Source organism: Hemiscyllium ocellatum, chromosome 5, assembly GCF_020745735.1.
Source record: "Hemiscyllium ocellatum isolate sHemOce1 chromosome 5, sHemOce1.pat.X.cur, whole genome shotgun sequence".
Classification (NCBI taxonomy): Eukaryota; Metazoa; Chordata; class Chondrichthyes; order Orectolobiformes; family Hemiscylliidae; genus Hemiscyllium; species Hemiscyllium ocellatum.
This window is the reverse complement of record NC_083405.1, coordinates 18,009,539-18,081,627: the sequence shown is the minus strand read 5'-3', so window position 1 is coordinate 18,081,627 and position 72,089 is coordinate 18,009,539.

The window sequence follows — 72,089 nt, the reverse complement described above, 5'->3', positions numbered from 1 at the left end:
TTCGAAAGTTCTTGCCTAATATCGTCAAAATTGGTCTTTCTCCAATTTAGAACTTCAACTTTTAGATCTGGTCTATCCTTTTCCATCATTATTTTAAATCTAATAGAATTATGGTCGCTGGCCCCAAAGTGCTCCCCACTGACACTTCAGTCACCTGCACTGCCTTAGTTCCCAAGAGTAGGTCAAGTTTTGCACCTTCTCTAGTAGGTACATCCACATATTGAATCAGAAAATTTTCTTGTACACACCTAACAAATTCCTCTCCATCTAAACCCTTAACACTATGGCAGTCCCAGTCGATGTTTGGAAAGTTAATATCCTCTACCATAACCACCCTATTATTCTTACAGATAGCTGAGATGTCCTTACAAATTTGTTTCTCAATTTCTCTCTGACTATTAGGAGGTCTATAATGCAATCCCAATCCTTTCTTATTTCTCATTTATTTCTCAGTTCCATCCAAATAACTTTCCTGGATGTATTTCCAGAAATATCCTCCCTCAGCACAGCTGTAATGCTATCCCTTATCACACAGGCCACTCCCCCTCCTCTCTTGCCTCCCTTTCTATCCTTCCTGTAACATTTGTATCCTGGAACATTAAGCTGTCAGTCCTGCCCATCCCTGGGCCTTAGAGTGCAGGTTCATAGCTCCTTGAAAGTGGAGTCGCAGGCAGATAGGATAGTGAAGAAGGTGTTTGGTATGCTTTCTTTAAGTGGCCAGAGTATTGAGTACAGGCGTTGGGAGGTCATGTTGTGGCTGTACAGGACATTGGTTAGGCCACTGTTGGAATATTACATACAGTTCTGGTCTCCTTCCTATCGGAAAGATGTTGTGAAACTTGAAAGGGTTCAGAAAAAATTTGCAAGGATGTTGCCAGGGTTGGAGGATTTGAGCTATAGGGAGAGGCTGAACAGGCTGGGGCTGTTTTCCCTGGAGTGTCTGAGACTGAGGGGTGACCTTATAGAGGTTTACAAAATTATGAGGGGCATGGATAGGATAAATAGACAGAGTCTTTTCCCTGGAGTGGGGGAGTCCAGAACTAGAGGGCACAGGCTTAGGGTGAGAGAGGAAAGATATAAAAGAGACCGGAGGGGCAACGTTTTCATGCAGAGGGTGATATGTGTATGGAATGAGCTGCCAGAGGAAGTGGTGGAGACTGGTACAATTGCAACATTTTAAAGGCATTTGGATGGGTATATGAATAGGAAGGGTTTGGAGGGATATGGGCCGGGTGCTGGCAGGTGGGACTAGATTGGGTTAGGATGTCTGGTCGGCATGGACAGGTTGGACTGAAGGGTCCATTTCCATGCTGTACATCTCTATGACTCTATGACTCTGTGGCTGATCTGGCAATTCCCAACTCCAAAGAGGCTCTGTGCTTTGTGTAATTGTCCACCTCAGGTTCAAACCTCACTGCTGCTCAGTGTTGTACAATATTGGTGTGTTGCCAGCATTACTTCGAAGGGAGTTTTGAGGAGGTTGAGGGTGTGGGGGTTAATCAGTCACTGTGCTTTCCATGAGTTTACCATCTAGTTTTGTTTCACCAGGAAAATCAGCAAAGGGATGCATCATACTTGGTCCCTTCATTTAGGTAATTAATACATTCTGTAAATAGCTGAGACCCATCACTGAACCTTTTAGCAGCTACCAGCAGTATGCAGAAATACTATCTCATCCACTGATTTTAGTATGATGGGAAAGAAAATGATAATGGTGATGATATACATGATAATGACAAAGTGACCTGAACAGTCACATGTTATCAGGACCCAAGGAAAGAGTAATGGAAACTCTACTAGAGAGCTGTCACCAGTTTCATCCATAATGTAAAGAAAGAGTTGGTAGGATTTACTGAAGGTGATAGAGAGTTAATCTTCGAAAGGATAAGACAAACTGCAGCAGATTCAGAATAGAAACAGCCCACTGCCTCAAGTGCAGTGCAGATACCCAACACCAATGAGAAGCCATGGAAGACAACATCCATGAAGGGTTAATGATGCAAGCTGAAGTTTTTGAAAGCAGCCCTGTTCATAAACGTTGGTATTTGTTCAAAGTGCTTAAACATCTGTGTAACAGCTCATTGAATGGCTTTTTAATGCAAACTCCAGTCACCCAAGGCTGGAATCAAACCCAGGTCCCTGGCACTGTGAGGCAGCAGTATTCGACCCACTGACCCATGTGCCATGCATAGCAAGGCAAGGCTGGGCACCATTTACCTTCTGTCCAACAACCTTGGTCAAATAAAATAAAGCATTCACAGCAGCTGTAAACTACCAATGCTTAACCAGGTGCATGGCTGCACTTGGCATTAAGAATCTCAGGAGGACCTGGCAGTGGCCAATATATCTACCTGTGGCACGTAGGAGAAGGTAGTGAGCAGGATACCATTGGGACATGATGCTGAAAAACATTCGAGAAGATAGTGCAAGAAAAATCTCTAGGGTTCATGGAGAGAAACTATCTATGAAACTTGTCAAAAATAATTAATTTTTGGTAACATGCAGCCCGATATTTTAGCTTTATTAGCTGTCCCTCTCCTTTTATCTCGACTGCCCTCTGCTCTGATTATTAGCTCACGGTGCTCAAGTTTTTACTTGCATTTTTCCTGTAATGGCTTTAGCATCTTCAGTAATGGCTTGTCTTCACTGGTGGTTCCTGTGAAGTCTGAAAACCCCATGGAATAAAGTTAAAGTCAAAGTCCCATGTCAGTATCATTCTAATCAAACACTGACATATATCAACTGACATTCCCCTGCCCCAAGGGTACTGTGCATACGAAGCTTAAATGCTCATAGATGTACAAGGCTGGAACCAGTTTCCTGATGCTCGCACAGTGTCTATGAACTTCAACCTTCCCACCCATCACCCACCTACATACACTCTCAGTTGAAAAATCCCCCATAAGTGCATATTATTGATTATCTTACTTTTGCAGAGTATGAGGCAGCATAAATAAGATCCAAGTTTTTTTTTAATATAAATGTTTCTATAGTGCATCTTTTCTTTTGTCAACTTGGATATACTTGCAGAGATAAATTCATGCAGTTTTAAGGGCAGCTGCGAGAGAGAAAAGAATGGAGTGGGATTTGCTCAAGATTAAAATAGTTGTTGCAACATTCATCCAGTTTTTCTCCGATAGTAATCAGTCCTGTAGAATCTTGATCTAGAAATATGATTTTAAACTGAGTTATTCTGCAAGCCATTATATTCATTTTTCTTAAACAGTGATATCTTCGATTTCGATTATGAAATTGGAAACTTGAGACATTAGCCCAATAAAACAGAAATCAAAACCTCTGTAGATTTAAGCAGATAGAGGTGAGTCCTTACAATTGAGCTATCTGACTGAAATAAAGAACCCACTAGTCCAAAGCCAGGCAAGATGAGACAAATATTTGCTGCATCCTAGTCATGTGTGAAACATGACATTGCTACACTAATGCATATAAAATAGCAATTTGCATCAGTGAGAAAGTATCTAGCTTACAGGGGAGATATATCATTGTTAACGGGTCACTAGGTACAGATCTATAAGCACTCTGGCTAATATTTATGGACTGAATCAAGATGGTTTAGAATTAAACAAACAAAAAATAACAACTCACTCTCAGTTTTGGTCTCAATTTTCCAACTCTATCGTTATGCTGTCATGCTAAGCCGAGACAGGGATAGTAAATTCCCCTACAAGGAAATAAAGAGATGCTTTCCACTAATATGTAGATGACCTTGGGCTGCGTGATATATGGTGTGTATTATATTTTCCTTTTCTTTTATTTCGTTCTGTGGTGGTGCATTTATATTCCAGAATGGATTTTTGACTGCTTTTAGTTTGCATCACTTGTAAAATAACAGATAGTCAGATTGAAAACATCTCAGTATCAGATCACATTCTGATTCTCTATTACCACAGAAAGCAAGTTCTGAATATACTACACACCTTGTTGACATTTGTTTTTCTTTAGTGTTACAATGAGCAATTTCTTTCATCTGCCCTTTGGAAGGGTTCATACACCTTAGCCATGCATTAAAGGCTGAAACTCAACCTACTGCAATTTGTTTGAATAAATATTCTCCCCAGAGCAGAGTATTATTTTTCTGCAAATCCAATGTAACCTTTATATTGTTGCCTTAACTTCGACACTGATATAACTATATTTGGGGCTGGTCAAAGCTAAATAACATTGAACTATGTTACATTTCAAGATCAAAGTTCAAAACCACATCCTAAAAATATGTCCGTTAAACAATGATGCAAGTTATATCCTGCGATCGTTTCCCTAAAAGCACAATTTTGCAAATTCTAAAATCAGCATTGATTCATGAAAACACTAAAATGCTGAATAAATTGGGCAGAAAAATGAATGGCTGTACTCTGAATCAGGGATTGAGACTGTTCTATTATTTAAGAGCAATGTTACCATCGGTCCAAGTTATAATTCTTCAGATCTAAAGAGGGGTTTTTAGAAATATCTATTTTTAACACTGCAGTCTTCTGCATACCCAATACTTTTTTTGAAAGGGTAATGTGTTCACTAACCAGTGTAAACTAGAACGTGAACTGATCGCTAGTATGCAGTTATATAACAGGAAAGTCTTGTCATCTCAAAAACCTGTGAAGGAAATCTTCCATACAGCATATTTATTGCAGTGTACCTGTCCTTCTGATGCAGAAAGCTAACAATATTCTAGATTCTTCCCAATTTGATAATACTTCTCTTCAGTATCCTGTTCCATCATGAAGCATTGCCATAGCCACCTGGCTACTGGAACAAAACAATCTCAATAGAGACTTAAATGTTTTCATTTTCAGATGTTGTGTTCAAAGAATGAAGCCAACACCTGTTGTTTTGTGCTACTGATACTAATTGTCAAAGAATCCTGCACTAGTCTTTTCCAGCACTTGCTGATTGGTCTTTAATCATAGCACTAAACAGCTCCAGCAAACCATGAGCCCTTTTTTACAGACCACAACATTTCCACTTGATTGGTAGGCTGTGATAAACAGATCAGTCAGGGTTTAAAAATGGGCTGCCAATTAATTGTTGACCAATGCCAAGGTCTAAAGTTCAGTTTTAGCCCTAATATCCCACGTGATTAAAATTCACAAATTACCCAACATGTAAGGATATCCAAAAGGAATTCTGGTATTTACTACATAAATTAACAATTGAGTCCTTCATCGAAAGAATGAAGGAATTTCTCCACAATTAATACCACAACCAAAACGTGAAATTTCCTTTGTTTACTAGTTTTGGCTGCGACATTAATCTTATAATGATGCTTTTCAATAAACTCTTCCACATCAGTATGAGTCAAATTTCATAAATGCTCTGACAATTTCCAAAAATGTATAATACCATGGAAATGAGAACAATGTATCTTAGGTCGCCATTTTAATTAATGCAGTGAAGTTCTAATTATGCATCATGAGAGGAGAATTAGAACTCTGCGTGGGTCTTAATTATTATGGAGTGGAACATCTATTCCTCTTGGAGAAAATCTCTGGAGCAATTGATTGGCAGCTGTGCAGTCCTAGCAGCATCTGATGAGATGAATGTCCATTGCTGAGACCACAATGTATTCCTATAATGAAATAAGGATATCTCAGGGACTTCAGATAAGCTTAAGACATTTTGATGGCCATGGCTGGAAACACTAGCAATGGTGGGGAGGAGTCACATTAAAGAGGATGGGAGAAGGGCAGAGAATCTTGGGGAGATCATCCAGTAGAAGATGATCCCAATGAGAATAGTAATCCTCCTGAAGGAATGACACCCTTCCTGCCTGACAACAAGCCAAGCTGTCAAAGCTGCTGGTGCTCTTGATTTTGCCTTGCTCCATATGCAAGAAATCATAGCAGAAGTTGAATGAGGCAGTTAATTGTCCGTTTAAGGGCCTTATAAGGTCTAAGGATGGTAAATGGGTGGGCCTGATGCCTTACTTGCTGTCCATTATAAATGGGACATTTCAGGGGTGATCTGATCTTTGAGGAGCCCTATTCTCCAGGAGAAAGTGAGGTCTGCAGATGCTGAAGACCAGAGTTGAAAAGTGTGGTGCTGGAAAAGCGCAGCAGGCCAGGCAGCATCTGAGGAGCAGGAGAATCGACATTTTGGGCATAAGCCCTTCTTCAGAATGAGACTGGTGGCCAAGCGGGCTGAGATAAAAGGTGGGGGGGGGGGTGGGGGGGTGGAATTTGGGGAAGGGGCACTGGGAATCTGATAGGTGGAAGGAGGTGAGGGTGAGGGTGATAGGCCGGAGAGTGGGTGGTCAAGAGGTCAAGAGGGCGGTGCTGAAATGAGGGGTTGGGACTGAGATATGATTGGGGGAGAGGAAATGAGGAAGCTGGAGAAATCTACATTCATCCCGTATGGTTGGAGGGTTCCTAGGCGGAAGATGAGGCGCTCTTCCTCAGGCGTCATGTAGTCAGGGCCTGGCAATGGAGGAGGCCAAGGACCTGCATGTCCTTGGCGGAGTAGGAGGGGGAGTTAAAGTATTCAGCCACCCAGAAGTTGGATTGGTTGGTGCGGGTGTCCCAGAGGTGTTCCCTGTAACGTTCCGCAAGTAGGTGACCTGTCTCCCCAGTGTAGAGGAGACCAGATTGGGTGCAGCGGATACAGTAAATGATGTGTGTGGAGGTGCAGGTGAATTTGCGATGGATATGGAAGGATCCCTTGGGGCCTTGGACGGAACTGAGGGGGGAGGTGTGGGCGCAAGTTTTGCACTTCTTGCGGTTGCAGGGGAAGGTGCCGGAAGTAGAGGTTGGGTTGGTGGGGGGTGTGGACTTGATGAGGGAGCCGCGGAGGGAGTGGTCTCTTTGGAATGCTGATAGGGGAGGGGAGGGAAATGTATCCCTGGTGGTAGGGTCTGTTTGGAGGTGGTGGAAATGACAACGGATGATACAATGTATCCGGAGGTTGGTGGGGTAGAAGGTGAGGACCAGTGAGGTTCTGTCCTGGTGGCGATTGGAGGGGCGGGATTCAAGGGCAGAGGTGCGGGAAGTGGAGGAGATGCGGTGGAGAGCATCGTTGACCATGTCAAAGGGAAATTGCAGTCTTTGAAGAAGGAGGCCATTTGGACTGTTCGGTAGTGGAATGGTCCTCCTGGGAGCAGATGCGACGGAGGTGAAGGAATTGGGAATATGGGATGGCGTTTTTACAAGGGGCAGGGTGGGAGGAGGTGTAATCTAGGTAGCTGTGGGAGTCAGTTGTTTTGTAGTAAATGTCTGTGTTGAGTCGGTCGCCCGAGATAGAAATGGAGAGGTCTAGAAAGGGGAGGGAGGAGTCTGAGATGGTCCAGGTAAATTTGAGGTCGAGGTGGAAGGTGTTAGTAAAGTTGATGAACTGTTCAACCTCCTCGTGGGAGCATGAGGTAGCGCCAATACAGTCATCGATGTAGCGGAGGAAAAGGTGGGGGGTGGTGCCAGTGTAGTTGCGGAAGATGGACTGTTCCACATATCTGATGAAGAGGCAGACATAGCTGGGGCCCACACGAGTGCCCATGGCTACTCCTTTGGTTTGGAGGAAGTGGGAAGATTGGAAGGAGAAGTTGTTAAGAGTGAGGACCAGTTCAGTCAGTTGAAGGAGGGTGTCAGTGGAAGGGTACTGGTTGGTACGGCGGGAAAGGAAGAAGCGGAGGGCTTTGAGTCCTTCGTGATAGGGGATGGAGGTGTACAGAGACTGAATGTCCATTGTGAAGATAAGGCGTTGGGGGCCGGGGAAGCGAAAATCATCGAGGAGGTTGAGGGCATAGGTGGTGTCCCGAACGTAGGTGGGGAGTTCCTGGACTAAGGGGGACAGGACCGTGTCGAGATATGCAGAGATGAGTTCGGTGGGGCAGGAGCAGGCTGAGACAATGGGTCGGCCAGAGCAGTCAGGTTTGTGGATTTTGGGCAGGAGGTAGAAACGGGCAGTGCGGGAGTTTGGGACTATGAGGTTGGAGGCGGTGGATGGGAGATCTCCTGAGGTGATGAGGTTATGGATGGTCTGGGAGATGATGGTTTGGTGGTGGGAGGTGGGGTCATGGTCAAGGGGGCAGTAGGAGGAGGTGTCTGTGACTTGACGTCTAGCTTCAGCGGTGTAAAGATTGGTGCGCCAAACTACCACTGCGCCTCCCTTGTCTGCCGAAGTAATGGTGAGGTTGGGGTTGGAGCGGAGGGAGTGGAGGGCTGCACGTTGTGAGGGTGAGAGGTTGGAGTGGGTGAGAGGGGTGGACAGGTTGAGGGGGTCAATGTCTCAGTGGCAGTTGGATATGAAGAGATTGAGGGCAGGTAAGAGGCCAGCACGGGGTGTCCAGGTGAATGGGGTGTGTTGGAGGTGGGAGAAGGAGTCGTCAGAGGGTGGGCGAGAGTCCTGGTTGAAGAAGTGTGCGCGGAGGCGAAGGCGGCGGAAGAAATGCTCGAAGTCTCGCCGCGCGTCAAACTCATTGATCCGGGAGTTTTGGGGTATGAAGGTGAGGCTTCTGCTGAAGACTTATCGTATTCCCCGCACCCCTCCCCTAAATTTCCCCCCCCCCCCCTTACCTTTTATCTCAGCCCACTTGGCACATCAGCCTCATTCTAGAAGAAGGGCTTATGCCCGAAACGTTGATTCTCCTGCTCCTCTGATGCTTTCTGGCCTGGGGCCCTATTCTCTCCCTAGTTACCCTTTTGTCCTTCATGTATTTGTAAAAACCCTTTGGATTCTCTTTAATTCTATTTGCCAAAGTTATCTCATGACCCCTTTGTGCCCTCCTGATTTCCTCTTAAGTATACTCCTACTTCTTTTATGCTCTTCTCCGGATTCACTCGATCTATCCTGTCATATGCTTCCTTCTTTTTCTTAACCAAACCCTCAATTTATTTAGTCATCCAGCATTCCCTATACCTACCAGCCTTTCCTTTCACCCTAACAGGAATATACTTTGTTGTGGTTCTGCTCGCCGAGCTGGAAGTTTTTGCTGCAAACGTTTCGTTCCCTGGCTAGGGAACATCATCAGTGCTGTTGGAGCCTTGTGTGAAGCGCTGCTTTGATGTTTCTTCCGGTATTTATATTGGTTTGTTCTTGCCGCTTCCGGGTGTCAGTTTCAGCTGCAGTGATTTGTATGTGGGGTCCAGGTCGATGTGTCTGTTGATGGATGTTCTTGCCGTTTCCGGGTGTCAGTTTCAGCTGTAGTGGTTTGTATATGGTGTCCAGGTCAATGTGTCTGTTGATGGAGTTTGGGGATGAATGCCATGCTTCTAGGAATTCTCTGGCTGTTCTCTGTCTGGCTTGTCCTATGATAGTGGTGTTTTCCCAGTCAAATTCATGTTGCTGGTTGTCTGAGTGTATGGCTACTAGAGATAGCTGGTCGTGTCGTTTTGTGGCTAGCTGATGTTCATGGATGCGGATTGTTAGCTGTCTTCCTGTTTGTCCTATATAGTGTTTTGTGCAGTCCTTGCATGGTATTTTGTAAACTACGTTAGTTTGGCTCATGCTGGGTATTGGGTCCTTTGTTCTAGTGAGTTGTTGTCTGAGCGTGGATGTTGGCTTGCGTGCTGTTATGAGTCCTAAGGGTCGCAGTAGTCTGGCTGTCAGTTCTGAGACGCTCCTGACGTATGGTAGAGTGGCTAGTCCTTTTGGTTGTGGCATGTCCTCGTTCCTCGGTCTATCTCTTAGGCATCTGGTGATAAAGTTGCGTGGGTATCCGTTTTTGGCGAATACCTTGTATAGATGTTCCTCTTCCTCTTTTCGCAGACACCCGGAAACGGCAAGAACAAACCAATATAAATACTGGAAGAAACATCAAAGCAGCGCTTCACACGAGGCTCCAACAGCACTGATGATGTTCCCTAGCCAGGGAACGAAACGTTTGCAGCAAAAACTTCCAGCTCGGCGAGCAGAACCACAACAACGGATACCCGAGCTACAAATCTTCAATCAGATTTTAAAGGAATATACTTTCTCTGGACTCTCGTTATCTCATTTCTGAAGGCTTCCCATTTTCCAGCCTTCCTTTTACCTGCGAACATCTGCTTTTGAAAGTTCTTGCCTAATACTGTCAAAATTGGTCTTTCTCCAATTTAGAACTTCAACTTTTAGATCTGATCTGTCCTTTTCCATCACTATTTTAAATCTAATAGAATTATGGTCGCTGGCCCCAAAGTACTTCCCCACTGACACCTCAGTCACCTGCCCTGCCTTATTTCCCAAGAGTAGATCAAGTTTCGCACCTCTATACTGAATCAGAAAATTGTCTTGTACACACCTAACAAATTCCTCTCTATCTAAACCCTTAACACTATGGCAGTCCCAGTCTACGTTTGGAAAGTTAAAATCCCCTACCATAACTACCCTATTATTCCTACAGATAGCTGAGATCTCCTTACAAATTTGTTTCTCAATTTCCCTCTGACTATTGGGGGGTCTATAATACAATCCCAATAAGGTGATCATCCCTTTTTTATTTCTCAGTTCCACACAAATAACTTTCCTGAATGTATTTCTGGGAATATCCTCCCTCAGCACAGCTGTAATGCTATCCCTTATCAAAAATGCCACTCCCCCTCCTCTCTTGCCTCCCTTTCTATCCTTCCTGTAGCATTTTTGTATCCTGGAACATTAAGCTGCCAGTCCTGCCCATCCCTGAGCCATGTTTCTGTAATTGCTATGATATCCCAGTCCCATGTTTCTAACCATGCCCTGAGTTCATCTGCCTTCCCTGTTAGGCCCCTTGCATTGAAATAAATGCAGTTTAATTTATTCGTCCTACCCTGTCCCTGCCTGCCCTGACTGTTTGACTCGCTTCTGTTCTCAATTGTTCCAGTCTCAGATTGATCTCTTTCCTCACTATCTCCCTGGGTCCCACCCCCAACCTGACTAGTTTAAATCCTTCCGAGCAGCTATTGCAAATTGCCTTGCCAGTAAATTAGTTCCCTTCCAATTTAGGTGCAATCCGTCCTTCTTGTACAAGTCACTTATACCCCAAAAGAGATTCCAATGATCCAAAAATGTGAATCCTTCTCCCATATACCAGTTCCTCAGCCATGCATTCATTTGCTCTATCCTCACATTCCTGCCCTTACTAGTTTGTAGCACTGGGAGTAATCCAGATATTATTACTCTCGAGGACCTCCTTTTTAAATTTCTGCCTAACTCTCAGAATCTCAATTTTTCTCTTCCTATATCATTGGTACAATATGTACAATGACCTCTTTCTGGCCCCTCTCCCCCGTGAGAACACTCTGCACCCTCTCTGAGACATCCTTGATCCTGGCACCAGGGAAACAACACACCATTCTGCTTTTTCGCTGCTGGCTACAGAAACGTCTGTCTGTACCTCGGACTCAAGGATCTCCGAATACAATTAATCTCTTGGAACCCGATATTTAGAACATAGAACATAGAACACGATGTTGTGCCGACCATTGATCCTCATATGAGATAAACCTAATGTACAAACTCTCAAATTTCTGTGACCACATGCATGCACAGCAGTCTCTTAAATATCCCCAATGACCTCACTTCCACAACTGCTGCTGGCAACGCATTCCATGCTCTCACAACTCTCTGCATAAAGAACCCGCCTCTGACATCCCCTCTATACTTTCCGCCAACCAGCTTAAAACTATGACCCCTCGTGTTAACAATTTCTGCCCTGGGAAAAAGTTTCTGGCTATTGATTCTATCTATGCCTCTCATTATCTTGTACAACTCAGTTAGGTCCCCTCTGTTCCTTCTTTTTTCCAATGAAAAATATCCAAGCTCATTCAACCTCTCTTCATAAGATAAGCCCTCCATTCCAGGCAGCATCCTGGTAAACCTCCTCTGAACCCTCTCCAAAGCATCCACATCTTTCCTATAATAGGGCAACCAGAACTGGACACGATATTCCAAGTGTGGTCTAAGCAAAGTTTTATAGAGCTACAATAAGATCTCACAGCTCTTAAACTCAATCCCCTTGTTAATGAAAGCCAAAACACCATATGCTTTCTTAACAACTCTGTCCACCTAGGTGACAATTTTAAGGGATCTATGTACCTGCACACCAAGATCCCTCTGTTCCTCCACACTGCCAAGAATCCTGTCTTTAATCCTGTACTCAACTTTCAAGTTCAACTTTCCAAAATGCATCACCTCGCATTTATACAGTTTGAACTCCATCTGCCACCTCTCCAGCCCATCTCTGCACCCTGTCACTGTCACGCTGCAGCCTACAACAGTCCTCTATCCTGTCAATGACACCTCCAACCTTTGTGTCATCTGCAAACTTGCTAACCCCTCCTTCAATCTCCTCATCCAAGTCATTAATAAAAATTACAAAGAGTAGAGGCCCAAGAACAGAGCCCTGTGGAACCCAATCTAGTCCCACCTGTCAGCACCCGGCCCATGTCCCTCCAAACCCTTCCTATTCATATATCCGTCCAGATGCCTCTTAAATGTTGCAATTACACCAGCCTCCACCACTTCCTCTGGCAGCTCATTCCATACACGTACCACCCTCTGCATGAAAAAGTTATCCCCAAGGTCTCTTTTATATCTTTCCCCTCTCACCCTAAACCTAGCTCTGGACTCCCCAACCCCAGGGAAAATGCTTTGCCTATTTATCCTATCCATGCCCGTCATAATTTTGTAAACCTCTATAAAGTCACCCGTCAGCCTCCGACACTCCAGGGAAAACAGCCCCAGCCTGTTCAGCCTCTCCCTATAGTTCAAATCCTCCAACCCTGGCAACATCCTTGTGAATCTTTTCTGAACCCTTTCAAGTTTCACAACATTTTTCCGATAGGAAGGAGACCAGAATTGCACGCAATATTCCAACAGTGGCCTAACCAATATCCTGTACAGCCACAACATGACCTCCCAACTCCTGTACTCAATACCCTGACCAATAAGGGAAAGCATACCAAACACCTTCTTCACTATCCTATCTACCTGTGACTCCACTTTCAAGGAGCTATGAACCTGCACTCCAAGGTCTCTTTGTTCAGCAACACTCCCTGGGACCTTACCATTAAGTGTATAAGTCCTGCTAAGATTTGTTTTCCCAAAATGCAGCACCTCGCATTTATCTAAATTAAACTCCATCTGCTAATTCTCAGCCCATTGGCACATCTGGTCAAGATCCTGTTGTAATCTGAGGTAACCCTCTCCGCTGTCCACTACAGTGGCACTCCACTGGTCACAGGCCTGCAGTCTGAAAAACAAACCTCCTCCACCACCCCCTGTCTTCTACCTTTGAGCTAGTTCTGTATCCAAATGACTAGTTCTCCCTGTATTTGGTGAGGTCTAACCTTGCTGATCAGTCTCCCATGGGGAACCTTGTCGAATGCCTTACTGAAGTCCATATAGATCACATCTACCACTCTGCCCTCATCAATCCTCTTTGTTACTTCCTCAAAAAATTCAATCAAGTTTGTGAGGCATGATTTCCTACATACAAAGCCATGTTGACTATCCCTAATCAGTCCTTGCCTTTCCAAATGCATGTACATCCTGTCCCTCTGGATTCCCTCCAACAACTTGCCCACCACCGACGTCAGGCTCACTGGTCTATAGTTCCCTGGCTTGTCCTTACTTCCCTTCTTAAACAGTGGCACCATGTTAGCCAACCTCCAGTCTTCTGGCATCTCACCTGTGACTATCGATGATAGGATTAGGGAAAATCCAAAGGCATTTTACACATATGTGAGGAATAAGAGAATGATCAAAGAAAGAGTATGGCCAATCAGGGATAGCATAAGGAACTTATGCATAGAGTCTGAGGAGTTAGGGGAAGCCCTAAGTTAGTTTTTTGCTTCTGTCTTTACTAAAGAAAAGGACCTTCAAGTGAATGAAACCATTGAGGAGCAGGTAAGCATGCTGGAACAGATAGAGATTGAGGAAGCGGATGTGCTGAAAATTTTGACAAACATTAAGATTGACAAGTTACCAGGGCCAGATCAGATTTGTCCTCGGCTGCTTTGGGAAGTGAGAAATGTGATTGCTTCGCCGCTTGCGAAGATCTTTGCATCCTCGCTCTCCACCGGAGTCATACTGGAGGACTGGAGGGAGGCAGATGTAATTCCTATCTTCAAGAAAGGAAATAGGGAAATCCCCGGCAATTACAGACCAGTAAGTCTCACGTCTGTCGTCTACAAGGTGTTAGAAAGGATTCTGAGGGATAGGATTTATGACCATTTGGAAGAGCATAGCTTGATTAAATGCAATCAGCACGGTTTTGTGAAGGGCAGTTCATGTCTCACAAATCTTATTGAGTTCTTTGAGGATGTTTCTGGATAAATTGATGAGGGTCGAGCAGTGGATGTGTTGTCTGTGGACTTCAGTAAGGCATTTGATAAGGTTCCCCATGGGTAGGCTTGTTCAGAAGGTCAGGAGGAATGGGATACAGGGAAATTTAGCTGTGTGGATACAGAATTGGCTGGTTGACAGAAAACAGCGAGTGGTAGTGGAAGGAAAGGATTTTGGTCGGCATGGACAGATAGGACCGAAGGGTCTGTTTCCATGCTGTACATCTCTATGACTCTCTGACTCTATGAGGGGTAGGCAAAAAATGTGACAGGATGGTTAGCCACACTATTTTACAGACATTATCCCCCACCACCCCCCCCTTTCCCCACACACAACCTTTCAAGCTAGAGGAGTCAAGTGATAAGCTTTGCACTGAATCTGTGGTGCCAAGTGTTACCAGGAATGGAAGCTATCCATTGTGCATGAGGGTCACAGCAGGTGAGAGGGCCAGCAGCTTCATTCGTGCACTAAATTGGCCAAACTTCAACTGAAATGCACTGCACCAAATCCTGAACAAACCTTTTTGGTGGCACAAGTTATAGCTGAAAATGAGTCACCTAGTTGTTCCCTGTATTGAACCCAATAACTGTGTATGAACATACTTCTTCCTGCTCAGGTTTGGCAAGTTATGATTTGTAAAATGTCTTTTGGCTCTTCCTGGCCTGATTTACCTGCTCCTGAAGAAGCTAACAGGCTGTTCATTGGAGCCATAAAACAATGCGATATAGGAGCTGAATAAGGCCACTCAGTCTATTCGGTCTGCTCTACCACTTGAACAATGCTGATATGTTTGTCAAACCCATTTTCCTGCCTTCTCCCCATAACCCTTGATCTCCTTACCAATCAAAAACCTATCTGGCTTTATCTTCAATACACTCAATGACTTGGCCCTCACAGCCCTTGTAGCAATGAATTCCACAGAGTAACCACTCACCCTCTGGCTGAAGAATTTCCTCTTCATCTCAGTTCTTTCGATCTGAGGCTGCGCTCTCAGGACCTAGCCTCTCCTATTAGTGGAAATATCTTCTCCATCCTGGCCTCTCATTATCCTGTAAGTTTCAATCAGATCCCACCTCATCCTTCTAAGCTTCATTGAATACAGACTGAGAGTCCTCAACTGCTCCTCATATGATAAGCCATTCATCCCTGGGATCATTCCTGTAAACCTCCTCTGGAGCTACTCTAATGCCAACGCGTGGTTCTTTAGGTATGGAGTCCAAAACTGCTTACAATATTCCAAATGTGATCTGACAAGAGCCTTATACAGCCTACGCAGTACATCACTGCTCTTGTATCCTTGCCCTCTTGAAATGAATGCCAAAACTGCATTTGTCTTCCTAACTGCCAACTGAACCTGCATGTTAACCTTAAGAGAATCCTGAACTAGGATTCCCAAGTGAAATGTTTGTGCGAGATTTCCTAAGCCTTTCCTAGTTCAGAAAATAGTCTGCCTCTCTATTCTTTCTGCCAAAATGTATGACCTCACACTTTGCCACATTGTATTCAATCTGCTACTTCTTTGTCCATTTGTCTCGCATGCTCAAGTCCCCGCTTCCCCAGCACTACCTGTCTCTCCACCCATCTTCGTGTCATGATTTGGAGACACCAATTATTAAAGTTCACTGGAGAATGTTACTTTTAAAAAAATGTTTTGCAACTTACATATGAAAGAACTGAAACCAACACAGTCATTCTAAAAGATGAGAGACTTAATAATCAAGCAGGTCTTTTTCAATATATAATTTCAGTTATATCATACTGTAAATGTTTGCTATAAATTCTGTGTCTTACAATCTTATTCTCCGCAACCACCTGATGAAGGAGCAGCACTATCAAAGCTAATGCTTCCAAATAAACCTGTTGGACTATAACCTGGTGTTGTGTGATTTTTAACTTTGTGTCATCTGCAAACTAAGCAACAATGTATATCAGTTCCTTTATTCAAAGCATTAATGTAGAACATGAATATTTGTGGCCCCAAAAACTGACCTTTGTGGAACTCCAGTAGTCACCAACTGCCATTCTGAGTGTTATATTAGCCACTTTCCATTCCTCTGGGACCCTCCTGACTCCAGTGACTCATGAAAGATCACCATCAATGCTTTTATAATCTCCTCAGCTCTCTTATAGAACATAGAACATAGAACGATACAGCGCAGTACAGGCCCTTCGGCCCTCGATGTTGCGCCGACCGAGTCCTACCTAACCTATACTAGCCCAATAACTTCCAAATGCCTATCCAATGCCTGCTTAAATGAACATAAAGAAGGAGAGTTCACCACAGATACGGGCAGGGCATTCCATGAACTCACAACCCGCTGTGTGAAGAATCTACCCCTAACATCTGTCCTATACCTACCACCCCTTAATTTAAAGCTATGTCCCCTAGTAACACCTGACTCCATTAGCGGTAAATCTGACTCCATTAGCGGTAAAGCGGAAGTCTTCTTCTGAAGTCTGAGGTGGAGCCCATCCGATCTGAGTGATTTATCCACATTTAGACTTTTCAGCTTCCACAACACTTCCTCCTTCGTGATGACCACTACACTCACCTCTTCCCCCCTCACTCTCTTGAAGCCCTGGCATTTCCACTGTGAAAACTGATGCAAAGTACCTATTCAGTTCCTCCACCCTTTCTTTATTCCCTGTTACTACCTCTCCAGCCCCATTTTCCAATGGTCCAATGTTCATTCTTGCCTCTCTCTTACCTTTCAGATATTGAAAAAAAACCTTGCTTTGTTTTATATTGCTAGCTAGCTCACTCTCGTATTTCATCCTCTCCACCTCCTTTGTTTTTTTTTAGTTATCCTCTGCTGGTTTTTAAAGGCATCCCAGTCCTCTGGCTTCCCATTATATTCACCCATCGCATGCATTTTATAAGACCATAAGACCATAAGACATAGGAGTGGAAGTAAGGCCATTCGGCCCATCGAGTCCACTCCGCCATTCAATCATGGCTGATGGGCATTTCAACTCCACTTACCAGCGTGCTCCCCGTAGCCCTTAATTCCTCAAGACAACAAGAATCTATCAATCTCTGCCTTGAAAACATTTAGCGTCCCAGCCTCCACTGCACTCCGTGGCACTGAATTCCATAGGCCCACCACCCTCTGGCTGAAGAAATGTCTCCGCATTTCTGTTCTGAATTGACCCCCTCTAATTCTAAGGCTGTCTCCACGGGTCCTAGTCTCCTCGCCTAATGGAAACAATTTCCTACCGTCCACCCTTTCCAAGCCATGTATTATCTTGTACGTCTCTATTAAGTCTCCCCTTAATCTTCTAAACTCCAATGAATACAATCCCAGGATCCTCAGCCGTTCCTCATATGTTAGACCTACCATTCCAGGGATCATCCGTGTGAATCTCCGCTGGACAAGTTCCAGTGCCAGTATGTCCTTCCTGAGGTGTGGGGACTGAAACTGGACACAGTACTCCAAATGGGGCCTAACCAGAGCTTTATAAAGTCTTGCTTTATCTTGCTTTTATGCTGCTCCTGAGCTTCCTTGTCAGCCACGGTTGACTTATCTTCCCCTTAACATGTGTCTTTTTCCTTGCAATGAATTTCTGCTCAATTGCCTCCTCAATTGCTCCCAGAAATTCTTGCCGTTGCTGGTGTACTGTCTTCATTGCTAGGCTTCCCTTCCAGATCCTCCCTCATGTCTTTGTTGTCACCTTTACTCAACTGTAATACCACCAAGTACTCCTACTTCCCTGTGTTGACTTTGCCAATTCCAGCATGTCCTGGTGGAATTGGGACACAGCAAACAATCCAAGGAAACAATTTTCGAAGAGTGAATGTACTTTTTCTCACTCTCATTTTTTGAGTGAAAATCCTTCCCAGGGTGAAGGATTCAATGACGGGAGGTCATGCTTTCAAGGTGAGAGGTGGAAAGTTTAAGGGGGATACACGCGGCAAGTACTTCACACAGAGGGTGGTGGGCGTTTAGAACGCGTTGCCAGCAGAGCTGGTAGAGGCAGGCACGGTAGATTCACTTAAGATGCGTCTGGACAGATACATGAGTAGGTGGGGAGCAGAGGGATACAAATGCTTAGGAATTGACTGACAGGTTTAGACAGTGGATTTGGATCGGCTCAGGCTTGGAGGGCCAAAGGGCCTGTTCCTGGGCTGTAAATTTTCTTTGTTCTTTGTTCTAATGCCTTTTTTTAAAGCAACATTGTTTTTCTGAGTACCTTACTCCACAATAAAGAGAATATAAGCTTAGATGTAATTCCACCAAATGGTACACCAAATTTTCGTTTTAGTGAGAGATGAGTTATTGGAATGCAGTGTATTTATTCCTGAACTCTAAAGAAGGATAAAAGATGAGCTTCTTAGGTGATAAAGCAGAAAATATTTAACTTTCTGAATGTTATTGGAACCGTTTTATACTATACCATCAACGTGAACAGTTGCAACACAGCTATATTCCCAAGGTTTTCTGCATTACTTATATATAACTTGATGGTAACAGAATATAAATACTGCAATGTAACTTGTTTATAATGCATTCAGAATTTTACTGCACTTATTAAATATAAATTGCATTTCCTAACAGCCCTTTGTATTGTGGTCTACTGGGATATTATTGTTCTCAGTAAGGCAAAGCAAATTGAAATGGTTTCTGTTGGGATTTGACCATATACAAGAAAATACATTTAATCTGACGTGGTTCCTCTAATGAAGCCTCATGTAATTGTACATGAAACATTAATAATATATCTGTCTCCCATTAAACTTCTGACTTCTATTTGACAATACATTTGTTTGTGATGTTTAACAAGGGAATCACTCCTGCAAAACTTTGACCCACTCAAGATGATTTCTTTAACAGACCAAGTTCGCAGTCTTTACTAAAAACTCCTGAACCACTTCGGTGCATTTAAAACCAGCACAGAGTAATGAAAGAACCAAACATCCTGAGATAGTCAAAATCAAAGTCAAAGACAAAATATACAGTGGATCAATTAGGAACTTGTGCTCTGATACTGTGGAAGAATATTAGCAAGTGCTTGTAAAGTTAAACCATAACTAATTGATTGCAAAATTAGACAAGGCCTGTAATGACAATGCGTACTTAACCTGTACCTATTGTTTCCGATGCATACTGCCTGCTACTTTGGGTCTCACCTTTGCACAGTGATCCTACCACTAAAAGCCTGTCTGCTCTACATAACGCCAGCTGACTCACTTAAAGTCAGCCTGCGCTACTTGAGACCAGCCTGTATTTCTTAAATGTAGCCTGCACCACTTCCAGCCAGCTTGCATGACTGAAAGAGGTGATGCAGTCTGACTGGAGAAAGTGCTGGAACTGGTTGCAGGAGAGTTCATGATCAAGAAGATCCCTTGAATATGATCTAATAGAGATCTTGTTCCAAGCTTTTTCCGAATCTATGCTAAATGATGGAAGAGGTGAACAGCAGGAGATCAGACGTGTCACAAATACTTTCATTAAAGGACAAAGGAAGAACCTATGTGTGCTAGAAGAGAAAGGTGAGATTGTAAATGAACACTTTGTGTCGGTAGTCACCAGACAGAAGGAATTGATGGAGGATGATCTCAGTGAAGGTAGTGTTGAATTTCTAAACCAAGTTGCTATTAAAAAGCAAGAGGTGTTGTGCGTCTCAGAAAGATTAGGTTGATAAGTCCCCAGGTCCTGATGGGATCTATTCTAGAATCTGGAAGGAGGCAAGAGAACAAATTTCTGAAGCATTAACAGACAACTTTGTATCCTCTTTGGCCACAGGTGAGCTCCAGAGGACTGGGGAATAGCCAAAATTGTCCCATTGTTTAAGAATTATAGCTTTGGGAGACTCACATCAGTGGTAAAGAATTGTTGGAAAAGATTCTCAAAGACAAGAACATTACACATTTAGAATCAAATAGACTTACTATCCATAGACAGCACAGTTTTGTGCAGGGGAGGTCATGCCTTACTGACTTCATTAAGATTTTCGAGAAGGCTACAAAGATAATTAATGAGGGAAGAGTAGTTGTTGTTGTCTACACGGACTTCAGTAAATCCTTTGACAAGGACCCACATGACAGACTGGTACAAAAGGTGAAGTCACATGGTATCGGGGTGAGCTAGCAAGACGGATGCAGAACTGGCTTAGTCATAGGAGACAGAGGTTAGGGGTGAAATGAAGGGGTGTGACTAGTAGTGTTTACAGAGATCATTGCTCTGACCTCTGCTGTTCATGGTCTACATAAATGATTTGGAGGAAAATGTAGGTGGTCTAATTAGTAATTTTGCAGACGATACAAAGATTGATTGAGTTGGGGATAGTGAGGAAGTTTGTCGGAGAATACAGCAGGATATAGATCAGATGGAGGCATGGGCAGAAAAATGGCAGATGGAATTTAATCCAGACACATGTGAGGAGATTCATTTTGGGAAGTTAAGTACAGGTGGAAATTATACAGTGAATGGCAGAACCCTTAGGAGTATTGATATGCAAAAGGATCAGGGTGTACTGGTCCACAGATCACTGAAGGTGGCAGTTCAGGTAGATAAGATAGTAACAAAGGCCTATAGCATCCTTCTGTTCATTGGAAGGGGCAATGAGTATAAAAATAGGCAAATTATGCTGAAGCTTTATAGAACTTTAGAATCATAGAATCCCTTCAGGGTGGAAACAGACTATTTGACCCAACAAGTCCACACCGACCCTACTCTATTACTCTACATGTATCCCTGACTAATGCACCTAACCTATACATCCCCGAACACTGGGCAATTTAGCATAGCTAATTCACCTAACCTGCACATCTTTGGACTGTGGGAGGAATCCCACACAGACACGAAGAAAATGTGCAACCTCCACACAGACAGTCACCCGAAGCTGGAATCGAACCTCGGTCATTGGCAGTGTGAGGCAGCAGTGCTAACCACCCACTGAGCCACTGTACCACCATTAATTAGGTCATACTTGGACTATTGTGTATAATTCTGGTCACCATGCTACCAGAGGGATGTGGATGCTTTGGAGAGGGTACAAAATAATGAAGGGCTTATGCCCGAAATGTCGAATTTCCTGTTCCTTGGATGCTGCCTGACCTGCTGCGCTTTTCTAGCAGCACATTTTCAGCTACAAAATACGTTTACCAGGTTGTTGTCTACATGGACTTCAGGTGTGAGAGATTTTAGTTATGAAGAAAAGTTGAACAGACTGGGTTTATTTTCACTGAAATTTAGGAAGATAAGGGGGCAATCTGATAGAAGTTTATAAGATTGTGAATGGCATGGGTAGAGAGGAAAATATGAGGCTTTTTTCCCAGGGTGGAGGGATCAATTTCTAGGGACACACATTTAAGGTGCAAGTGTTGGGGGGGAGGGGGGGTGTGGAGGGGGGTGGGGAGGGTGTTGGGTGGTGGACACAATAGCAGCATCCAAGAAATATCTGGACAAACACATGAAGAAGAAGAGAATTGAGGGATCCCATATCTGAAGACAGTTTTGGTATGGAAGGGCAAAATGTGTCGGCACAGGCTTGGTGGGCTGAAGGGCCTCTTCCTGTGCTGTATTGTTCTTTGTTCTTAAATTATGTAAAGGCAGTGTAACCAAATAGCCAGACTGCTCAGTGGTCGAGATGTAGTCCTGAGGACTTGAATGCAGTTCTACATGAAGTTCAATAACCTTGCAGAGAGAGTCATGGTCTGTAAGTATATTCAAATGCCCGAGCACGCCAATTGCATCATTACCTCAAGCAACATACTGGTGTCCTCATGCCTCATTTTCCTTATCACAACCCACTTCTCCAAAACCTTATGATTTATAAGCTGTGGATGGTGTTGGTGTATACCACTTGCTTCCTGTTCCCTGAAACATAACACAAAGGAATGCTCCTTTCCAGGATAGAAGAGTTGTATAACTCCATGAGGTCAATGACAGACCCAACTATGATGCCGTACCTAATGGCTGATGTCTCAGCTTTGATTGCAATGCTACCAGGAGCTACCTAACATCCACTTGGTGCTGTCGTAGAAGCTCAGACTGAAGTCTTGCAAACACAGCTTGTTGCTCCATAACAATAGCAATTTAACAACATGACCATTAACACTAGTGTTCAAATGAGTTTGCAGGATATGTGTGCAGCCCATAATCTGGACCATGAATGTGCTGCTCTCTTTCAGAATGAAGTATTCATACTCCCATCACTCTGACAGTGCTCTCGCTCTTCAGTCAATCCAGCCCAGGCTGCTGTCATCCACACTAAGATGATCCAAGAGCTCTTCAAGGTTGTTCTGCAAAGTCACCTGCAATGTTTGAAGCCTTTTGTAGTGTTAGTCACTTTGCCACTTCTGGCACCTTTTGGTATCTGCTGCCTTTGACAGTAGGTGGTTCAGATAAAGGGAGGTTTGAAGGAATTTGCTGCCATAAATTTTCCTTAGTGAATATTTTCTCTAGGGCAAATCCAGTAATCAATGATAAAACATATGCTATCATAATGTCTTAACAGAAGAGGCACAGTTTTTGGTTTGTTGTATGATAGGATTAAGTACAACCACATTATTCATCCAGCATAATTACTAATGCCTTTGAGAGCTCGAAGGGGTACATCTGCTCCCATGAAAGCTAAACAAGAATCCACTGTCTTAACCCACAGACATTATGTGACATCAAAAGAATGGCTGCATCTCTATGGAATGTGAAAGTTAACTCCATCAGAACCATTACCTTATAGATCACTTACCAAAAGCACTGCCACAGATACTGAGGTGGCACTGTGTAGAAACAATTGAACAAGCAAAGATACATACTATGCAGATATAGAGGCACTTCCAACATGACTTCTTTCTTTCCTCAACTAAGGATGCTCCCCCATTGTCGTTGACCCTTAACCAGGTTTGACCTATCTCCTGCATTTTTGCCCTCGTTACTTCCTTCCCTTTCCAGAATAACGATAAGTAGAGTTCACCTTGCCCTCACTTTCCACTCCACCAGCTACGCATTCAAAGGATTATCCTCCGTCATTTGTTCCACCTCCTGCAGAATGCCATCACCAAACACAACTTCCCTTCCCCTCCACAATCAGCATTTCACTTGGACAATTCCCTCCGTGACATCGTAGTCCACTCCTCCATCCCTCCTTCTCACTCCCAATGGCACATCCCATGCAACCCCAGAAGATGAATACTTGCCCATTTTTCTCTGCCCTCCTCATTCTCCAAGGCCCAAACACATCTTCCAGATGAAGCAGCGATTTACTTGGACTTTGTTCAATTTAGTCTACTACATTCACTGCTTAAACAATGGTCTCCTTTACACTGGCAGATCAACCACAGTCTGGGTGACCACTTTGTGCAACAACACTGCTTTGTCAGTAAAAATAAAAATGAAGTTCCAGTTGTTTGCTATTTCAATAAATCATGTTGGTGCCATGCCAAACATTTCCATCCTCGACTTGCTATGGTGTTCCAATGTGATATCACCCAACTCAAAGGAACAACACACCATTGTCCGTTTAGGCACTTTACAACCTCCAGGAATCAATATTGAACCCTACAACTTTAAATAATGATCTCTGTCTTGCATTTTTCTTACATTATTGACTACCATTCACCATCCCCCCCAACCCCAGACCCTCAGCCACATCTTTGTTTTTTGTTTCTGTTGGTTTTGGTCTCAGCAGAGGAGATCCATTTTCTCCTTTTTCCACTTTGTTTTATATCTGTTTTAATCTCTGTCTGTCCTTTACCACCAATAGCAACCTCTTTGTCTTCTAACCTGGGCACACAGTATTTGTTCCATTTGCATCTCCTCCACCACTGTCAATAGCATAAAAACCATCACTTACAAGCCCTTTCAATTCTGAAGTGTCATATCAGAAATTAAGCATTGAGCACCTTACCATGCTCTGAGGGATGTGGGGCTGTGGTGAGATGAGAGGTAGAATTGGGTGAGATGATCCTCTCAATATTGAGATCAACTCTCTGCAACTTCTCCACTTTTTTCAAGCATCATAGTGAGATTCTCGACAAGGAACAGTGACTTCCTAATTAACACTCTTGATTACTTTTTAAATGTTTACTGGCAGTCAAACTTTCCCCAGGCTGCGATCTTACTAAATTGGCCATACAAACTAAAGTCAGGAAAACTTGATGTGGAATCGACAGTAGGCTGTTCAAGGGGCTCGACTTCCCACTTGCCCCAAAGGATCTCCATGTTGGACACTGGGTACCAACATCTCGGCTCATGTTCCATTGGCACTAACCACAGACATTGGCATCTAACATGAGCCAATCTCTGTGAACACTCGGAACAAGTGCCAGAGTAAGTGGTGAAGGTGAGAACAATTCGGGTTAGGGTTAGGGTTAGGACAGTTACATGAATAAGAAAGGTTGAAAAGGATATGGGCCAAACACAAGCAAATGGGACTAATTCAGTTTGGGAAACCTGGTTGGCACAGCTGAGTTGGACTGAAGGATCTTTTTCCATCTTGGATGATGCTATGACTCTATGACTTTATGTTCACCCTACTTACAGGATGCATTTGCACTTCAATTCTGCACCTTGGGCTCCACTAGCATCTATCATTGAAATGCTGCCAGATGGACATTATGTTCTCAGGGACATGCACCCAGCTCACAGACTGGACCAGGCTGCTGGGATTTTCACTCACTGTCATAGCACTCATCCTTCCCAATGTTCCACCCTCCGCTCCAAACTATCACCATCACCCCTCACCTTCACCTACCTATCGCCTTCCAAGCCATCTTCCCCCCAGCCCTACCCCCCCCCCCTCCAATTTATCTCTCAGCACCCTTGGCAATGCACCCCCAACATTCCTGATGAAGGGCTTATGCCTGAAACATCAACTCTCCTGCTCCTCAGATGCTGTCTGACTGGCTGTGCTTTATCAATGCCACACTTTTTGACTCTGATCTCCAGCATCTGCAGTCCTCGCCTTTTCATAGCACTCACTCACCCTGAGCATACCTGAATGCAAAATCCTGCCTTGCATTACCTTGCCTTGCCCTGACCTGTTGCACATCCCCCCTCAGCCAGAGACACCAGACTCATATTACTATTGGCTTACCATAACATTTGGCACAGACACAAAGCTGTCGGCAGGCCTCAGTCCAATCAAGGAGGTTAACCTGAGCTCTCTTGGGATGCTGGTGCAGTGGTTCAAGCACCGTCTCTGATTCCAGTCCAGACCAGGCTTAGATTGGCCAGATTCAGGATCCTCTGCTCATAAGGGATAAGGAGGCACAGAGTGGACAGCACCCACCCAACATCACACTTTCTGCCCTATTATGGATTGTTTCCTTTGAATTAAGAGGGAGACAGAGAGAGAGAGAGTTAATACAAAAGGATGTAAGTGGTGGCACAGCTTTTATGTTGGTGCAGGTGAGAAATTTTCCCAATTGAATGAGTAGGCCGCACAGAGGATATGCAGGATGAGTGGTGACGGGGGTTGAGGTGAATGGGGAAGATTTTGTATGCATTGAGTAAAGTGAGCGAAGTAAAGGCAAGGTAAGATTCTTTTGTCTTTCTCAGTGTAAAGGACAGTGTTGGCAGTTAGAGCAGTGGTGTGCCCCTCCTCCCGGATGTGGGAGATCAGGAAGCAGTCTATTGTCTCTGACGACGATGTCTGCAGGAAGGGTGACTGGCTACAGCTCCTCACAGACCCTATTGTTCAGCTGAGGCAGCAGTCGGATACAATGAGGAGCATACAGGGGGCAGAGAGTGTGATAGACACGAGTTACAGGGAGGGTGGTCACACCACAGGTTCAGTCAGGTGACCGTGAGGAGAGGCAGGCAGGGAGTGCCTCTTGAGGCTATTCCCCTGTCAAGAAGAATGTGAGGACTGCAGATGCTGGAGATCAGAGCCAAAACATGTGGTGCTGGAAAAGCACAGCCAATCAGGCAGCATCCAAGGAGCGGGACAGTCGATGCTTCAACTATAAGCTCTTGCTCAGAAACGTCGCCTCTCCTGCTCCTCGGATGCTGCCTGACCGGCTGTGCTTTTCCAGCACCACACGTTTCAACTATTTCCCTCTCTATCAGGTATCCAGTTTTGGGTAGTGTTGCAGGGGGACAGCAGCAGCCAGGGTCAGGCAAAGTCCAAGCAAGTGACAGTGGTTGGAGATTCGCTAGTTAGGGTCACAGCCAGGCATTCCTGTGACCGTGTTCAAGACTCCGGAATGGTGTGTGGCCTCCCTGGTGCCAGGATCAAGGGCATTTGTGATCAGCTGCATGAAATTCTGAAGAGGGAGGATGAGCAGCCAGAGCCATTGATACCAATGATATAAGTAGAGAGAGGGAGTGAGTATAGGGAGCTAGGAAAGAGACTGAAAAGCAGGACCTCGAGGGTTACTAGTGCCATGTGCTAGTAAGGCAAGGAGTAGAAAGATAGGAGAGATGAACACGTGGCTAAGGAGCTGGTGCAGGGGGCAGTGTTTCAGGTTCTTGGATCATTGGGACCTCTTCCAGGGGAGGGGTGATCAGTACGAGAGGGATGGGTTGCACCTAAATGGGAGGGGAGCTAGAATCCTCACAGGCAGGTTCGATGGTGCTGCTCAGGGGGGTTTAAAGTAGAGTGGCTGGGGACTGGGAACCAAGGCAGCAGGTCAGCAAGTGGAGGGATTGAGGGGAAGGTACATGTTAGGACCAGTAAAACAGAAAGAAAGCACAGGCAGAGACAGGTAAATGAACACAATGGCACTAATTGGCTGAAGCATGTTTATTTCCATGCAAGGAGAAAGGCAGGTGCCTGGATCAGTATATGGGACTATGATGTTCTGGCCATTACAGAGACTTGGTTGAGAAAGGGTTAGGATTGGCTGCTCAACATTCCAGGGTTTTGTTGTTTTAAACAAGATCGAGAGGAAGGTAAAGAGGTGGAGGAGTTACACTACTAATTTGGGAGAATGTCACTTCTTCATGTGGAGAGAATATATTGGAGGAGTCATCCACTGAGGCAGGATGGGTAGAACTCAAAAAAACGATAGGTGCAATCATTCTGACAGGATTATGCTATAGGCCCCCAATAGCTACCCAGACATTGTGGAACAAATATGTGGGCAGATTTTGGCAAAATGCAAAAACACAGGGTTGTCCTCGTGTGTGACTTCAACTTCCCCAGTATTGACTGGGACTCCCAGGCTTAGATGGGGTAGAATTTGTTAAGTGCATCCTAGAGGATTTCTTGATACAGCCTATGGATAGTCCAACTAGAGGTCGGGCCATATAGGACCTCGTATGGATAAATGAGCCTAGCCAGGTGACTGACCTTTCGGTGGGACAGCATTTTGGAAACAGTGATCACATCTCCTTAAGTTTTAAGATGAGTACGATTAAGGATAAGTCAGGACCTTGCGGGAAGGTACTACATTGTTGGGGGGAGGGTGGAAGGTGGAAATTACATCAGTATTAGGCAGGAGCTAGAGAGTGTTAATTGGGAGGACTGCTATTGTGCAAGTCCACATTTGACATGTGAGAGTTATTTAACGGCCTGTTCATCAAAGTTCAGGGCTGGCATTTTCCAGTAAGGACAGGGGATGGCAAGGTGGGGGAATCATGGGTAACGAGGGAGATTGTGAACTTAGTCAAAAGGAACAAAGAATCATGTATAAGGTTTAGGAAGCTCAAATTGGACAGGGCCCGTGAGGAATATAAAGAAAGAAGGGAAGAACTGAGAGAATGCAATTAAGGGAGCAAGAAGGGGCCACAAAATGGCCTTGGCAAGTAGGGTTAAAGAGAATCTGAAGGCATTCTATACCTGCATTAAAAACAAGAGGATAACTAGGGAGAAGATAGGATCACTCAAGGATAAAGACGGGAACTTGCGCTCGGAGGCATAGGACGTGAGCGAGATCCTAAATGAGTACTTTTAGGGGAAGGATATGGAGCTTGGTGAGATTTATGCAGAGCATGTTAATATTCTAGGACATTTTGAGATCAAGAAAACAGTAGTGTTGAATCTCTTGAAGAGCATTAAAGTGAAAAAGTGCCCAGGGCCCAATGGTATCTACCCCAGAATATTGAGAGAGGTGGAGAGAAGACTGCTGGGGCCTTCACCAATCTTGAGAGGTCCCAGAGGATTGGCAAGGAGCTAATGTTGTCCCTCTGTTCAAGATGGGATTTAGACCTATGAGTTTCACATAGGTGGTTGGGAAGCTATTCCTATCCCTAGCTTATTCGCATGTTATAGCAGAACCGACTGTGTTGTGTGGAAAAGAGAGGTCGTTGGTTTTTGGATAGAGCTGAAAGTGTGTTGCTGGAAAAGCGCAGCAGGTCAGGCAGCATCCAAGGAACAGGAGAGTCGATGTTTCGGGCATGAGCCCTTCTTCATGCCCGAAACATCGACTCTCCTGCTCTTTGGATGCTGCCTGACCTGCTGCGCTTTTCCAGCAACACATTTTCAGCTCTGATCTCCAGCATCTGCAGTCCTCACTTTCTTCTAGAAGGTTTTTGGATACAGTCAAAGTGCAATGTTTTGTTCATTTAGTTGATACGCAACTGTACAGAACTGAACTGCTTTTGTGACAATGTACTTATACAAAGAGATGTTTTTATGAATAAAATATATTTTTGAAATTAAAAACAAAATAAATAGCACAGCTGCCCACTGCAGAATGAAGATATCAGAACAGCTGCTGGGAATCTGAGCACTGAACGGCATGATCTACTGTATCTGCTCACACACCAGCTTGACATTCAGGGAGTGGAATCCCTTTCAGCTTTGATATACTTCAGAGTTGATATGTGGTGCTCAAATGTAAAAATTTGCAGTAAATGACAACCTCCACATGCAGATGATTATGATCCACTTTAAACCCTGTGCTCACTCTACCTCCTTCTCTTTGGTGAGAAGAAATAAAATATATCTATCCTTTTGGAATGCAGAGTTGTAGTGACCTCCCTATTGTAACAGTTAATGCAATGTTAGGAGATTTTGTAAATATTAACGTTAAATTTCATGGCTGTGGTCACCTTCATGACCAGTGCCATTGCCGTTTCCACTTTGCTCAAAGATGATAGTTTTGACTGCAGATTTTAGTGAGTGTTTCCTTTTTCACGATGTTCCTCACTGACATTCAGGAGAGAAATTTTCTTCCTGAACATCCCAGATGGATTTGACCTCCGGCAGACAGCGCATCTCCCTCACCTTTCCAGCAGTTTCCCACAGTAGATAGAGTGTGGCGCTGGAAAAAGCATTAGGAAAGATCTTACTCCTCAGAAACAGCCTGACCTGCTGTGCCTTTTCCAGCAGCGCATCTATCTATTCTGACTCTCCAGCATCTGCAGTCCTCACTATCCCCCAGCAGCGTATCACCCTCTGTATTACCTCCGTTTATGTTACATCACAAGGGGAATGGAAATTAATGCACTCATGCCTGGGATTAAATGGAATATGCAGAAACCTTGAAGTCAGAAAGACTTCTTCACCATATTCTATATCGATCCCTGTAGACTTCAGTCACTTCATATGACTCTGGCAACAACCAAACACTTCTGCAATCATGGCATGAGGCCATCGAAATCAGCAGAAAATAATAACTATTTGATATTTTGAATACTATTGATGGGGTTGGGATGATAGTAGGGCAGACATTTTGGTGCTAAATATGATGGTGAGCAACAGTGTCAAATGGTATTCAAAATGCCAGCATTACCAACAAATCAGCATTATCGGTAAAATTAACACAAATCTGCCGACTTTTATTTCCAGAGGATAATCATACGGTGCACACGAACACTCATTAAAAAGGCATTCAGCATTGTACACAAATGGCACAGCGTCCCCTGACATCATGGCACCATACCATGCTGAAAAGCTTTGGAGAACTTCTGCAGATTATGTTTTGAAATCCCAGCTGCTCTTGCAAAAGGAATCTGTGCGATAAGTCTAGAAGTCGAGATTTCGATTAAAAAATGATGCCACTTCATTTTTAAAATTGGCTCACAAAGCTCTGAGAATGATTTCAAATGCAGACAAAATGGATTGTGTAAATGATTTAAAAAACTAATTTTTGTCTGTAGCTGCAAGTACATAGGTTCACATGCCATCAAATAAAACATTGAGAATGGTTTTAACACAGTTGTTAGTTGTTAAGAAGGCTATGAAATATTTATATATTTGAATACCATTATAAGAGGCATTTAATGGTGTTCCACAAATCTAGTGTCGAAACCTAATATTGAATGCATCTCTTACAATCTGGAAGTATACTGTCTGCCACATTACTACATTGTAAGTATTGACATTGAGTTCCTTTCCCTATATAAATAAAAGACATAACATCAACTGAGAAACAAAGGGGTTTCAATAAATCTGGCACCAGGCCAACTGAGCTCAGCAAGGGCAGCTATCCTGACATTCTTGCAAATGGTACTTTAAGAGCAGAAGCCAAGTCAGGACCGGAGACAAGTAGTCAGTATCACCTTGAAAAAAGGAGCGATCCAAGAGACTGAACATAGTGCAAAGGGCAGTTTATAATGGGGATTGTCTTCTGTTGTTTGTTCTAACCTCACTGCAGTGCCAAAGCTGAATAGCAAGTTTTGATAAGAGCTAGTATGTTTTTCTATCATTTTAATAACAAGAAGTCGTTTTTAAAGTTTCAAGATGGCAGGTCAGCTCGATCAAACGTAGCGTACACCATCGGATCCTCCCAGAGACACCTGTTAAAGAGGTGACTTTTGGTAGTTACAAGTGGAAAAGAATGTGCCTCCATTCTGTGCTTCCACCATAAAGACAACCACAAGAATAGTTAAGAATTCACTGTCTTGCTCAACCTACTGCCACTTTGAAGTATGCCCCAGATGATATTTCTTTGATTGTTGCTAGATGTTATGCCCCATGGATCCCATAAAAGACAAATAACTTTCAAAAGAGAGGAATCCCCAGAAAACCAGCGAATAAAACACATCACTCAGTATAATGTTACATGTTAAAACATTTACTGTAATAAGCCAACTAAAATCACAATATCTTGAACACTAATTAATAGGTAAAGGGTATTTCAAATTTTTAAAAAATGCATTTGACTTCATTAACTGACAGAACTAGTGATTTGATGTGCCTCACATCTTTACAAGCACGTGCATTACTTCCTGCACAAATATGGCACCAAGTGCAATCTCACAGTCTTTTCAACATGGCCTCTGCTATGTAAGGTCCCTTATCTGCTACTTAATCACTTGAGCCCTACAGCCATATTTCATTTGCCCACCCAATTTCTTGCTGTACCTGCATCATAACTTTGTGTGATTTGTATACCATGACAACCAGATCCATCTGTACCCTTGAGTTCTGCAATCTATCTCTATTTAAATAGTGGATTCCTATTCAACTTGCCAAAATGGACTCATTCAAGATTATGTCAGAAAGAGTTGTAAAAATAAGGAAAGAAAGATGGCATTATAAGAAGGGAGAAAAAAAAAGACAAGAATCAAAAAGGAAATATTAAAAATGTTTACATATTAAAGAAATAAAAATTGGAAAGACAAGATTCCACGTTTGTAATAGTTCGTTTTCAGTGCCAGCATGATTGATTGACAGTCATGAACATTTATTATGTGGAATAAAGGTAACTTAAGCTGAAATAGCTATGATATGGAGTTGGACTGGGGTGGACAAAATCAGGTGAAGTAACAAAGGCACAGCACTCCGAAAGCTTGTGATTTCAAACAATCCTGCTGGACTATAACCTGGTGTTCTGCGACTTCTGAAGCTGAAATAGGCAAGACTTAATCTGACAATTTTAGTTTGTATTTTATGTTAGTCCATGGTTTTTGCAAGGAAAGTCAAACAGCAAGTTACTGGTTTTGTTATGCTAACAGTGGAAGACTTTGGACAGTATCTTTTGGGTTTCTATGTTTCAGTATACCCCCGTCCTTGTTTGGAGTACCTGAAGCAAATGCACATAAACTGTACTATTGTTATTAATACTGCTATTAATTTGAGAGAAATTATGGGGCATAAGAACACTGCTGCTGTGCTTCGTAGAATGTGCTTCTGGAAATCAAGCCCTAGCTTTACTGGAGTCATCACAAAAGGCATAGGTTTTTAATAAATATGCAGAATTCCCCAATTTACCTGTCTTTTCTGCCGAGATTGTCAGAAAGCACAGACCAGGTTTCTGTATTAACCAGAATTTATTGATTTACTTACTTATTACAAAAAAAGTAAACAATCATGAACTGTTGGTATATAACTAGCCATAACGCAAACCTTAACCTTAACCCTCCAACCTCATGAGTTTCCCCATATAAACACACATTGACAAGAAAAATAAATGGGTGTAATGGACAGAGGGAAAATTGGGAAAACAGTTCAATGGAACTGTTGAGATGGCTGTAGTGTTGATCAGAAAGCTGCTTCTCAGTCTTCCTTCTCCATATGCATTCATTGGTTTTGCAATTCTTGGGGTGGCAGAGGAAGGTGCCAAGAGGAGAGGGTGGTTTGTTGGGGGGCATGGACCTGACAAGAGAATTGGTACATCTGTCCCCAAGAGGACCAGTTCCACCACAGAACACACCAAAGAAGCCTTCCATGTCCATCAGAGTTTTACCTGCACTTCCACACATGTAATTTACTATATCCGTTGCTCCCAATGCGGTCTCCTCTACACTGGGGAGACAGGATGCATACTTGCAGAGCACTTTAGAGAACATCTCTGGGACACCCGCACCAACCAACCCCATTGCCCTGTGGCCGATCACTTTAACTCCCCCTCCCACTCTGCTGAGGACATGCAGGTCCTGCGCCTCCTCCATCGCCACACCCTAACCACCCGAGGCCTGGAGGAAGTGCGCCTCATCTTCCGCCTTAGGACCCTCCAACCACATGGCACCAATGCAGATTTCACCTGTCTCCTCATATCCCCTCTCCCCACCTTATCCCAATTCCAACCTTCCAACTTGGCACCGCCCTCATGATCTGTCCTACCTGTCCATCTTCCTTCCCCACCTATCCACTCCACTCTCTTTTCCGACCTATCACCACTGACCCACCTCCATCTACCTTTCACACTACCTTCCAGCTACCTGCCCCCAAGCACCCCCCACCCCCCACCTGTCCTCCCCCCCTCCATTTCTGATGAAGGGTTCTTGCATGAAACCTCGCTTCTCCTGCTCATCAGATGCTGCCTGACTTTTCCAGCACCACACTCCCGACCCTAGAGGATAAATCTGGTATGATGATACATCTTTGGATTTAATACCACTCTCAGTTGTTAGGAGGATTCTGAATACTACAGCGCATAGGAGCTTCTTGAGCAGCTCAGCAGTCTGTTGTCCTATAGGTCAATCAGCTTGCCAAGGGTGCATTTTTCAGAGGTGGGAGCAAATTACTGCAGATGCTAGAATCCGTCATGAAAACAAAAATTGCTGGAGATCACAGTTGAACATGAGGGAGCTTGATGAATCAGTGGTTAGCACTGCTGCCCGACAGCGCTAGGTTTGATTCGTCTGTGTGGAATTTGCACATTCTCCCTGTGTCTGTTTGGGTTTCCCTGGTTGCTCAAGTTTCCTCCCACAGTCCAAAGATATGCAGGTTAGGTAGATAGACCATGCTAGATTGCTTGTAGTGTTCAGGGATGTGCAGGTTAGGTGGGTTAGCTAAGGGATAGGTAGAAGGGTGGGTCTGGGTGTTGATATGAGTTGAATGGCCTGCTTCCATACTGCAGGAATTCTAAGATAAGTGCGTGAGAAGTGATTAGTTTACTCAGTGTGCTTTATGTCATTGTTGAGTTTGGGATGTATCTTTTAAAAACACTTTTGCTTTTGTGGAAAGAAAATGTTGTGATGATCCAATGATGGATAAAGGTGAAAGAACATGTGACCTTTGGTGAATGGGGAGGGTTGGTTGGCATTCCACAAATCGAGTTACTCGATCAGCTACAGTTTGTACAGGAAGTGACAGAGCACTTTCCTGTTTGCGTTTCTCCAATCTTTGTTGGACTTCATACACCAGGCCCTCCCCTTCTTACCTTCTGCTTCACCTTCTCCTCATGCTCCAACTCCTCAATGTTTTTGCTAATAGACAGTGGCTTCCTCATGATGGCCAGGTTGTGTAGTATGCAGTTTACCAGAATACATCTGGATACAGTTGGCTTCTCCGGAGATGTCCAGACAGCAGAGCTTTTGCTTGAGGATCCTTGTATGCTCTATAATGTTCCTTGTGACTCTTTCTGGATCGACTGGGCTTGCACTCACTGGAATTTGGAAGAATGAGGGCGGATCTCATGAAAACATATAAAATCCTGATGGGATTCTAGATGCAGGAAGAGTGTTCCTGATGTTGCGAAAGTCCAGAACCAAGGGATCATAGTCCAAGAATAAGGTGTAAGCCATTCACGACTGAATTGAGGGTGAGCTTCTTTACTCAGAGAGTTTTAAACCTGTGGAATTCTCTACCACACGAAGCTGATGGGACCAGTTTGTAAGATACATTCATGAGGGAGCTGGATGTGGTCCTTGTGGCTAAAGGGATCAAGGGATATGGAGAGAAAGCGGGAGTGGGATACTAAAATTGCAAAATCATATTGAATGGTTGTGCAGTTTCGAAGGATTGAATGGCCTATTCCTGCACCTGTTTTCTACATTTCTGCATTTCAATCATTAAACCTGCCACTCCTATCAGCACAGGTTGCTCCCCAAAGTTGAGAACCATATAAAGAACAGATATTTCCACCAGTAGCCAGCCACAGATATGCAGTCAGTGGCATGCTACACCATGTGGAAGCTCTGATTTATTGTTAAACTTCATGTTTACTTTAGTCGCTTGGCTCTAGCAAGAACGAACAAGGTAAAGCTGACTCTATGTATTGAGAGATTCAGTGTCCTTTATTACAGTTGAGATGTTTCTTTTGTCTGCAGTTTGAATGGAGCCAATGTATAATCATTAAGAGTCACTTTGGTCACATTGACAGCCACAGATAATGTTAACTTTGTCTCGTTTTGACTTTGCACTTGGGTTCAAAGCAATTGGCAGATGTCAATAGCAATCTGAAATGCCATCCTTACTAAAGCTGAGATAATAGAACCTCCCTATACAGTTTTGCTGGATTTGTATCCTGCTGAAAGCCCTTCTCCCTCCCTCCACCTTCCTCCTCTGGCAATTTGTCCTGGTCTATACACTCTCACCTTAGTCTCCCAGTCATGCCCAACTCAAAGAGAAAGCCCTCAGAAGGCTACCAATGTTTCAAAGCACCTTCATTTTAAGCAGAAGTTTATAAACTAATAACAAAATAATTCACCATCAACCAATTTACTCCCTGCACGACTGAAACTTTAACCAAACATAGCAAAGCTTCGAAAAGCGTACAGTTTCAGGAGCATAATGAAGAGATAATCCAGCCATTAACTTTACTTTATTCATGGCCCCTTCTAGATCATAGAACCGCAGCACCAAAGTTGGTGATGAAGACTTCTTCACATGATTTGACCCAGCGCTCAGCTGTGCAATGTCGAACACAACTTTTGAAAGTGCAACCTTGATGCAAGCAAACATTTTGTACATGCAGATGAACCTCTTTATCAAGGTGTCTTCTAATGCATTTCTATACAAAATTAGGCTTTGCATCTAGGTCCCACTTCTCACATATTTGAAGGCTGTATAGATCCTAAAAAGGGAATCCTGGAAGAGTCTACATCACTTATTTGTTTCCTTATTTATCTTAAATATATTCATATTAACCTTTTGTTTAGTTAGAACATTCAGCATATGCAATTAAGTGCATGGTAAATATTGACTTTTGTTTGTATGTTGACTGAGAGCAGACTCAGTGGGGGCAGATTTTCATGTTCTTTGTCCTGTTTGCTTCTAAAAATGAGGCTGTTACTGGATTGAAATAGGTTAACTTGTTGAAGTTCGGAACCGCCCTCCCGACGTGTCCATCACTCCCCCTCTGACCTATCACCTTCTCCCTCACCTTCATTCACCTATCACTTTCTCAGCTACCTTCCTCCCAGTCCCACCCCCCCTCCATTTATCTCTCAGCCCCCAGCCCACAAGCCTCATTCCTGATGAAGGGCTTATGCCCGAATCGTTGATTCTCCTGCACCTCGGATGCTGCCTGACCTGCTGAGCTTTCCAGCAACACACTCACAATCCTGAAGTTCTGATTGGTATTTTTAATTATGCACCCACATAATCTGGCTGCCACTGACAAAATCAGAATTGCTTGCAAACCCCTACTTATCCAGACAAGGTGCTGATAACCTTTGTTACATGAGTTGTGGAACCCACTACTTACCTGTTCATGGTGCGGTCCAGTCCTGACATCAGTCTACTATTCTCCCCTGGATATAGGGACTGCTTGGTGAACTGTGGTAAAGGATAAGGTTTAACAAAATGATGTACTTGTCTTGGGATGGGGGATTTCAACACTAGGGGCATCATTTTTAAGGTGAGAGGAGAGAAATTCAAAAAAGGCGTGAGGGGCAAATAGTTTTACACAGAGGATGGTTCTCGTGTAGAATGAGCTCCCAGGTGAAGTGATGGATGCAGGTACAATTACAATGTTTAAAAGACATTTGAATAAGTACATGAATAGATAAGGTTTGGGGGCATGTAGGCCAAGTGCAGGCAGGTGGGACCGATTTAGTTTGGGGTGATGACTGGCATGGAGTTGTTGGACTGAAGGGTCTGTTTCCATGCTATATGACTCTATTACTCGATGGTTCTATGTACTTACTGTATAATAAATTATAAATTAGTTAGACACACCTAGGAAGACTATAAGGAGCCAGAGATGATACACTTAACTCCATCAGGAACCTTAGCCAAATTCTTCTTTCTCCAAGACTGTGAAATCATCAGATTAGGTGTAGCTAAAAGAAGTTGCCAATATTATTTCCTTCAGAGTCACCTTATACAAAACATCAGATGGTTTGGAGGGACCTGAATTCTTCCAGAGTGTGTTTTTTTTTCAGATTTAGAAGATTAGTTTTTAGCTTGATGACTATTAACCTTGATTTTGATCTTCTGTGAATAATATCTCTGCTAGAGGATATTTTAGTGCTCAAAAATCCAATAGAAAGTTCATTGTTTTATTTGGAACATCCTTAATGTCCTGAATTCCCTTCACAACAGTACTCTCCCCTGCAGACTCAGGTGATTGTCCCATAACATCATCTGGGGAATTTTTAATTTTATGAATGTCCATCACGGAAGATGGCTGTTCTGTTGAAACAAGTATTTTCTTCCTCATTCAGACTAGGCAAATTGTTTTTGATCATGTCCTGAATATATATTGAAATCAGGCTGACATCCATATTGTTCAAGCAAATCTTTATTTCCAAACTGTTGATGGGTCTGTTTTGAAATATGCAAGCTCTTTACTTCCTGATGATTAAGTTGGATATCTTCATTTACCCTCTGTGGATATCTGTCTGGTGAACTAGACCTTTTCACAACCTCAGCCAGGGTATTAGAGGACTGCCATTTATTTAGTATTGTCTCTGTCAATGGTACTGATGATATTGCTTCTCCTGGGTTAAATGGAGTTTGTTCATCATTGCAGAGAAAGCAGGACCCGTGACCTTTCTGCAGAACTCTTGCTAATTACTTGTCGTACTGAAATGTTAATTCTACTTTGTCTCCACAGACGCTGTCAAACCTGCTGAGTTTTTACAGCAATTTCTGTTTTTTCTTTCTGATTCCAGCATTCACAGTTCTTTGTTCTTTGTCTTTGACATTTTTCATCTTTGTTACCTTGAGGTCTTTAAGCAATGATTTCACCGGTGATCACTATATCATGTATCTTGTAGAAACAGATATTACCTGCAATTGTGGAGGGGGGAATGCTGCTACCAATCCTCTTTTCCTTCCTGGAGATAATGAGTCAAGAGTGTGGTGCTGAAAAAGCACAGCAGGTCAGGCAGCATCCGAGGAGCAGGAGAATTGACGTATCGGGCATAAGCCCTTCATCAGTAATGCCGGAGATAATGGCCTATTTGGTAAACAGAGGGAGAGAAAACTAACATAGACAATTATCTGAAGGTGCAGGCCATTCAGCCCTCAAAGCTGCTTCATCGTTTGACAAGATCATGGCTGATCTGTTAGTTTTTGTGTTCCATATTCTCACGTACTCTGGTAATGTTTGATGTTCTAAGTTTAACAAGAAACTACCTCATGCTTTAAAAATATTCAATAGTCCCATCGACACTGCATTCTGCATCAGAGTTCTAAAGTGACCACCCTCCGGAGAAGAAACTTATCCTTATCTGTATTGTAACAAGGTGACCTCTCATTTTTAAATAATATTCACTAGCTCTGGACTCACCCAGAAGACAAAAGATCCTTTCCACATTCAAATTGCCAAGACTTTTCAGGATCTTATGTACATTAATCAGGTCAGCCTCAGTTTCCAAACTTGATTTGGAATAAACCCATTAGTTCTGAGGAAGGATCACTGGGCCCGAAATGTTGAATCTGATTTCTCAGAGAGTACCAGCCTGGACCTGTTTCTTTGGGTCCAGTAGCTTTTTCCACATTACTGCTAAACCCAAACCAAATCAGAGAAAAGCTGGGCTGGGACAACTGGCCTCTCCTCTTTCATTGTACAAGTGTTTGTTTTTAAAATGTGACATCCTTCTGCCTGAGGCAGTATCTGTTAGCTATAATCAAATTGGCTCTAAAACCTTTCAACCCTACCACCCCAGACTTTTTGGTGTCTGTGTCGTTTACGCCCTCTCTAAAAAAAAATGTCAAGGACAGCATGACCTTGTTAAAGGAGCAGCTTCATCGTATCCGCATCACAACATTATCTCTTATCCATTTTTGTGGCATTTACAAAGCTCATTATCATGCTTTTGTTATATCATTTAAGTCATTGATATAAATTTTAAAGGCTTCATATAAACTCCTGTTATGGAGCAGGCCAGACCCCTCAAAACATTTCAAGAAAATAGCCCAGGCCCTAATCTTGCTGGCTGTTTTAAGCAGGTGTAAAGTAGATGTTCCATGAGAGATGCCTCTGGTCAAACCACTTATTATAAGCAAAACAGAATTTATTTACATCCTGCCAATCAGAAAAAGACATCTATGTGCATTAAAAGAAGAAAAATTGTTGGTGAAACTCAGCAGATCAGGCAGCACTTGTGGAAAGAGAGCAGAGTTAACATTTTAAGTCTGGCAACTCTTTATCAGACATGACAGCAGCTCAAAGAACTGGTATTAATGCTGAAGAGGAAGTTGGGGTTTGGGAGGTGGTGAATGGATAGGGGCGATGGAGACCAGAGAGAGAGAGACATGAAAAGGGATTATGGATGGCAGGCCCAGGACAAAAGAGAAACTGAACAAGCAATGATGAGAGCTTAGAGTAGGAGAGAATGGCTGTGCTGGACACAAACCAAGTAATGTAATAATGGGCCTGAGTGTAGGTGGAATTGGGTTGGTTATGCTAAAAACAACCCACGTTATAACAGAAGTTGGGTAAAAGGCTTGCAAACTTGGAAAGAAGCTCTACAATTATTTAACTTGATGTTGAGTCCCCGAGGCTGTAGGGTCTCCAAGAGGAAAATGAGATGCTGTACTTCAAACATTGCAACAGGGCTGTGATAGAAATGGTAGAGGGGAACAGAGTCGTGTGTTGAAGCAGCAGGCAACTGGAAGCTCAGGGTCATTTTTATGGAAAATAAGTGTTCTGCAACGCAGTCGCCCAGTCAGCGTTTTGTTTTCCCAATGTAGAGACCCTGATGGGAGTTATTTACAGGCTTCCCAGCAGTAGTCAAGATGGGAGGAAGAAGATAAATCAACACAGAGAAGGTATGTAAGAAAGGCACTATTACAATAATCATGGGGCACTTCAATATGCATGTGGACTGGGAAAAATCAGGTTGGTAGCGAATCCAAAGAAAATAAATTTGTGGAATGTCTATGAAATGACTTTCTGGAGCAGCCTGTGTTATAACCAACTAGGAGAAACGTAATTCTGAATTTGGTGATGTGTAATGAGGCAGGCTTGATTAGGAAGCTTAAGGTGAAGGGACCTCTGAGGGACAGTGACCACAATATGGTAGAATTCACTCTGCAATTGAGAGGGAGACGTTGGAATCAGATGTAACCATATTACAATTCTGTGATGGTAACATGAGGGAAGAGTTGGCCAGAGCTGATTGGAAGGGGAGCCTAGCAGGGAAGACAGTGAAGCAACAATGACAGGAGTTTAGATAATTGGGGAGACACAGCAGAAATTCATCCCAAGGCAGAAGAAATATATTTGAGGTGGACAAGGCAACCATGGTTGGCAAGGGAAGACAGGGACATCATAAAAGCAAATGTAAAAGCATACAATGATGGTGAAGATTAATAGGAAGGCAAAGGATTGGGAAGCCTTTAGAAGCTAGCAGAGGATAATGAGGAAAAGCAATAAGGGGGGAGAAGATGAAATATCAGTGTAAGCTAGCAAGTAATATAAATGAAGATTACAAGAGTTTTTTTTTAAATATAAAAGGTAAGAGAGAAGCAAGAGTGTACATTGGACCACTGGAAAATGAAGTTCAAGAAGTAGTAATGGGGAACATAGAAATGGCAGAGGTACTGAATTGTTATTTTGCATCAGTCTTCACATACCAAAACTTCAAGAGAATCAAAGAGCAGAGGTGAATCTAATGGCCATCACTAAGGAGATGGCAGCAGGTCTAGCAGCATCTGTGAACAGAAATCAAAGTTAACCTTTCGGTTCAGTACAGCCTACCCATTCTCTTCAGCTCTAACCTCACTTTATCATCTATTCAGTTTCTTTTCTTTTTCGGCTTACATTCAACAATCTCCTTGTTTGCCTACCATTTCCTCATCTTTCTCTCTCTCAGGTCCAGCTCCACCCATCCACTCAGCTGTCCTCTCCCCACCCACCAAACCTTGTTTTTAGCGTAAATACCACTTTGTCCTGTCTGCTACCAGGTTCTGATGGATAGTCATTGGACTCAAAATGTTCGCTCCGCTTAAACCCTACAGAAGCTGCTCGCCCTATTGAGCTTCACCAGCAATTTCTGTTTTTTGTTTGAAATCTCCAGCATCCAAAGTTTGTTGTTTCATTTAAGAGTTAACCAATTTGGTGGTGAGTCCCATATATACCAGACTGTGTAAGGACAGCTGGTTTCCATCCCAAAAAGAAACTGGTGAAGTGGGTATTCTTAATTTCACTGATTGTCAAACGATCATGCAAGTTATGAGCAAGAGTAGGTCATTCGACCCCTCGAACTTGTGCTACCATTCAGTCAGTCATGGCTGACCTGGTTACTGCACATTCTTGCCTAACCCAATAACCTCTCACCTCTTTGCTTATCAAGAATTTATCTATCTCAGCCTTAAAACATTTTCAAAGATTTTGCTTCAACTTCCTTTTCAGAAAATGAATTCCAAAAACTCTCAACCCCTCGTTAGAAATAATTTCTCTTTACTCCTTACCTTGTCTTAAATGGGCAACCTCTTATTTTTAAAAAGTGATCCTATTTCTAAATTCTCCTAAAGAGGAAGTATGTTTTACATTGCATTCTGTCAAGACCTCTTAGAATCTTGTTGGTTTCATTCAGTTGTCTTTTACTCTTCTCAACTCCAGCAGACCCAAGTCTAGCCCGTCTAACCTTTCCTAAGAAGATAACCATTCATTCCAGCTATTTATGCTTCCAACGCATGTGCTGCCTTTCTTAAATGAGTTGATCAATACTCAACACAGTACTTCAGATACTGTCTCACCAATGTCCCTATAACCGAACCAGAGCCTCACTATTTACATATTCAATTCCTGTCACAATAAAAAGTATCGTTTTATTAACTTTCCTAATTACTAACTGTACTTGCATAATAACTTTTCACAATTCATGTACTAGCTCATCAAGATCCCTGCGAATCTCAATTCTCGTGCTTTTTAAAAAAAAATTATTCCCGCCAAAGTGAACAACTTCATATTTTCCCACATTATGCTATATATTTTAGGTCATTGCCTGCTCACTCAATCCATCTGTACCCCTTTGAAGGCTTCTTATTTCTACTTGACATCTGTGCTGTGTCAGCATTGTAATAATCAGCTCTTTTATTTCCCAGCCTCACTTTGTAAACTGAACTCAGGTTTTCTAGTTTGTTGTAATTGGCTTTTATAATTGTGGGTAAATAAGCGCAATAACTGCTGGCTAAATAAGGTTGAATGCATCTCAACCTAGGTGGTCAATAGCCTTTGCCTAAAAGGAACAGGAACGATATATTATTGACAGTCAATGATGAATTATAACCCTGATTATATTTTTTATCTCTACCCAGCAGGCTAATGCCAATTTCTGTCCCAAACAACTGTACATGAGGTAGAAGTTGTAAACAGGCCATTGTGAACGTATATTGGATGCAAATTAGGGATCGCTGCAAACAGCTTTGGCAGCTTTCTTTGAAATCTCTTGAGGATTTTGAGGCTTATAAGCAGTCACAAAGAATGTCCTTGCTGCTACAGCCCTACAAAGACCACGCCTGTTCCTCGTATCTGGTGTCTGTGTTGATTCCCAATACTCCCATCCACCCATTTCATTTTGCTATTCTGGGCCCTTCAAAATCAGCCTCCTTGTCCGACTTTGCAATCCCAAATCCAGGAGCTGTCTTGTGGGAGTGTGTTTCATGTTGGAAGCTTGCCTAAACAATATAAATGAGGCTGGCAATAAAACCTAATACAACCCATGCTGGCTTCCTCATGAGGAACATTGCACATGCAGCCCACCATCTGCCTAATATACACTCCATATTGACTTAGTCACTAATAATGTGAGAAGGACTAAGATTTTTCTTTGAAATCCCATGAGCTATTGTAAAGCTCATATAAGATCTGAAGCTCTGGATAAGGGGAACATTAGTTTCCTTTAACCTCAATTTTAACCTTACTTTAACTTTACAGAGCCTTCTCTGCACTTAGTTGTTCTGCCCTGGTTTACTGTCAGTAATGCAGAGCAGATGCTGCAATATTTTGACAGAAATATATGTCTTTCTTGATAGACGTAACTATTTAACTCACATTGAATCATTCTACATTTCCTACCTGATAGCTCACACTCAGCACTTCAAGAAAATTGTCAGGGTTTTTTTTTCCCTAACACCAACTATGTTAATAAAACATTCAGAAAATGAGGAGTGCAGCTTGACCCCGATCGCCTAATCCTGAGCCAAAAAGAGGAGCTATGGAGCTTTTAGGATTAAGTGCTTAGGTCATGGCTATGGTTGAATTACACAGCAGTACTTGATTGAGTGATAGTCTGTTAATGCAAGATGATATTCTGGACTGTACAATTTTCTCGACTCTACAGTCAATTGGAAATTAGCTATGAATAATATTGCCTTTAAATATTGAATATTCATATTCAGGATTTATGTGCCTTAAAGCTCACAGGACTTCCTATCAAAAGTCATAGATGTTCCATGAGTATATCTGAAAGGGAACAGTATCCTTAACAAATATTTAACAGTAACTTTGGGATGAAAATTGAATAAAACTTGACAGTGGGCATTGGGTTTATGATGCAAAATTAACCCACATCCATTTGTTGTGATACAGCCAGCATGCAAACTTCATGCTACCTATTTATTTCCATGTTTGCATTATGCAACCAACATTGTTTAGCTGCATACTGAGTTCAATGGTGTTCACTGTTCTATCCATGTAAGCTAATGCAGCTCTGCAGCAAATTTACTGGTGACAAAATAGTTTCACATGCTGCACTTTAATTGATGGCTGAAAAGACCAACTCATGAGAGATAGGGTCTCCCATATGTTGCTCCTGAGGAGATTGTTGGGTGTTGTTATGGTTACCTGGTTTTGGTGTTTGCACTTTTTGCCACGTTGTTGCAGCCGCTGATCATGGTGATGCATTCGGATCCACATGTAACATTACCTTTTCCCCCTCTGTTGTTGGGTTCTGTCTCCCACACGCGAAAATCAATGCTCAGGAATTTCATATCACACATGAGAGCATCCTGGAGGCACCCTATGGTCTTCTGCCTTCCTGCTACATTCCCATAAAATAATCTTGAGAATGCATGCATCTTCTAATCTGCATGCCTCAACTGTTTCAGCCTGAAGCGGGTTATTTGAGAGAACTACCACTTGTGATTTCTTTCCATCAATGCAGTAACAAAAAGTGCATTGGAGGCATCAAAACTAAAAATTGTTGAACTTCTTTTCTTGGTAGATGTAAATTCAACTATGCTTCCCAGCAAGCGACTGAGAACATGCAGCTTTCAAAATCCAGAATCCTGATGTGTTGGGTCAGCCTCTTTCTCTTCCAAGCACGTTTTGTGAGTTGTTCAAAGGTGGTATGTGTGAATAGAGTTTACATCAAGAGTCAGATTATCTGCCACCTCACTCCAGAGTGCTACCTGTTAGGTCTGATCATAGGTGGAGGTATGGCACCTGTCCCTAAACCAATTTTCTTGATGTTTGTAGCAAGGGGGAACAGGTTACAGACTTGGGAGAAACTTAGGTTCATAAAGTTATCAAGTCATACAGCATGGAAATTGACCCTTTGGTCCAACTCGTCCATGCCGACCATGTTTCCTAAACTGAACTAGTCCCATTTGCCTGTGTTTGGCTCATGTACCTCGCAACCTTTCTGGTTCATGTACATGTCCAAATGATTTTTTTAAATGTTGTAATTGTATTCTACCATTTTCCTCTACCATTTTCTTTGGCCGTTCATTCCATATATACACCACTCTCTGACCAAAATTCTCTATCGATCACATCTTATACATAATATTCAAACTCTTCAGCTCGCCCATGCACACAGAGCACTGCTGCAAGAATCATACCCACATCTCAGATTGCACATACTAGCAAAACATCAACTATGACTGACATTTCATCCAGACATTTTGCATCACATTGTGGCTCAGTGGATCGCCACTGCTGCCTCACAGCACCAGGGACCTGGGCTCGATTCCAGCCTCGGGCGACTGTCTGTGTAGAATTTGCACATTCTCCCCATGTCTGCGTGGGTTTCCTCCGGGTGCTCCAGTTTCCTCCCACAGTCCAAAGATGTGCAGATCAGGTGAATTGACCATACTAAATCATCTGTTGTGTTAGGTGCATTAGTCAGGGTAAATATAGGGTAGGGGTTTACTCTTCGGAGAGTTGGTGCAGACTTGTTGGGCCGAAGGGGCTGTTTCCATTCTGTAGGGAATCTAATCTAATCTAATCATCCCTTTACAGGATAAGGTGATGTGCAAACAAAGGCAGTGGTGCATAACCAGCAAGGGATAGGAGTCACAATTTTTGCATTATATGTATTCAGGAACATTACTCCCTCCCTCCAGGAGAGGAAGTAGATTCCATGTTGATACTGCTGGAGTACCAGTTTCCTGTGCTTGAAGAGTTCAGTACGATAGCATCATTAGTTGCCGATAAGTGCTTTCTCCTCCATTGAAGTGAAGGCGTGCAACCAGGCTGTTAAAAGTCGGAGTGGCCAGTGAAATTGCATGAATTATTGAGGCATCTTCCTATTGAGCATCATGGGAAGATATTTGCCCATGTTACTGGGGACTGCTAGTCTAGGTGAACTATGCTGAATCCAAATGTGCTTTCAGAACTATAGAATTCATAACAGATGTGACCTTCTTAGTCTGGCAGCTGCAGTAGACATTCTGTGAACAAAGGAGACCACTGCATACCTGTGTCAATCCCACAAAGACCTTCGATCATGTAAGAAAATTGGTATCTTTTTCCCAGGGTGGAAGGGTCAAATATTAGGGGACACAGATTCAAGGGTGGGAGAAGGAAGTTTAAAAGAGAGGTTTTTCACACAAAGGGTGGTGAGTGCCTGGACTGGTTTGTCAGAGGAGGTGGTGGAAGCAGACACAATAGCAGCATTCAAGAAGCACCTGGACGAATACATTCATCAGAAGAGAATAGAGGGATATGGATCCTTCAAGTGAAGACAGTTTAAGTGTGGAAGGGCAAAATGTGTCGGCGCAGGCTTGGAGGGCCAAAGGGCTTGTCCCTGTGCTGTATTGTTCTTTGTTCTTTGGTGGCCAGCCAGTGACCCTCTTGCTATGATGAATAAAGTCAGTTGTAGTGGTTGCAGCCTTTTGAGATCTACGGTGAAGTCAGAAAGCGTTGTGTTCAAGTCTTGACATTCTTTGGCAAATCTTTCATGTTGCTGCTCTCATATGCCTCAAGTTGACTGGAGAGGGTTTCTATTACATACCAGCACTTCTGAAAAGCTGCTCAGCTCTGTCTGCCTGGGAAATATGATAAAAGTTTGTCAAGTTCTCATCAGAGAATTGCTGTACACTGATAATGTTATATGACTGGTTTGACTTTCTTATGCCTGCAAATAATTCGGCTTGACCACTAGGATCAAGAAGAAAAATGTCATGGTCCTGGGTGGTTACTGCACCACCATCAATCAGTATTGACAATGTGACACTGAAGATGTTGATGAATTCACGTATCTAGGCTTCGCCATCTCCAGCAATCTGTCACTTGATCCTGAAATCGACAGATTCTTTGTAAAGGTTGCACCCATGATAATCAAACTGAGTGACAATAGTAGCAACCTGGTTGAGTCCACTGAACCTGAGTCCACAGTGCACACCTCCACTGTGGTAAGACCTGAGTAAAATACTCTAGAAAGAAGAGCCTGAAAAATGTTTATCTTCACTGTGTTCATTGGAAGATAGATGCACCTGAACTGGATCAGCCACATTCATTAGATGATGTCAGCTGTATATTCTCTGCATTGTAAACTGGATATTGAGGTATAGCCAGCTGCATGTCCATATCTCTGCTCCAAGGACACATGCAAGCAAGATATGAAAATAGGTATGAAAACGCTCACAACTGGGAGACAGTCACGTACAAATATGATCTCTGATGGTTGATTATTTTGAGGCCATTGCAAAAGTCAAAGACAACCACAAAGCACAGCTGTCCAAGAAGAGAACCCAGAGAAAACCTGTGGAAACATTTGGCTTTTGATCTTTTGTCATTCAGATGTATATTAGCACAATTTATCTTTAGGTACGAATAATATGTTTTTAAAACCAATAACATTATGGATGTAGAAATATGGTTTAATGAATATGTAAGTGATTCTCTGGGGTAAGTTGTAATCCCATTGTAACCTCCGTAGCCATGTGTTTATGTTCGAATACAAAGATGGACATTGTACAGCTCAGAGCCTCTTGTTCCCCCATCTTACCATCATGCACAGTGTAACAATAAGCATCATTCAAGAGCTTCTATGAAGGCTGGTCTGGGCTCGTATTAATACCTGAATAACCCACACTAACATGGTGGCAGCCACAGAGGCATCAGTCTAAGGAATTCACAGATTAACCTGAAGAACCATGAGTCAAGTTTGAGCAACTCTCAGGCAAGATGGTCCTCAGAAGATTTCTCAAAGTGATGTAAACCTTTTGATGATCGGCCCCCAGGTGAGGTACAGTGTGCCACCCACTAGTGGTTGCATTTCCAGACCAGTTCAGCATTACCTGCCCATTCTCAGACCTTTCAACGTGATAAAATGACCAATATGAACACTTACATAGGAAGCATAGAAGACAGTTTTACAGGTATCTCAGATCTCCAATTGAAGCAGCAATATCACAGGTGAATAACCTCTTATCCAGAGTGGGCTCCATTGCCCAGCAGATCCATTTCAGTCAAGGTATAGATGAAACTTGAATAGTCAATCCTAGTAGCCTTCAATGGAGATTTCAAACCCAGAAATTTAAGTATTATTTTTTGTTGAGTCCAGCATGGGGTCTCAGAACTCAATTAATTCCAACAAAACTTTATTTGTTGTTGCTAATTTACGAGAATATGTAGTGTTGAGAAGTGAGGTCCAGGTACCTGGTGACTTCAGCTCACCGCTGTCTGCAAGGAGCATCATATTGTTCAGCACCAAACAGCATCACATGGTACATTCCATGGGCACCAGACGCATACATCTCTCATCCATGGATACTGGCATCTGATACCTACAAACCTCAATCCTCCTGGCACTTTTCTGATTCACTTACATTGGAAGCATGGCAGACACACCAGAAACTAACATTGAAAGGTTGTTGTAAGGATACTTTCCATGCAGAGAAAGCCTCTGAGCTCATAGATTGGACCAGGCAGCTTCTCCTGGCTGCTCACTTCCTGTCTCAGTGCTTGATCACTTAGTGCATGCTCACAGCATCCATGTCTTGCCTTGCTTTGCCATCACCATGCTATACATTGGCATTTCAGCCAGAGCCAAAGGTTATCAGTACTGCGGTATCGGCATTCTCTTTACTATGGATACACAGACAGGCTGTTTGTCATTAGGGAATCAACCAGATGATGCGTTTCTGAACAGCCCACCAAGACATCAGTCGAACACCTCCAGCAAGTGCCAGTGTTGTGGCAAACACACTGCGCACTTATTCAACCAAATGGCCTTGTGATGAGTGGGTGGGGACTCGTCCCTAAGATGGAGGGGAAGCCATGTTGGTGGGGAGTCCCAGCACCATTTGTCACAGACACAATCACAGGCACTGTCCAGGTGTTTGGTTTGTTCAAGGTGGGCACAGAAAGGGGATAAAGTCGACTACAGTCCAGGAAAAGAGCAGTAGTCAGTCCTGCAGGGAAAGCACAAGTGGAATTGTGTGGCATTATTTGTGGAGCTGCAAACAGAGTGGTCAAGGTTCTCATCAGACATAGTGGAGATGGCTCATCAAAGTCTGTCAGAGGCCTGGGGCAAGTAGATCTGGGTGTCATTCGTTTAATGTTGTGAAGAATGCAAGGATGGACTTTAGTTGAGGGATCACTACCAAAACAGCTGGGTGTGGGGGTAAAATCAACACATGAATAGAAGTAGGGACAAGGATGGTGATGAGGAGAAACTTACTGTGTATGGAAGGTAGGATATCAGAGGGACCTAGTAGGCTGCAGGAGGGAATTATCATAGAAATCAATAGGATTTAATGTCAGGATTCAGTAACAGGAAGGACAGTTGGATGCGAAGTTCAATATGGTGGGGAGGATATAGGTGAAAATGAGCTGTTTGGTAGTGTGAGGTATAAGGAGACATAGTTGTTCTGGGTGTATACTTGGTAACCAGGAGGAGACTGGTGCTAAAGATATCCACTGTGATCGACATGCCCTGCCATCAGTTGACATTCTCTAGTTGTGAAATGCAACTGGCAAGTAGCTGTGACAGGGTCAAGGGTAAGCAGAGTCTGTGTCTGTTTGAGGGGAAAGAGTGAAGATCCACTTCTGCTGGAGGCTAAGATGCTGAAGAGACAAATATATGAAGTAGGCATTTATAAACTCCAGGTAAATATAATTTGCAATCTTCCATTTTCAATACATAAGGAGTAAATGTACTTAAGGTTCAAACATTGGTCAAAGATGGTTTTCACCATGCCTTTGACCCTTGCAAATTGAACACTGGCAACACAATGATACAGAGATTAGGGAGCAATGACTTAAAGAGAGGGGATTACTGGCCGAACGTGACCCATTATTTGTGTAATGTCCCTGAGTGCAGTAGGAGCAGAGGAACACTGTTTCATCATTTATCAGGCAAACTTAACCATGGCCTGCACTAAATGAAATGAAAAGTTGAATGTTTGATGTAGATTTGGAATGGTAAAGGGGTCAGAGCACAGCAGGCGCTCCGTTTTTTGCTCACTTCACCGGATATTTGCACTCACTGAGGCTGAAGCTGGATGAATGATGGAGACATGGCCCTCCCTGTTGGGGAACCGCATGTCTCCCTCAATGGCAGGATATGCCACAAACGACTGTTCTGAGACACATGGACCTGTTTCAGTCCTTGTGTTATCAAAGTAGCTCAAGTTGAGCAGAGTCCTACACCCAGCTGCTGGAGGGATATTGGTCATTGGGCTTGTAGTCCTAAGAAGGTGAAGGGGGATGCTGGAGGGGTAGGGCTGACAGCACGCACAGGCCTGACAAGCTGCACTAGGCTCAGGGAGCGGTCATAGCCCCAAGGCTCATTGAGCTACAGGATCTCACAGGAGGATTGGAATTTTTCAGCCCTGACTCACACTTATGATATAACATGTCAAATGCTGGAACAAGACCTGAGGGATGCAGGAGTGGAAAGGCATTCTCTCCCAGTGGCTGTGAGGGTGACAGACGCTTTGAACCTCCAACGACTGGTTCATTCCAGGGAGCTCTCAGTCATGCGCCCACAAATGCAACAGATCAACGTCATCTGTGTAGGATTACGCCAATTCATTTCATTCCTGATGAAATGGTTAGTGCTACAACCCAGACAGTGGGATTTGGCAACATAGCTAGATAGCCCCAGAAATGGGATAGAATCACACAGCTCACACTTGGCACTAAGAGGGCTATATCACAATGCTCCAGAATTCATCAACAGAAATAGGTTCCATTCTGTTAATGTCCAAGTGATTTGTGATCCCTGGAAGTAACTGCCATGATTTCTAAATTCTGGAGCACTCATGTGTAGCTGGTAGATCTGAGGGTCCAGATGCCTTGCAATGCTAGTTCCTGGGAACAGGGTCTACCCACTATGACCATGGCTCATGACGCCACTACACAATCTCCTGATACAGAACAAAGATATAATGCTGCCAATGCCTCAACCAGGGCCCTAATGGAAAAGAGTATGGGACTGCTGAAGGTGCATTTCCACGACTTAGACTGGTCTTAGAATGAATTTCCATGATATTCTGGACAGAGCGGGCCACATCATCCTGGCGTTGCTGTGCTCTGCACATTCAGAGTAGGCAAAAGTGAGGACTGCAGATGCTGGAAATCTGAGTCGAGATTAGAGTGGTGCTAGAAAAGCACAGCAGGTCAGGCAGCATCTGAGGAATAGGAAAACTGACATTTCGGGCAAAAGCCCTTCATCAGGACTGATGATGAGGTGATGTGTCAAGGTTAGAGTGGTGCTGGCAAAGCACAACAGGTCAGGCAGCATCTGAGGAGCAGGAAAATTGATGTTTCAGTGATGTGGTAGATTGAGGAGCTGAAGGAACTTCCAGGAGATAATAAGAAAACTGAAGAGGAAGAAGCACTGCTGTCTCACAGCGCCTGAGACCCGGGTTCAATTCCCGACTCAGGCGACTGACTGTGTGGAGTTCGCACGTTCTCCTCGTGTCTGCGTGGGTTTCCTCCGGGTGCTCCGGTTTCCTCCCACAGTCCAAAGATGTGCGGGTCAGGTGAATTGGCCACGCTAAATTGCCCGTAGTGTTAGGTAAGGGGTAAATGTAGGGGTATGGGTGGGTTGTGCTTCGGTGGGTCGGTGTGGACTTGTTGGGCCGAAGGGCCTGTTTCCACACTGTAAGTCTAATCTAATCTAAGCCCTTCTTGACCATAATTCGTCACTACATGGGAGATGGGACCTGATTAACACTCACTTCCAGTAGATGAGAGCTGTCCATCATGATATGTAATAAAGGCAAAATGCAACAGATGCTGGAAATCTAAAACAACTGGAGATACACAGCAGCGGTAGAGCATCTGTGGAGAGAGAAACTGGCTTAATGTTTCGAGTCCAGCATGCTTCTTCTTCAGAATAGAAGTTTCTCGACCTGTTGAGTTTCTCCAGCATGTTCTATGTTTGTTATGCAAGATAATAAAGTTATTGGTCTCGATGCCAACATTTGGTTTGCATTGCAGGGGCAAACCATTGGTTTTGTCGGTGTTCACTTTTGGTGGCTATAAACAACAGCTCAGGTTTGGAAATGAGCAGTTGCTTACCTTCATGTGATGTCACTCCCCAAAAGACAATGACTGGTTATGGGTCTCCAGTGGGCATTGGAGACGGAGTACTGGTGGCTTACAGAGGGTAGTTAAGCAAGATTTAGAACAGGACAGGGTAAATTCTGTAGGCTGGTAATTAAACAGTAACTAGAGTGAGTGAATGGGATTTTACATGCCAGGAAACGTCAGCCATGACACGTATGTGCTATGAGCAGTGTGGCTGCTGTGCCATTATGGTGTCACTGAGGGCATGGTGGATTATCAATGCTTTTCTGAGAGTTTTTCCTCTATTCCCGGTCTACTCATGCCTCTTGAACATTGCTATTGTATCTGCTTCTACCACTACCTCTGACAGCACATTCCAGGCACCTACCATCCTCTGTGTTTAAAAAAAACTTGCCTCTCACATCTTCTTTAAACTTTTTCCTTTTTACCCTAAATCTATGTGCCAGAGCAAATGACATTTCTACCCTGGGATAGAAAGACTCTGATGAGCCATTCTTTCCTATGCCTCACACAACTTGGTAAACGTCTATCAGGTTGCCCTTCAGCCTCTGATGTTCAAGTGAAAACAAACCAAGTTTGTTCAATCTCTCCTTGTAACCCTCCAGACCAAATAACATCCTGGTAAACTTTTTCTGTACTCTCTGGTAGGGTGGTTATACACAATATTCCAAATGTGGCCTAACTAAAGTTTTATAGAGCTGAACTAAGACTTGTCAATTTTTCTATTCTACGTCTGACCAATGAAGGCAAGCACGCCACATGCCTTCTTCACCAACTTAGCACATTCGGGGAACTGTGAACCTGTATACCTAGATCACTTTGGGTTCTAAGAGTTCTGCCATCTACATTAGACCTTCCAAAATGCACATTTATCTGGTTTAAACTCCATCTGCCATTTCTCCCCCAAGTCTCCAGCCTCTCTCTATCTTGTTATAACCTTTGACAATTCTCCTCATTAATGGCACCCCCCAATCTTTGTGTCATCCACAAATTTATTAATCAGGCCACTTACATTCTTCTCTAAATCATTTCTATATACTACAAAAAACAGAGTCCCAGCACTGATCCCTGCACAACACCACTGGTCACAGATCATCAATCAGAAAAATACCCTTCCACTGCTACTCTCTGTTTACTATGACCAAGCTAGTTTTGCATCCATTTTACCACTTTTCATGTGTGGCGATTGGAACCAGGTGGATCTTATTAACTACAAGTTCCTTGATAGGGGTTGTTAACATGGGTCAATCAGGGAGCTCTGGCAGACTAATGCAAACAGGGGACACTCCCTTTTTAGTTTTCTAGAGAACCTTCTCTGTTTTTGGCTGCACTTCAGTCCCACGCTCCTGATCTTTGGGCTCTCTGTGCAGAGTGGGGAGGGTAGGTCAGAAGATCTCATAGTTCTGCTCCTGGGCCTGGACAAACTGGCCATAACAGGTCCAAGCAGCGGGCCGGGGTGGGGATCGTTATGGCTCAGTGCCTGCCCTTCTTCCATGGTTACGTTAGAGCTCGGGTGTCTCTGGAGAAGGAGCACGCGGTGTCTACCAACACCCTGGAGCTGTTCAGGGAGAGGTTGGTGCCATAGGGAGTGGAGTGCTTTATTTCCCCCTTCACCTCTATTTTGATTTAATCCCTGCCCTCCCTTTTACTTTTTTTATCACACAGCATTACCCTTTGATGTGAAGGGCACTGCTTGTCACTGACCACATTGGTGTTTCCTTTCTTCCTGGTGGTGGGAAATGAATAAAGATTTGTACACGTGTTATCTTTCACTGTGTCTCACTCCTGCACACACACAACATAGGGAAAAAAAACAAAAACAAACAGGGGATTCAGTCTCCTCACTTCAGGCACTGACTCTGAGCTGGCTGGCTGACCACAGCCACTGTACTGTGCACATGTAAATAAAGGGTGACTTGGTAACAGGATGAGCGCCTCTCTCCATTATTTCCACCATGGGTCCAAGGTAATTTCACCTCCTGCATCAGCCTGGCATGAGGGACCTTGTCAAAGGCCTTGCTAAAGTTCAAAGAGATGACATCCAACACTTTTCCCTCTTTAACTATATGTTAAAATTTTGGGGATTCTTTAAATTAAACATTTTAGATCATGTTAATAAAGTATTTTTAGTTGAGACCTAGAAAAGTTCTCAGGTGAGATTTAGAGATAACCTTGAATGAACATATAGATGAGCCTCTGAGTTAACCTGTGATGTCATCTTGCCCACTGTAGTCACGTGTTAGTGTTCTGCTGAGAGGTTGTGCACTATACAGTTTGGAGCCTCCTGTTCCATACCTGCTCATCACATACAGGGTAATGATAAAAAAGTGTCCAATGGTTGTTAAGAAACCTGCCCTGAGCTCAAGACCCGAAAATAATGCACTAAAATCAAAGCAACGAACAAAGTATGAGAACATTTTCTGTATTTGATTTATAAGTATGTTTAGCTCCATTGTGAATTTAAATTTTCTTCTTTTTGCTAGACATGTTCAAGTTGGATAATGGGAATACACTTCAGCCATTGGCACATAGGGAGATGGTTGTGATTGTTGAAGGTCAGTCATCTCAATTCCAGGGCATCTTTGCAAGAATTCCTCAGGTAGTGCCCTCGGCCTAACTATCTGCTTTATTAATGACCTGCCCTTCCATCATAAGGTCAGAGATGGGGATGCTTGCTGATGATGCACCATGTTTCAACATCATTCACGATTCCTCAGATACTGAAGTAAGATTGGGCTGACAAGTGGCAAGTAACATTCACACATATAAAAAAGGCAATGACTATTTCCAATAAGAGACAATCTAATCACTGCCCTTTGACATTCAGTGGTGTTACCATCACTGAATCACCTACCATCACATCCTGAGGTTTACCATCTCAACTGAATTCACCACATAAACACAGTGGCTACAAGAGCAGGTCAGAGGGTAGAAATACTGCAGTGAGTTACTCACTTCCTGACTCCCTAAAGCCTGTCCACCATTCAAAAGGCACAAGTCAGAAGTGAGATGGAATACTTCACACTTGCCTGGATGGGTGTAGAATCATAGAATTTTTACAGTGTGGAAGCAGACCATTCAGCCCATCAAGTCCACACCAATCCTTTGAAGAGCAGCCCACCCAGACCCATCCCTCTATCCTATCCATGTAATTCTGCATTTTCCATGGTTAATCGACTGAGTCTGCACATCCCTGGACACTATGGGTGATTTAGCATGGTCAATCCACCTAACCTGCACCTCTTTCATCCTTGGGAGGAAACCCACACAGACATGGGGAGAACATACAAACTCCATGCAGTCAGCCAAACATGGAATTGAATCCAGGTCCCTGGAGTTGTGAGGCAGCAGTGCTAATAACTGAGCCACTATGCCACCAATAATGTAGCTCTAACAATACTCAAAAATGTTGACACCATCCATGGCAAAGCAACCACTTGATTCCAGCATATCCGTAATCATCCACTCCCTCCATCACTGACGCTCAGTAACAGCAGTCTCCAAAACGCAATATCTACAAAATGCATTACAGAAATTCACCAAAGATTCTTAGGCAGCACCTTCCAAACCCATGACCACTTCCATTTAGAATAACAAGTGCAGCAGACACATAGGAGCACCATCACCTGCAGGCTCCCCTGAAAGCCACTCACCAACCTGACTTGAAAACATATTGCCATTCCTTCACTGTTTGCTGGGTCAAAATCCTAGAATTTCCTCCATAAGGGCATTGTGGGTCAACACACAGCATACGGACTGCCAAATTCAAGAAGCCAACTCACCACCAATTCCTCAAGGATGACTAGGGTCAGGTAATAAATGAGGTAAAAACAATGACTGCAGATGTTGGAAACCAGATTCTGGATCAGTGGTGCTGGAAGAGCGCAGCAGTTCAGGCAGCATCCAAGGAGCAGCGAAATCGACGTTTCGGGCAAAAGCCCTTCATCAGGAATAAAGGCAGTGAGCTGGAAGCATGGAGAGATAAGCTAGAGGAAGGTGGGGGTGGAGAGAGAGTAGTGGGTGAGTGGGGGAGGAGATTAAGGTGATAGGTCAGGGAGGAGAGGGTGGAGTGGATAGGTGGAAAAGAAGATAGGGAGGTCGGACAAGTCCGGACAAGTCATGGGGACAGTGCTGAGCTGGAAGTTTGAAACTAGGATGAGGTGGGGGAAGAGGAAATGAGGAAACTGTTGAAGTCTACATTGATGCCCTGGGGTTGAAGTGTTCCGAGGCGGAAGATGAGGCGTTCTTCCTCCAGGCGTCTGGTGGTCAGGGAGCGGCGGTGAAGGAGGCCCAGGACCTCCATGTCCTCAGCAGAGTGGGAGGAGGAGTTGAAATGTTGGGCCACGGGATGGTGTAGTTGATTGGTGCGGATGTATTGGAGATGTTCCCTAAAGTGCTCTGCTAGGAGGCGCCCAGTCTCCCCAATGTAGAGGAGACTGCATCGGGAGCAACGGATACAATAAATGATATTAGTGGATGTGCAGGTAAAACTTTGATGGATGTGGAAGGCTCCTTTACGGCCTTGGATGGAGGTGAGGGAGGAGGTGTGGACACAGGTTTTACAGTTCCTGCAGTGGCCGGATAAAGTGCCAGGATGGGAGGGTGGGTCGTAGGGAGGCGTGGACCTGACCAGGTAGTCAAGGAGGGAACGGTCTTTGCGGAAGGCGGAAAGGGGTGGGGAGGGAAATATATCCCTGGTGGTGGGGTCTTTTTGGAGGTGGCGGAAATGTCTGCGGATGATTTGGTTTATGCGAAGGTTGGTAGGGTGATAAATGCTGACCAGCCAGCGAACCCCACATCGCACGAGTGAATTTTAAAATATTATGTTATATAGATAAAAGTCAAAGATGTAAGTTGTGTTGAGATTATGTTCGTAAATAAATTTTTATAGAATTCTTAAAGTCAGCAAAGGGTCTGTTGCCTCGTGTGTGATGCAGAATCATGCTAATAACATAAACGAAGGCCCTGTACATGCTGAGAAACCTTTTGAGCCTGCTTCCTTGCTTTTGCCCTATTGTGATAGCATGTCCTAAGTCACAAATAGCAACATTCAGATGATGGAGATGCTGCATAAAGCACAATAGGGCATAACACTATTCAGCCTTTATACCAGCTGTTGGCTGCAAATCAAATGAAATTTACATTTATTGTGAAATGGATTCTTTCACCCTGCATTTGATTGTCTCAGTCAGGAGCTTTACACAGAAGAGAACTGATTTACTGGGGAAGTGGGATGAAAAAAGGAAGCGATAATATTAGAAAAGATGAATCAATTATATTTGTAAGTTCTCAAGAAATGAAGACTTGTATTTATTTATTTTTTTTAAGGGACTAAATCAAAATAGAGTTGGGGGGGAAATAATGCATCCAATACCTGCAGTACCCACCTCTCCCTGAACAACTCCAGGGTGTTGGTGGACACCGCGTGCTCCTTCTCCAAGGACACCCGGGCCCTAACGTAAGACTCCTGTTTATTTTTTTAATTTTGTTTTTTGTGTGTGCAGTTGTGAGACACAGTAAGAGACACAAGGTGCACAAATCTTTATTTAATTTCCACCACCAGGAAGAAAGGAAACACCTGAGTGGCCTGTGACAAGCAGTGCCCTTCATATCAAAGGGCAATGCTGTGTGATCAAACAGTGAAGGGAAGGGCAGGGACTAAATCAAAATAGAGTTGGAGGGGGAAAGACTTGTAATTTATACAGCATCTTCCACAATCTCCCAAAACAATTTAAAGCAATGAAGTAATTCTGAAATCTAAACTACTATTGTAATGTAGGCGACAGACACAGCAAGGTCAATGTAAATGTTAATAATATGTTTCATTGGCATTGACTGAGGGATAAAAATAGACGAGGACACACCTCTCTGAAATGGCAATGTAGGACCTTTTACTAGAAGAAGCAGACAACAGACGTCATTGTTTTAACTTTTATCCAAAAGATAGGCTGGAAATCAATACTTCCCCCAGTTCGATTTGGGCTAGAGCATTTCATTGGGCAGTAAGATGGTGGGTGGGATCCCCATCCCACCTTCCCTGATGAAGTTCAGGGTGGGAAGGCTCAGAGACAGCTTTTACACCATACTATCAATTGAAGTGTTTATGTGGACAATTCATGCTCACTCAGAGGGCCTCACCCTTCTAACACTGCTATTCACCTTGCAGCCAGCAGAGGACCCCCATGGGGAACAGCAAAAACCAAGGCTCATCAGGGATTCGAAGGGGCTGATCATGGCAGCAGGCATCAGAAAAGGGGTCTTGCAAGGAGTCTCTCCCTGTCCCTGCTGTTAACTCCCATCATGATTGTGACAGCACAGTGGCTCAGTGGTTAGCACTGCTGCCTCACAGCATTAGGGACCCAGGCTCAATTCCCTCGGACAACTGTCCGTGTGGAGTTTGTGCATTCTCCTCATGCCTTCATGGGTTTCCTCTGGATGCTCCAGTTTCTTCCGACCATGAGAAGTTATGCAGGTTCGGTAGATTGGCTATAGTGTCCAGGAATGTTCAGGGTAGATGGATTAGCCATGGGAAATGCAGGGTGACAGGTATAGGGCAGGGGGAGAGGTGGGTCTGGATGGGCTGCTCTTCAGTGTGCTGGTGTGGACCCGATGAGCCAAATGGCCTGCTTCCACACTGTAGGGATTCTACGATTCCTCTCAATGTCCACTCCATAACTCTCATCCTCCCTTAGTGTTTCTGGGATCCCACTGTGATCTTGGGTCTTGCATGGGTACATTACCAGCAGCAGCCAACAGTCCTCCTGATACTGGTGCTGGCTCCTGATTACATGGTCAGCTCTTGTGACGTGAATCCTTGATTGTTGGGAGGCCTGCCACTGCCACGTTAAATGGGTGATTGGTACATAATTTAGCAAAAGGAAGACTCTCTCTCTCTCTGTCTCTCTAGTCACCAGCATGGCCCAGCATATCTGAAAAGTCAGCGGCCTACATTATGTGAAGTTGTCTCTGGAGTGAGTCTTGGATTTACAACCTTCTGACTCAGAGTACAAATGCTACTAACTGAGGCGCAGCTGGCTTAGAGACAGGGCCAGTCTCTCAGTCACATGTCAGAAAGACAATACCAGAACATCAATAAATTTTTTTTACATTTTCCATTGCTTTGGAAGCCTTAAGCAATGTTTCAATCTCACTTTTTCTATCTTTTTCACAAATCCCTTTCCCTTAATTTGGAAAACTGTCCCCACACAAAAAAAATTAAGGAACTGTTCCTTCAAAACAATGTTTACCCTCCAGTCATTAACAGTGAGAAGGAAGTTTTCAGGCTGATAAAATGACATTCTCATATGGAATGTATTGATTTCTGTCTGAAAAGATTTAGTTTATGATTTTAGTTGCTGCAGCGAGGCATCTGTTATTGTGTGAGGGTCACAGTTGTCTCATTTTAGTTAAAACATAACTGAACGCTATATCTGACAGGCCTTTTGCCAACAGCTGCTGTATAAAGCCCAATAAATGAATCTTCCAGGTGTTTTGCTTCTCTATTTTAAGCAAGTCTTTAGAGAGGAACACATTTTTTCCATCCTTTTTAAATTATATGGAAACATTAACTACATGCTTACGAAATAATCTGTGCAGTGGTTCAGATTAAAGGATTTATATGTACGGTGTCTTTCAAGGATTTAAGTGAATTAATAATAAATATAAGTCACACAAAACTTCTGTAATTCAGATGTCTTATCGTTCATTGTAGTTATACCATACCCCTATACTTAAACTCCTGATTAATTTCTCTGTGGACTGTGGGAAGAATTGGTTAGATCTTTAATGCATGAAACACATTCGCCCAGACTACTAAAACAAGAATTTCTACATAGCTACATCAGTGTTTTTAATGTTAAACCTGATTTCTTAAGATAAATTCCACCTCAGGACACGTGCATCACTTCTCCCTGATAAAACCAATGATATGGGTGCAGCTTATTAATGACTTGGCACTATGCATTAAATGGACAATTAAACATTAACAGGTGCAATTAGCTGATAGGAGTGGCTGCAGTGAACAAATTGAAGAGAGTTTGATGATACTGATAGTTTGCTAACATACTGTGCTATCAAATGATCAAATAAATTTGTCCACTCTCCTCTTCCTGAAGGATTTAATTATCCAGCCAGTGCATATGACAGGTCATTAATAAAAACAGCTATCTGTAGCAAGGTTTAAGAATTCACTGTTATCTACGTCTATCTAAATAAACGTGTGAAAAACTACTTAAAATTATCATGAATACTTATGGACAGATACTTCTAAATGAAACTTTTACAGTTTGACTACACAATAGACAGTATTTCTGCCGAGTCCATTTTTATTATTTTTCATAAAACAAAATGGGATGGCATCTCTACATTACAGAGTGTGATGGATCTGACCAACCTGCAAATGCAGATAAGAAGAAACTCACTCAGAGGTTTAGCTCCCTGCAATGTATATTCATCAGATCCATAGGTTACATATGCATTACCTGCTTTCCTACAGTATACATCATCATTGACACAAAGTGTAGAAAATCACACAGTCCATCATAATGTAGGGTCATGATAGCTACCAGCAGTGTGAAGCAGTACATCAGACTGGACCAAGCCCTATCTGTTTATCCTGACATTAAATTAGCTTTGTGACTTTGCTAATGGCATTACCTAATGTTTGGTGTTAATGGTATCATTGCCTTAACTTTATATAAATAAATAGCATTCATTTCTAGTCTACAAATACTTGTTTTAAAATAATAAAAGAACAAATTTGTGGCAAGCAATCTTGTGGAATTAAATGCATTACTGCAATTAAATTATTACAACAACAAATTGAACGCTAAAATTATTTTTCCTTTGTTTCTCCCAAAGCATATTAATGACCACAAAGATTTTTAAATAGCTATAATAACTTGTTTATTTTGGGAAAAAAAATTGTTCCATTAAATTTCTAAAATTCCAAAAGCAAAATCACTCAAATATTTGATAGTTTAAATTAAAGGTAAATAAAGAAATTATAAGGAAAACAAGCTTTTAATGCCTGCTAATAGTTACACTGGAATATTTGATTGTTCATGACATTTAGTAATTTCTGATATATATCTGTATCCAATTAGATTTATCAAAATGTTAAGTTTAAGAAAAGAAACTATTGACAAACTATGATTTGCAACAGCAAGATGTACCAGTGCTACACCATCTTACCGTTTCTGCATTTTTTGTTTAAATTGAATTGGTTTTTTCCTCAAATAAAAAGCTCTCATGCCTAAGTCTGTGAGTTAGTCCAATTATTCTCCTATTGCTCTGTACTCTAGTGCTTCCTTACTGTATACTGACCAAAGCTACCTAAGGCACAGCCACTTCTATGGGCGCTTTCTAGATGGGATCATTAGAAAGGGCATAATGCTTGACTAGAGCCGTACAAACCACGGTGAAAAATGTTAGCTATTTCCACACTTCATAGAACCAGCAGCTGCAAGCATTAAAAAAATAACCTATTAAATGAATTTATTGCAATGTGCTTGCTATTGATAGTCATCATGGGAATGAATTTCATTCTAACATGCTGTTTTAAATTAAAGTGGGTTATTTTTGGAGAATAAGGCCTCAGTATTACAAGAAAAAGGATTTACCTGTAAAGATTATGGGAATGAATGGACAGTAGTTAGGTACCCAAATATTTAAGGAAATCAATGGGCAATAATAACTTATTATCAAACAATTAATCACATCATTCTTGTGTTCCCTCCTTATACGTTGAATTTGTGACTATGCTGTTTTGCTATCATTGTTATGAGATTACATCATATATAAAACATACATTTGCTTTTGAATAAGCATTGCAGAGCAAATCCATCTGCCTGTCCTCAAGTCCTGAATGCAGTTGTTACTTTCTGGACTTGGTCAGTGTTAGCAAAATTGAAATTACCTAGTTTAGCTCTCAGCAAGATCTGTATGCTGCTGGTGCAAATTCCATCAATGTCCATGACTACCCACTCAGGCTGAGCATGGTGGCAAGTAATGTCAATATGCAACTCGCCCTTCACTATTATTTCCTATCTCACATGTAATCTGACAGCTGGACTTTCTTTTTAAATCAAGATAATCGTCTGCTTAACCATGTACCCCACTCTTTCTGTTGTGAAAATCTTAAGTTCATAGATTCCTCTGTACAGAGGGCAATCTCCCAAAGTAGGACCAAATTTCTGCAGATGTCAGAACATATACTGCAAACAAAAAATGCTGGAAAGCAGAACAGGTCAGGCAGCATCTGTGGAGAGACAGCAAACTAATGTTTTAAGTCTAGATGTCTCTTCATCAGAACTCTGATAAAAAGCCATCTAGATTTGAAACATTAGCTGGCTATCTTTCTATGTATGCTGCCTGATCCACTCTGATTTCCAGCATTTTTTGTTTTGAGTGCAATTTCTCAAAGGATCCTTCCAGCAATTTTACTCCTAACATAATTCATCCAGTTGGCTAATTCTTCCCTCATAAAGTGGCACACATATAACACCTTAATCCTGGACCAGAACCACTAGCTTGCTGTTCCTTCGTTGTCTCACAACTATCGTTCGTTCTGCACCCTTCATTCCACTGTCAAAGTTTGATCTTTCAGTCATAATTGTCATCTATTTGTGAAACCCTCTTTTAAACTTCTGCTTTTCTATAGTCTTCAAAAGTTTACTAAAACAAATGTATTTATTCATGTTTTTAACTTATTTTGGTTTCCTTTTCTTCTACTTTTCTCCTCCCTTGTACCCTGATCATTTTTTAACCATTCGCAATGTGAGCTATTACATTATTTAATTACAAAAAGGATATTTTCATATTAATGGAGGGCTATGGTAAAAATATTTCAGTCTTTACAAAACATGCACAGTTAAACTAAATGTTCAAGGTGTAAATTTTTAATTATAAGGTATTTGCAGAAGCTTGAATCTAATAATTCCACAACTGAAGTTTTAGATTTCTACACATGAACAGACCTATAATAGCTTATCCATTGTTAAATAATAGACACCACTCTGGGACCCTAATTATTTTGAAACTAAGGGATCTTTAGCTTGTTTTGGTTAGCAAACATTCATTTGTGATATGACAGAGTTTATCTGCTGTTAACTCAAAGGGAACTGAAGTCAGACAGGGCAAAAAAGTGATCAGCCAAATGTCCACATCCTTGTTCCCATTTGGTGGGAAAAGCAAGTATTCATCAAAATAGAGGAAAAAAAGGTGGCAGGTTGGAGAATGCACAGAAGAATCAAACCTGCATTTCTATCCCAAAGTCAGTGAGTTTATAATTATCTCTATTAGATCTGGGTTGCTGACTGAATCAGGCAGCTGCTCAGTTATATTTCCATCAATATGTAAATGCAGGTATGTAAGGAAAGGAGAAGGGAACAAGATGAAAGTAGGTAGCTCAAGTTGAACAACTAATACCAGTTTATATATGATGAGACAAATTATTTTCTTCTGCGCTATTGTTTCCATGATTCCATGTTGTGAATTAATTTATGATGAAATACACTGACGACTACTACTGGTATTTTATTGAACAGTCTCAAGGATTAATATTCAGTTTGAGAAAATGGTTTAATCACAGTAAGAAGTGACTTGATTGAAAAGGTAAGATTCTGAGGGGTCTTGACAGGGCCAATGTGGAAAATATGTTTCTTCTTGTGAAAGTATGTAGAGTTAATGGTCACCTTTTTAAAAACAAAGGGTTGCCCAGTTAAGACATAGAGTCATAGAGTCGTACAGCACAGAAAGAGACCCTTTGGTCCAACCCGTCCATGCTGACCAGATATCCCAACCCAATCTAGTCCCACCTGCCAGCACCCGGCCCATATCCCTCCAAACCCTTCCCATTCATATACCCATCCAAATGCCTCTTAAATGTTGTAATTGTACCAGCCTCCACCACATCCTCTGGCAGCTCCTTCCATACACATACCACCCCTCTGCATAAAAAGGTTGCCCCTTTAGGTCTCTGTTATATCTTTCCCCTCTCACCCTAAATCTATGTCCTCTAGTTCTGGACTCCCCGAAACCAGGGAAAAGACTTTGCCTATTTATCCTATCCAAGCCCCTCGTAATTTTGTAAACCTCTATAAAGTCACCCCTCAGCCTCCGATGCTCCAGGGAAAACAGCCCCAGCCTGTTCAGCCTCTCCTTATAGCTCAAATCCTCCAACTCTGGCAACATCCATGTAAATCTCCTTCTAGCCTGGCACTTGATACCTGCTTTTGAGGATCCCATCCCCGTGCCAATCTTGTGACACTAGCAAACCTGGCCATCAAGTTATTGGACCCCCTCCAGTTCAGGTGCAACTCTTGAATAGGTCACCTCTGCCCCGTACAAAAATTCCAATCATCCAAAATTCTGAATCCCTGCCGCCTGCACCAATTCTTCAGCCATGAATTCATCTGCTATATTGTCCTGTGCTTAGCCTCACTAGCACATAGCACTGGATATCAATTGCAATATTAGAGGCTCCAATCTGTCTCCATCACATGGCTGAACAGGTGTCTCATACTACTTCCCTTATATTTGACAGATTTACAACTTGATGATTATGATGATCTCATTATGCATGCAGTTTCCTTGGCTTTAAATCATGCATTGGTACCAACATCCTGTAATGAATCCAAACCTACTAGCTGAGAGGTAAGGTTGCTATCTACTTCACCACAATACCTTCTTACAAATTACATCGAGAGAAGCAATTTTGATTATTCCATCAAAATGTTGTATCTAGGCTCACTTGGTGCAGTAGTGGTTGTTAGTGTGGTTTTGAGTGGGTTGGTTAGGCAGGTTTGGTGGTTTAGGAATTATTATGCTTGCCTGACTTAAGGTTGTTTCACATCACAACTTTATTGTTTAACTTTTAGACAATTATATCAAATAATCTCAAGTTAATTCTACACCATGATTAATACCATAATGCAAGTACTGCCAATATCATCACATCAATTCTTCTAGGAAGAGGCCAAGGGCAACAGCAAAATATATTTTCCCAAACAATAATTTAGAATTATTTATTTATATGACATTTGTAGAACATATATCAGAGCCAATGATTTTAGCTTCAGAGGGATGCACACTGTGCAATTAATTTGAATGTGCAATGGTCTCAATCAAATCTAGACAATTGTAATGAAATAATGTTGAAAAGGTGAATTTACATTGCTTTTTTTCACATCAGTAGCTTTAAAAGTGAAAAATAGACTTGAAAATAATCATTTAAAATATTTTTCATTGCTCATACAATAGCTCTGATACAATCCATTGAATAGCTTAGCTATGGAGATCAGGAATAACTCAGGTTTTATCCGTGGCCAAATTTTATGTGTGGCCAAATTTTGTCCGAACTCCATCTGCAAGTTTGCTGATGACATAACCTTGTAGGCCAGGTATCAAACAATGATGAAACAGAATGCAGGAAAGAGATAGAGTACTTGGTGACACTGTGCAAAGAAAACTATTTCTCCTCAAGTTCAGCAAAACTAAAGAGCTGATCATCAACTTCAGGAAGCAAGGAGGAGAGCACTCCTCAATTTACATCAATGGAACTGAGGTGAAGATGGTCAAGAATGTCAAGTTCCTGAGAGTGACGATCACTAACAATCTGTCCTGGATCACCCACATTGATGCGACAGTCAAAAAAGCACAACAACGCCCCTGCTTCTGCAGGAAGCAAAGGAAATTGGCATGTCCAGAAGGACTCTCACAAACCTTTTCAGATGCACCATACAAAGCATTCTATTTGGATGCATTACGGCTTGGCACAGCAATTCTTCAGTCCAAGACCGTAAGAAACAACAGAAACTTGTGAACACAACCCAGACCATCACACAAGCCATTGAATCCATCTACATTTCTCAGTGCCATAAAAAGGCAGCCAACATCATCAAAGACCCCTCCCACCCTGGTTATAGCCTTTTGCACTTCTTCTGCACAGTGACTCAGTGGTTAGCACTGCTGCCTCACAGCACCAGGATCCCAGCTTCAATTCCAGCCTTGGGCAACTATCCGTGTGGAGATTGCACATTCTCCCCATGTCTGCGTGGTGCTCCGGGTTCCTCCCACAGTCCCAAGCTGTGCAGGTCAGGTGAATTGGCCATGCTAAATTGCCCATAGTGTTAGGTGCATTGGTCAGAGGGAAATGGTTCTGGGTGGGTTACTCTTCGGATGGTTGGTGTGGACTTGTTGGGCCGAAGGGCCTGTTTCCACACTGCAGGGAATCTAATTTAATCTAAAAAAAACTCCCTTTAGACAGAAGAGTCAAAAGCTTAAAAACACATCCCAATAGGTTCAAGAACCACTTCTTCTTTGCAGTTATTAGACTGCTGAACGTTTTAAATTTCAAATCTAATGTTGATCTTGTTTTTTGTGCACCTTTACAGCATCTGTAACTTTGTATTCCTCGCTCTGTTCAATCATCTTCCAATCTTTGTATGTTATGATCTGCCTGTATTACACAGAAAACAACATGTTTCACTGTCCTTAGGTACATGTGACAATAATAAATCAAATCAAATCAAATATCAAATAGGAAGGTGCTTCAAATTTAGTATTTCTTGAAGGACTTGAGTTTTGAGGGAAATTAACTTATTGTGGAAAATTGAGTTATTTCAATTTTTGTGGAAATACCTAAAATGATTTATCATAGAATCCCTACAGTGTGGAAGTAAACTATTGGACCCATTGAATCTACATCAACCCTCTGATGAACATCTGACCCAGATCCACTCCCTATCCTTCTAATTGTGCATTTCCTATGACTTATCCAAATAGCCTAAACACCCCTGGACACTATGGGCAATTTAGCATGGCCAATCCACCTAACTTGCATATCTTTTTGGACTGTGGGAGGAAATCGGAGCACCCAGAGGAAACCCACACAGACACGGGCAGAATGTGCAAACTCCAAGCAGACAGTCAATTGAGGGTGGAATTGAACCCAGGTCCCTGGCACTATGAGGCACCACTGAGCCATTGCGAAGACTATAAAACAGGGAATTTTTGGATATTGGAGATTTTTTAAAAACAAAGCTTTCAAGAAATCATATAACTGCTAGCTTTTCTGTAGACCTCTGCTGCAGCTGTTTATGAATAGTGACTGGAGTGCGAGGTTTCTGGTTTGTATCTGATCTGCCACTGGGGGACAAGAAGCAGCAAGGAAGGACAGCCCAATTGATCACTCTAATTTCCAAAAATAAAATGCTGATGTTGAATTCAGGTGAAGCTTAATTGTTCTTCTGATAGAGTGACTGCGGGAACTTTTCAATATTGTACTGTCTGAGCAAGCTGGATCTGCCAAGATCCAATAGATAATTATATACAACTTAAGACTTGACCACATGTGTCAGAACATCGCAGCACAGACTCCAGAACATTTCATGCTTCATTGGTTTGTCTTCAAGAGTAACCATGAACAAAATGGGTTTTTTTTTCAGAAAGCCAACCTCTACAGAGAAAGTCAGTTTGTTCTCTTTTTCTTAGTGGTGTGGGTGTGTGTTTGGGGGAATATTTAGAGGGATAAGTGTTTGAAGCTCTATATTGTGGGCGGCACGGTGGCACAGTGGTTAGCATTGCTGCCTCACAGCGCCTGTAGACCCGGGTTCAATTCCCGACTCAGGCGACTGACTGTGTGGAGTTTGCACGTTCTCCCCGTGTCTGCGTGGGTTTCCTCCGGGTGCTCCGGTTTCCTCCCACAGTCACAAAGATGTGCGGGTCAGGTGAATTGGCCAAGCTAAATTGCCCGTAGTGTTAGGTAAGGGGTAAAATGTAGGGGTATGGGTGGGTTGCGCTTCGGCAGGTCGGTGTGGACTTGTTGGGCCGAAGGGTCTGTTTCCACACTGTAAATCTCATCTCATCTAATCATTATCAACTGTGGAAGTTAACCGACTGTTGGATCTTCAGTAAATAGTTTTGTTTGATAACAAACCAATAATTGTGTTTTTCAAGAAATCTGGTTGACAGATCCTTGTATTTAAAGCACACTGAATAAGGGATTTAGTTAACCATCTCAGTCTTGGAGAAAAAGGAAGTTTGATTTTGTATTGTGACCCATGGAGTAGTAGGAGGACTGCCTGAGTTGTAACGTTCTCTATCTATAACATGTTAGTTACTGGCATTGTGAAACAATGCTCGAGATAGCCTCCATTAGAAACCAGTCTAGGTTCAAGAGCGTCTTATGTGGTTGAATACAGAGGTACAATGTCCTTGGGTTAATTCTGTGGGCGCAGGAAAACCAACCTGAAAAATGTGTGAGCAATTGAGTTTTGTGGCGTAAATGGGTGAACTAAGACTTTTGCAGTCATAAGGAATGTAGGGCTGCAGTGAGGAGATGTTCAATAATCAGAAGAGCTTCCTCTCATCAAACACAATGGCTATGAGGGAATATCATTAACTAGGATTTGAGCTCAACTAGAGACAGCATTAGGCATCTGCCAGGGAAATTAATGCAATCAAAGATAAGTGCATAAAGTACTAAGGGAATCAAAGAAAATTCCATTATTTGTATGTCAGAAAAGTTGAGGAAAAATTAATCTTGAATTAGTCTTATTCTTGAAGATGCAGGAGTTAGGTGCAAAGACCTTTAAATATTGATTAATTGAGCTCTCTGCATTTTTACAAGTTTGATTCATCTCTTGAGGGGCAATGAAAACAAGCAGTAAAACTGCATCTGCCAGCCTGATGATTCTCTAAGCAGAAAGACCAAAGGTATCAATCCAAAATTATATGGGCTAAAGGGTCTGTTTCTGTGCTATACAACTCTATGACTCTGAAGCTAATGATGACTGATTAATTAATAGCAATTCAATTTTAAAAGAACATTTTATCTCTACTGAGACAACTAATACTTTCATCTGTAATTGCAAAAAGGCAAATTTTTCTGAACAATTATTTTTGGGGAATACAAAGAGATGAAAATTGAAACGTTTATCTATTTTGTGCTGGTCAATAGAGAGTCATGTTGCTTCAGACTCTCCTACCTCTCCTTCAGGCAAATGTTGTGATTAAATCACAAGTTGATTTGTAGAATTCCATCAATTGAATGCCGTAACGGCAGAATGACTGGAAGGCAAAATTGGTGGGAAGACAACACAATACAGGTGAGCACCACATTCCATATCTGATTTAGTTGGTGCTACAGCTAGAAAGCTAGAAAACAAAAGATTCGAGTTCAGCTTGATTCTAAAAACGACTTTTAAAAGAACAACATTTTTCTCAACTATCTCTAATAGGGTGGTTATGGTAGGGGATTTTAACTTTCCAAACATAGACTAGGGTTTAGATGGAGAGGAAGTTGTTAAGTGTGTACAAGACAATTTTCTGATTCAGTATGTGGATGTACCTACTAGAGAAGGTGCAAAACTTGACCTACTCTTGGGAAATAAGGCAGGGCAGGTGACTGTGAAGTGTCAATGGGGGAGCACTTTGGGGCCAGTGACCATAATTCTATTAGATTTAAAACAATGATGGAAAAGGATAGACCAGATCTAAAAGTTGAAGTTCTAAATTGGAGAAAGGCCAATTTTGACGGTATGAGGCAAGAACTTTCGAAAGCTGATTGGAGGCAGATGTTCGCAGGTAAAGGGACGGCTGGAAAATGGGAAGCCTTCAGAAACGAGATAACGAGAATCCAGAGAAAGTATATTCCTGTCAGGGTGAAAGGAAAGACTGGTAGGTATAGCGAATGCTGGATGACAAAAGAAATTGAGGGTTTGGTTAAGATAAAGAAGGAAGCATATGTAAAGTATAGACAGGATAGATCGAGTGAATCCTTAGAAGAGTATAAAGGAAGTAGGAGTATACTTTAGAGGTAAATCAGGAGGGCAAAACGGCAACATGAGATAGCTTTGGCAAATAGAATTAATGAGAATCCAGAGAGGTTTTACAAATATATTAAGGACAAAAGGGTAACTAGGGAGAGAATAGGGCCCCTCAAAGATCAACAAGAAAAGGGGGGAGATACTAAATGAGTATTTTACATCAGTATTTATTGTGGAAAAGGATATGGAAGATATAAACTGTAGGGAAATAAATGATGACATCTTGCAAAATGTCCATATTACAGAGGAGGAAGTGCTGGATGCCTTGAAATGGGTAAAGGTGGATAAATCCCCGGGACCTGATTGGGTGTATCCTAAAACTCTGTGGGAAGCTAGAGAAATGATTGCTGGGCCTCTTGCTGAAATATTTGTTTTATCGATAGTCACAGGTGAGGTGCCAGAAGACTGGAGGTTGGTGCCACTGTTTCAGAAGGGTAGTAAGTACAAGCCAGGGAACTATAGACCGTGAGCCTGATGTCGGTGGTGGGCAAGTTGTTGGAGGGAATCCTGAGGGACAGGATGTACATGTATTTGGGAAGGCTAGGACTGATTTGGGATAGTCAACATGGCTTTGTGCGTGGGAAATCATGTCTCACAAACTTGATTGAGTTTTTTTGAGGAAGTAACAAAGAGGATTGATGAGGGTAGAATGGTAGATGTAACTATGTGGACTTCAGTAAGGTGTTTGAGGAGAAAGTGAGGTCTGCAGATGCTGGAGATCAGAGCTGAAAATGTGTTGCTGGAAAAGCGCAGCAGGTCAGGCAGCATCCTGAAGAAGGGCTTATGCCCGAAACGTTCAATCTCCTGTTCCTTGGATGCTGCCTGACCTGCTGCACTTTTCCAGCAACACATTTTCAGTTCAGTAAGGTATTTGACAAGGTTCCCATGGGAGACTGATTAGCAAGGTTAGATCTCATGGAATACAGGGAGAACTAGCCATTTGGATACAGAACTGGCTCAAAGGTAGAAGACAGAGGGTGGTGGTGGAGGGTTGTTTTTCAGACTGGAGGCCTGGGACCAGTGGAGTGCCACAAGGATCGGTGTTGGGTCCTCTACTTTTTGTCATTTGCATAAATGATTTGATGTAAGCAGAAGAGGTACAATTAGTTAGTTTGCAGATGACACCAAAATTAGAGGTGTAGTGGACAGCAAAGAGATTTACTTCAGATTACAGTAGGATCTTGACCAGATGGGCCAACGGGCTGAGAAGTGGCAGATGGAGTTTAATTCAGATAAATGCGAGGTGTTGCTTTTTGGGAAAGCAAATCTTAGCTGGACTTATACACTTAATGGTAAGGACCTAGGGAATGTTGCTAAACAAAGAGACCTTGGAGTGCAGGTTCATAGCTCCTTGAAATTGGAGTCGCAGGTAGATAGGATAGTGAAGAAGACGTTTGGTATGCTTTCTTTTATTGGTCAGAGTATTGAGTAAAGGAGTTGAGAGGTCATGTTGCGACTGTAGAGGAGACTGGTTAGGCCACTGTTGGAATATTGCGTGCAATTCTGGTCCCCTTCTTATCGGAAAGATGTTGTGAAACTTGAAAGGGTTCAGTAAAGATTAACAAGGATGTTGCCAGGGTTGGGAGATTTAAGCTATAGGGAGAGGCTGAACAGGCTGGGGCTGTTTTCCCTGGAGCGTCGGAGGCTGAGGGTGACCTTATAGAGGTTTACAAAATTATGAGGGGTGTGGATTGGGTAAATAGGCAAAGTCTTTTCCCTGGGGTCGCGGAGTCCAGAACGAGAGGGCATAGGTTTAGGATGCGAAGGGAAAGATATAAAAGAGACCTACGGGGCAACTTTTTCACACAGAAGGTGGTACGTGTATGGAAAGAGCTGCCAGAGGAAGTGGTGGATGCTGATAAAATTGCAACATTGAAGAGGCATTTGGATGGGCATTTGAATAGGAAGGGTTTGGAGGGATATGGGCCTGGTGCTGGCAAGGTGGGACTAGATTGGGTTGGGATATCTGGTTAGCATGGGCGGGTTGGACCGAAGGGTCTCTTTCCCTGCTGTACATCTCTAAGACTCTGTGACTATGACTCTATGACTTAACAAACATAAGGTTAAATCAATTATATTGAGACAATTACTCTCAACAGTTAAATTAGATTAAAATTTAATTAAACATTTGTTTTGCTCACATGATATTAGAAGCATTTGAGTAAACAATCCATTGAGACCTTTGTAAATTGACTTTTCAGTTGATCATGATGGTCTGACCCTCAGTCCCACTGGGTGAAGCTTTGTGTGGCAAGATTTCATATAAATTTACTTCCTAAAATAAATTATTCTATAGTCTAATCAATGCCCTGGGATTAGCAGTGTTAAGACAACATTTTTGATTTTGC